Here is a 72,089-nt window from a genome sequence, read left to right on the forward strand (position 1 = left end):
ACATCTAGGGTGGGAGGAGCTGATGGTGCCTGAAGCATTGAGGAGTCAGTTACACAGGCCGCACCCCAGGTGGTGCAGAAAAGGGGAGGGGGGAAGGAAGGCGGAAGAGGAGAGGAGCCAGCAGAAGGCCTAGCTTTAAATCTTGTCAACTCAGAGGAGCAGACTCCAGGTTTCTTTTGTTTCGTCTTCCACAAGCGGAATCAGGCAGTCCGTGTGGGTCCAGAGAAGACAGGGAACCTTCCCCAAAACAAAGAGTTTCGGCAGCTGCTCGGGAATATTCCTTAAAGTCCCTGTTCTGAGGTAGCAGAACCAGAGACAGTCGGCTGTCATTATCATAGTCGTGGATCCAGGAGATGAACGAGGCACGAGTCCCCATACACAGTCACACGGCGACTCCAACCTGCCACCCAGTGCCCAGCGCCCGACGCCTTAGAGTTGCAGCTCTGATCCTCCTCCCTTGTGGAACTACTAGTGCACCTCCGGGAGGTGATCAGGCTCCCCTTTGGCCTCTTCCAAGCAGGTCTGTCAAAATGAACCCGGGTTCTTACCCATCTGACGGGCACTCCTTAAGCTGGTTCCCGGGCCTCCTGGGTTCCCGGGTTCCGCTGGAGCACACCGAGTCCTCGCTCTAGCATGCCGGGAGGGCTAGTCTCCTGGGGATCAAGCGGTCCTCTGGTGTCAGCCCAGACTGCCTCTCCGTGCGCCTCAAGGTTTGCATCCCTGGTGGCAAAGGAGGTGGAAACACACCGTCTCCGAATCCTGGGCAAGAGTCCCCAGGTAATGTAGCAGGATTCTTGCAGAAGAGTCTCGACACCCAGGCTGTTCTTTCCAGGAAGCAACTTTACGCTTGCTGGCACCCCTCAGTTAGGTTTGTACCCAAACAACTGAGCCCCGAACGCCACATGGATAGTTTTTTATATATTTTATACTCCTTTGTCTTCCATTTAAAAAATATTTTCCTGGGACACTTGGGTGGCTCAGTCGGTTAAGTGTCTGACACTTGATTTCTGCTTAGGCCATGGTCTCCTGGTTCATGAGATCAGGCCCTGGATTGGGCTCTGCACTGACAGCGTGGAGCCTTCTTGGGATTTTTCTGTCTCCCTCTCTCTCGGTCCCTTCTCCACTCTCTCTTTCAAAAATAAATAAATAAACATTAATTTTTTTTCCCCCCCAGACTGACTTATTTCAGCCAGAGAAAGACAGATATCATACGTTTTCACTCATCTGTGGGACTAGAGAAACTTAACAGGAGACCATGGGGGAGGGAAGGGGAAAAGCAATTTCGAACAGACGCGGAGGCAAACCCTAAGAGGCTCTCAAATACAGAGAACACACTGAGGGTTGATGGGGGGACAGCAGAGAAAATGGGTGATAGGCATTGAGGAGGGCACTTGCTGGGATGAGCACCGGGTGTTGTATGTAAGCGATGAATCACGGGAATCTACCCCCAAAAACCAAGACCATACTGTATACAATGTATGTTAGCTAACTTGACAGTGAATTATATTAAAAAAAATTTTCCCAGTCTAGCTCTTACATTTAGATGTTTGACCCATTTTGAGTTAATTTTGGATATAGTGTGATCTTTATTTATTTTTAACATCCTGATTTCTCATGAGGTGACAGTTACAATGTGCATTTTCCCATTATTTCTTTTCTGTCATATTCAGTTAATCTTGCATTTCTGTGATTTATGCTTTATGAATTTTATTGATTAAATATTATGTTTATGCATTTATGACAGGCACATTCTGAACTGAATCTTTCATTACTATAGAGTGAATCTTTTTGTGTCTTTTAACACTTTAAACAAATTAAAGTTTGACATTAATTTCATAACTCTGTCTGAAATCTGTTAGTATTTGCTTGGCAATTCTCTTTGCAGTATTTTCCTGTTTATTTTCTCTGCTTTATGCATATTTCTTATAGCAAAAAGATGCATTCTTGTCTTTTCTGGCTTCTTTTTGTGTGTGTGTGAATATCTGTGACTCTCTTTTAACCAGGTGAGAACAGTTAATAGTTATTTATTGTTGAAATAGTAAATCAGAATTCTCCAGAAAAATAGGACTGATATAGATATATAGGTAGATATATAGATATACTATATGGAGATTTGTTGTAGGAATTGACTTACATGATTATGAAGCCCGAGAAGTCCCACAAATTGCTTTCTGCAAGCTCAAAAGGTAAGAAAACTAGTGGTGTAATTCAGTCCAAGTCTGAAGGTTTGAGAACCAGGGAAACAGAGAGTGTGAGGCCCAGATCAAATTCAAAGGTCTGAGTATCAGGAGTTTGGTTGTCTGAGCATAGAAATGGATTATCTCAATTTGAGCATAGAGTAAATTTGCCCTTCCTCTGTCTCTTGCTCTATTCCGACCCTTAATGAATTGGATGTTACCCACCTGAATTAGTGAGGACCCTCTTTACTCAGTCTACCAATTCAAATGTTAATTTCTTCTGGAAACTCAGACATGTCTAGAAATAACATTTTACCACCTATCTGGTCATCCCTTAGCCCAGTCAAGTTGACACATAAAATTAACTCACATCAGGTATTCATTCTTTCACCATATATTATAGCCTTTAAAAATTTCCTCTTTGGGGGTACCTGGGTGGCTCAGTCAGTTAAACATCCAACTTTGGCTCAGGTCATGAGTTTGAGTCCCACATTGGGCTCTGTGCTGACAGCTCAGAGCCTGGAGCCTTTTCAGATTCTGTGTCTCCTTCTCTTTCTGCCCCTCCCCTGCTCACACTCTGTTTCTCTCTCTTTCAAAAATAAATAAACATTAAAAAAATCCTCTTTTTTTCAAGTTTTTTTTTTCATTTTGATTATACTTTGATTTCTCTATTCATGTATTTACCTTCTGATAGTATGGATTGGTCTACTTTCATTGTAATTTAATTCAATTGCTATCTTCTGAACTTTATCAAAATTAACATTATATTTTACTTAACACAGTTGATTGAACAGTTTTCACTGATATTAATTTAAAACTTTAAATGCTAAAATACTAATATTTCCTATTACTTTCATTCCTTCCTAAACTTTCCATTTTGTTAGCATTTTCTTTCTGATTAAAACTTATTTGGTTAGTGTACGTACGACTTTAAATCATATACTTAAATCTATTTGTCAGTTTATCCATCTTTTATCCTCTTCTCTTGAAAATGTTAGTTTCCTTCCCAGCATCAATCTGCCTTCTCCATTCCCTCATACCTTCTGCCTTCCCAACAGGCCTGTGTTTTGTACGAATATATACCCTTGTCCCACACAACAATATGCCACAGAGGTTGCTGTGTTTGGACTCAGGTATTGAATGTTCTTAGTCCACACATGTCAATTAACAATACCTTTTCTTCCAATGGTGTTAGCCTAATAGCAGGTAGGTGAGTTATGCCACCCCAATCTTATTGAAAGAAAGGATTTATATATTGTGCTTATGGGGGAGGTTTGCTCTGACTCTGCTGTCAAACGCGAGGGGTGGGAGGGAGGCATGTGACTTGGGTAACTCCTCACAGCTCACTTACAAGTATAAGCATGAGCAGACTTAGAAGGAAACCAATGCTAATGATTATAAAAGAGAGTGCCAAAAACTCCTAGGTCTTTAGTGATGTTTTTAAGGTGCTGATGTACCTGTTTGGGGGCTTCATGTAACTCTAGAATTCTGAACATGTGAAACAATTAATATCCTCATTTTAAAAGTCAGTTGAGGGGCCCCTGGGTGGCTCAGTCGGTTAAGCGGCAGACTTCGGCTCAGGTCATGATCTCGTGGGTCTGTGAGTTCGAGCCCCGCGTCGGGCTCTGTGCTGACAGCTCAGAGCCTGGAGCCTGTTTCAGATTCTGTGTCTCCCTCTCTCTGACCCTCCCCCATTCATGCTGTCTCTCCCTGTCTCAAAAATAAATAAACGTTAAAAAAAATTTAAAAAAAAAAGTCAGTTGAGGTGAGACTTAGGGAACATCATTACAGGCATATTAGAATACAACTACATTGATTCACATTCTTCTTCACCTTTACCTCTCATTTTCTCTTACATTTTAATTTTTACATTATCAAGATTTTAAACTGCAAATTGATCACTGCCTGTCTCCTTTGGTACTTGATTAGCCATAGACTGTCTGGAACATGGATTTGACGCTTCCTCCCTGACTTCCAACTGAGATAATCCTTTACATTTGGCTGACAGGATGCCTTCCTTGAGTAATGCTTTTTGTTTTGTTTTCTTTTCATTTGTTTGTTTGTTTTCTGAGTATGAAGAAATGCGCATAGATGCTATAATCCTAAGAATTCATGCCACTTTTATATTTGAATAACATATTTGTTGGAAAATTTGTCCTTTTTTTGGTATTATATTGTCCTTGCCTCGTGTTGTCTGGATACCCTTGGGCTTCAAGTGGTTCCTTCAACATGGTGATGCCTCTGCAAAGACTCCACTTAATTTGAATTCTCATTCTCTCTCCTCCGTCCCGGTGGAAACTTTCTAAAAGAAGGTCATTTTGCTGCCTTTGTTAAGAGCTGATGTAAAGAAGGGATGCTCATAAGGAACCCTCAGCACGCCTTTCTTTCTGCCTCCTGTTTGCCTCAGTTATTTGCTCATTTGTTTACTGTGTCCCTATATTTCTATTTCACGGTGGAGATAATGAGCTCTGGGTGTTAATGGTCCTTCTGTTTTTTATCTCTTGCTTTCCTCCAAGCAGGGAATTCCCAACATGTCTAAGACTAGCATTTTTTTTAATTTAGTTTAACTGTATTTTATTTTATTCTGTTTACAGTGAGGCTACTTTTTCCATTGAAATTTCATTGTGTTCTCCTGGGACTGCTACTTGTATGATTCTTCAATAAAGCAATTACTGGTCATTTTTTCAGAATCTAATTATAATTTTTAGTGTTCGTGTGAAGACAGATACAGTGTTGGCTGGAGCTGTATGAAGCTGAAGCTTGCCAAGCCACACAAAATTTCAGAAAACTATCTTATCCATTTACTTATTGATCAGTTACCTTTTATTCTTGATTTCTTTGTGTTCTTTGTGTTTCTTTCTTCATCATGTCAGTTGATAGGTGTAGGCAAAGAGTGTTATTGAGGCCTGGTTCTACTTTGCCATCTCAAATAACATCGAGATTCTTTAAAAAAGACCAAAATGCTTTGTTGAAATGACTATTTCTAATCATATTGTGCAGAAAGGTAAGCACAATGTATGCAAACGTGCTAAAGGGTGTGCAATGGATTCTAGTAGAAATGTTTTGCTCATTTTCTCTAAGAAATTTGTGAGAATACTTAGCTGAAATGCCTTAGGAAATAGTAATTCCTCTTAGCTTGTCTGTATTTTATTTCTTTTTATGTTGTTCTAGAGAGGAAAAATCTCAAACACATCATGTGTCTTTGTTTCCTCATGCTGGCTTTTTAAGATATCTACTACTTTTTTTTTTATTTTTTTTATTTTTCATCATTAATGTCACAGCAAGTCTGAAATAGAAACAAAATAGCCAAGCACCACATGTAAAGTATCTACACTGTTTAGATAATCACAGCCATAATAACTAAATTTTTAGCACTTAATATTTGTCAGGTACTGTGCTTGGTGATTTCCCAATAGTTAAGTGTTCTAATCTTCACAAAAACTATCATTCACCGATATTGATGTTTCTACCTACCACACAGACCGTGGATCAACAGTTCATGACCTTGTCTAAAGTAAACAAAGATAGCTGAATGGGAGAGTCATGATTTGACTTTGGGGCCATTATGATTTGACCACAAACAAAAGCCAAAAGACCTAAGGAGTACTACTGGAGACAGTATGAAAAAAAATAGCAATTGTCAAATAATTAAAATCCCTTTTCCCATTAGTGTTTCATAGGTCTGAATAATACGTTTGCCTCAGCTAGACAGCAGGTTATAAAATAAATAAAACCCTCTCTGAGAAACTTGGAGTTTCATGGGCCTTTAGGAAGATGGATGGCATATGGCTGAGTGAGGCTACCAGGACTTTTCTCCCTATCTTTAAGACCAAGTGCAAGTTTTTCTTGGGAGCAGTCTAGGGGAAGGAACAAGCTTCCCATTCCACTAACGGAATTTTGTGTGGGTATACGTGCAGAAAGAAACCAGATTGTGCAGTGGAGTTCTGCGAAACCGTGGAGATTGTATGAAAAAAAAAAAATGAATACATTCCAAAGGCTCATAAACATGCTACCGGAGGAATGAAGCATCTGTGCTTGGGTGACGCTAATGGGTTATACAGCTCAGCCTTCTCCTTCACGATGCCTTCTATCCCCACCACATTTAATATTTGCATTAATAATTCTTTTAGGTTCATTGAATTTCTAAATATATTATATACATATTTTTCTGTAAATCAGGCAAATAAAAGAATACTAATTTGTAAGTGATGTGATGGAAATAAACCTCACATTATTCATCCACAGACAAATTACCTGGACAAATTCACGTAAATGAATACATTCAGCCAAGTGTTCTGCAACTATTAGTAAAACTACCTAAATTTTGCCTCTGTGAATGCCTCACATTTCCACTCAAAATACAGAAATGATCAAATCATTCAAATCATTTTAAAGGAGTCTGCCTCCCTCTAATATGTTGGCGGGCACATGTTGGCTGCCCACATTATATGCTTCTGGGAAAACTTTTGTTTCTGTACTGAGACGTTACATTAACAGTGTTTCGAGCTTTTATAAATTTGATGTTTTAACATCTACCCTACGTGTATATGCTGGATATTTCTTGTTCCAGACACCTCAATAGTATGACTGAGCCGCTTTGCCTTGCCCTCTTGCCTCTCTCCTCACCCCCTGTTTCCTCAGAGGGAATCCTCCAAGAGGTGTGCTTTTCAGGTACAAACCAATCAGTCTGGAACCCATATAGCAACCACTTCCTTTACTGGGCTTTCCCTGGGCCACTATCCACCTCTCCTAGTTACCCCAGGGCCAGGTACCAGACAACTAGGGATAGCCACTATGTCCCAGAGCCTGCTGAAATTATTCAGGCTAGCCAATCCTAAATCTGTGTAACCTGCAGTGTCCATTCCTTCCAAGGAAATTACAGAAAAAAACTCTTGTCTAAGATCCATCCCACTCTCCCTCCCTCCTGATGGACCTCAGTGCTTCTTCATGTCTCCCCATCCCATCCAAACCATGGCATTGGGTGCTTCTTCTTCTTGGGAACCATGAATAACAAAATATCTTTTCAATGGGAATGTTTCTTGACCTGTTGTCCTTACCACACTGCAAATTTACTGTTAATACGCTATATATGTTTTTTATTGAACTGTACTTGGTACATAATGTTACATTCATTTCAGATGTGCAACATAATGATTCTATAAGTCTATACATTATGCTGTGCTCACCACATGTGTGGCCACCATCTGTCATCATACAATGCTATTACAGTGCCATTGACTGTATTCCCTATGCTAACATTTCTTCAACCCCGAGACTTATTCTATAACTGCGACCCTGTATCTCTCACTCCACTTCACCCATTTTGTCCATCACTCTACCCTCTCCTCCCTGGCAGCCAACAGTTTTTTCCTGGTATTTATGGGTCTGTTTCTGCTTTCTGTTTGTTTGGTTGGTTGGCTTATTCAATTGTTTGTTTTTTAGATTCGACATATAAGTGAAATCATATGGTATTTGTATTTTTTTGGTTTATTTCACTTAGCATAATACCTTCTAGGTCCATCCATGTTGTCATAAATGGCAAGTTTCCATCCTTTTTTATGGCTGAGTAATATTTCATTGTATACATATATTACCACTTCCTTATCCATTCTTCTATCAGTCGACACTAGGGCTGCTTCCATATCTTGGCTGTTGTTAAAATTGCTGCTGTGAACATAGCGGTGCATATATGTTTTCATATTCGTGTTTTTGTTTTCTTTGGGTAAATACACATTAGTGGAATTATTGGATCATGTGGTTTTCTATTTTTAATTTTTGAGGAACTTCTGTACTCTTTTCCAGTGGCTGCATCAATTTACATTTCCACCAATATTGCATGAGGTTTCCTTTTTCTCTAGATTCTCACCAACCCTTGTTAGTTGATTCTAGCCATTCTTAAAGGTGTAAGGTGATATCTCATTGCTGTTTTGATTTGTGTTTCCCTGATGATGAGTGATGTTGAGCATCTTTTCATGTGTCTGTTGGACACCTATGTCTTCTTTGCAAAAAGTGTCTATTTAGGTACTCTGCCCATTTTTTAATTAGATTATTTGTGGGTTTTTGGTGTGGAGTTGTGTAAGTTCTTTATATATTTTGGATACTATCCCTTATCATTTGCAAGTATCTTCTACCGTTCGATAGGTTGCCTTTTTGTTTTGTTGACAGTTTCTTTTGCTGTGGAGAGGATTTTTATCTCGATGAGGTCTTAATAGTTCATTTTAAAAATTTATTTATTTAAATTCAAGCTGGTTAGCATACAGTGAAGTGTTGGCTTCAGGAGTAGAACCCAGTGATTCATCACTTACATATTTGCTTTTGTTTCCCTTGCCTGAGGATAAGTAGGAAAATGTTTCTGTGGCTGATGTCAAAGAAATTATTGCCTATGTTTTCTTCTAGGAGTTTTATCATTCCATGCTTCACATTTAGGTTTTTATTCATTCTGAGTTTATTTTTGTATATGGAATATAAAAGTGATATGGATTCATTATTTTCCATCTAATAATACACTAGATTTCAAAGTAGCCATGTAGCAGATTTTTCCTCTAGATTTTCAGATATTTTTTTATTTATCTCTGCATTCTTTGCCCCTTCAGCATTTTCTTTGATGCACTGTGGTGAACTCCATTTTCAGGAAAACTTACATTTTTAATTAAATTTTCATTAGGGAATTCAAGATTAAAAAAAATAGTGTTTATTTTTGAGAGAGAGAGTGTTTATTTTTGAGAGAGAGAGAGAGAGAGAGAGAGAGAGAGAGAAAGAGAAGCACGAGTGGCGGAGGGGCAGAGAGAGAGAGGGAGACACAGAATCCAAAGCAGGCTCCAGACTCTGAACTGTCAGCACAGCGCCCATTGTGGGGCTCAAACTCATGAGCTGTGAGATCATGACCTGAGCTGAAGTCGAATGCTTAACCAACTGAGCCACCCAGGTGCCCCTGGAGAATTCAAGATTTAGATGAAGTTGTGAAGATAATACAGAGAGAGCTCTGTACCCATTGGCCAATTTTCTCCAGTGGTAACATTTTGCAAAACTATAGTACAACATCACAAACAGCATTAGACATTGATGCAAGCCTCTGCTCTTTTGTTCTTTTTGTAAAAATACCCTATTTGATCATTGTCCTGGATAAAAGTAGAAATCCCAACACCGGATGGCATAGCACTTCCTGTGAAAGCACTTCCTTTCTCATTTCCCCTCACCATCATTTTTGCAACAGATGAGAAATATTTTTGTTTAATATTTGTATGTTTTTTAAATGTTTGTTTATTTTTGACAGAGAGAGAGAGAGAGAGAGAGAGAGAGTGTGTGTGTGTGTGTGTGTGCATGTGCATGTAAACAAGTTGGGGCAGGGCAGAGAGAGAAGAGGAGAGAGAATACCAAGCAGGCTCCTTGCTGTCAGCGCAGAGCCTGATGTGGGGCTCAATGTCACAAACTGCAAAATCATGACCTGAGCTGAAATCAAGAGTTGGACGCTTAAATGACTATGACACCCGGACATTCCTTACGTTTGTATGTTTAATGTCTTGGCCAAAATGTATTTCTGTAATTATGGCTTACTCAACAGTTGTTACCATAACAGCATTGATTATCAGGATTAAATGGTCAATATGTACATTGGATTACCATGTGGAAAGACTACAATTTTCAAAACTGTATTTAAACATGATTTGAATTTATGAATTGACATTGAGTAGGGACCAATTCCAGCCTTTAGACACTTGTTCCCGCCATTTCAATTCTTGAATCTTCAGGGGTTTTCAGATCTTAATTGCATAACTCATTGAGTCTAGACTTGTTGCCATGAACACTTACTATTCCACGTTGCTTATAATTCCAAGAAAGGAAGAAGAAAACAGAATGGTTACTGAAAATAGAAGAAAACTTCATTTAGTGCTTTTATTCAACCTATATTGGGACTTCAATGCTAACAATAAATTTTCCTTTCTTGAGCACTTTGTTTTCAGTATTGTACCCTCATGCTTTGCTGCTTCTTTTTCTTTTGGGCTATTCACTCACACTATAGTTGATATATATGGTCTCACAGATTTATGATAATGGAAAGAATCTCTATTTTATTTTTTAAATTTTTATTTGAAAAGAATCTCCATTTTAAACTGTTCATTTGTCCTGATGTAAGATGTAGCAGCCTAAGTAAAAATGTCAATCTAAAAGCTGAAATTTCCAAATAAATCAGTTTTTGAATACTATTTATTGAAATGAGTTTTTCTTTGCTTTATATGAAACTAACACAGAACAATCAACACTAACAATACTTTACTTCCAAAAGCTGTGATTATTGCCTTTTTTCTGCACTGAAATGACAAACGGAAACTATGTAAATGTTCTGTTCTGTTTTGCTTTGTTTTCCCTTGTGGATTTCTCAGCATCTGCTTTCAAATGTATGAGCGTGTAAATTGAATATATATGATTTTGATGACCTTAAAATAAATGTATGCAATTTGGTAGTCTGATGTACTTATAATTCTACTCAAAAGCTAGATCAAAGCTTTCTTTTTTAAAATACTACCTTTGAATAGAATTTGGTATTAGCATTGTTTGATGTAAAGGCATCAGTATCTTTGGGAGAAACAAGTCAAGACAAGTAGCATACTTCGTTATTTATCTTTCAAAGTAAATAAGTATCTTAGAAAATATTCTCTTCTTAGAAAGCTTTACGATCAAAAAGAGCCAGATTTTAGGAAGTTACTTCCTCTGAGTCCAATCTATGCTCCCATTACAGATCCCTCGTGTTGTTATTTGTGCTTTAGCCTCTTTGGGGGATTGATAGAAACAACATCTATGGAACCTACACATTCAAAGCCACATCTACTTGTAACATCCCTTGTGGAAATTTCACCTTACCCAACAATATCCCCCTATAAACCTGACTAGTGTATGCTTAATTTAGCACCTCAAAGCAATTCAACTGAAATGTTTTCTTAGACATAGTAAGTTTGCACAAAGGTTTTATATTATATCTGTGCTGAAAATTTTAACAGTTCAGTTCTGTTTCATATACTCTCCTTATTCCAATAAAATTATCTTTCAATTAGGTGCTTAGAATATTGTGTTCTATTAAATTTACATTTAAATTAAAAATAAATAAATAAAGGAATATGTACTAACTACTCAGACATTTCCTAGCTGCTACACTAGATTCCTATATGCAGTTCATAGCTTTGAAAGTTAATGAGCTCCTATATATTGGTAGTTAGCTGAATTTTTTTCATGGTTAGAATATTTTGTGTAGCATTGAAAATACGATTAAGCCACTTAGTGTTTTAAATGGAGTCATCCTAATGGATGCCTTTCAAAATATTAAAACAATTTTCCTGCTTTTCTAAAAGCTTGGTGGGGGGAGCACAATTGAATGGAGATGTTCGAGTGGTTTTAAAAGTCATTGAACATGTATCATTTTGGCAGATAGGACAGCTTGAACTGATGCAAAATAAATCCCTGCTGCTTGTAGACAAGATGCTCCATAAGTAGGAGAGAATTCCTTTGTCCTAGATAAAAAGAAAGCTATATACACCATTGAAAGTATGTTTTCCCTTTAGTTCCTTTCAAAACAAGCTTAAATGGATTTAAATAGCCCAAAGTATTGAATACTTTTGGAGAAGACTGCAGAGATCATGCTGATCTAATTAGAAAAATTGCATGCTTTTTATATGCCATTTTCCTTTTTATTAGCCAATTGGAAATAATATATTATCAAAGGGAAACTCACTTTTCTTTTTTATGTAGTGCTCTTGCCCTGTGTTCACTAGTTCGGATGCTGCAGTTCTATATTAAGCTTTTTCAATATGGACGTGACCCTTAATTCTTTGCTCTAGTTCACTCCTTTGGATAAGGAAGAACGCATCCCACCCTACTATTTAGTAAATTACCACTCTGAGGAACTGAATGCCACCCTAGCGCATTAAACCTCAAAGACTTAATGCACTTTCATAGAACTAACTGAGAGTTATTTGCACACTGGAACCTGCAGGCCAGCTGGGAGAAAGAGAACTAATAAAAGTGTTCATAATGCACTTACACTGTAAAGTATCAGGATACTTTTATGCAACATTGAATGATAACACACTCAAAGTGTTTTCAGTGATTTTACCTGAAAAGAAAATTTCTACGCAGTTATCTAAACTGTTTTGACCCTTGTTTGGGGACACTGCTTAGCACTATTGATGAGCCAGCTGTGCCGAGAGCTCACTAGATCCAGAGGAGTCATGCCGACCAGACTCAACTGCTCCCCAGTGCCCACTGGCTTGGCTTTTTTCTGTCCCCAAACAAATCTGTTTTGAAATTTTCATATTGCCTGTACTCAAACCCCTCTTTGTTTCTTCCCAAATCGCACTTATCAGAAAATGAGCTCATTACCTGCACTACTGAGTTTATAGGCATCAGTGATAACCTATTTCAAGTAAACCCTCCTTTTTTTTTCTTTTACAAAACTTTCTGTAGATCCTGACACAAGTTTTGTTACTTTTTTTTTTTTTTATCTCTTCAAAAATGTGTTGTTTCTTCTTTTGAATACTAATGCTTCCTCCTCTTGGTGATGACTCTCTTGGTCTTCACTAGAACCACCAAATATGCACTTTATGCAGATTTTGACTTCTTTTACATTATGTCTCTTATGGGCTTTTTCTCTAGTGCGTATAATATTCTCACCGAACCATTCCTAAAAAATGCTTCTTTATTCTGACTGTTCTCTTTATTGCAGTGTCAGAGTTACTGCCTTCATGCTGTCGCCAGGAAACTGAAAAATAACTATAATCAATATAAAAGTTGAGTATCAGATTTTGGGCACATATCTGAACAGTGATCAGCCTGATTCATAAATGTCATTCTTCTCACTTAGATGGCATAAAGCTAAGGTAACTCCTCGTTGCTGAATTTTATTATCCAGACATTGTTGAACAGATAGATGAATGAGTAAATGAAAAATAAAGAAGACTTATTTTCATCAGATTTGGTCCTGTGTCATGGCTGTACCAAGGAGAAACTTGTAGCAAATGTTTGAAACCAGAGGAAGCTGTAGGGAGTTACTTTTGTTGGCCACATTTTGGTATGTAACTTAATCATAGTAATGTAGCAGAGAAATTGGGTGGATTTATTTCTCTATCATTGCAGAAATTTCTAGGTATCATTGTAGAGGTCCCCAACGGATCTTATCTTCGTATAAGCTGCCACCCACAGAAGTACTTGGGATCCTATAAGTAGGAGCCTAGATTTTGATCAACTTTGCCTCAAAAACTACTTTCAGACCAACTTTGCCTTAAATATAAAACCATACTCTGATACTCAGTCTTCTACTTCCGTTTATTTTAACCCTGTAGAGCTACAAGGGCCAAAAGAGGAACTTTAAGACTCACTCATTTTGGTCAATTGATTTCAAAAATGTCCCCAAATATTCACTTATTTCTCTATTTAGACCCTTTCAAATGAAACTGCAGATTCTCCTATCAAGAGATAGAACCTATTACCCCCTTCCTGTGAATTTGGCTGCTATGTTGACTTCTTTGCAACAAAATTTGGTAGAAATGACAATGCGCTGGCTCTGGAATAGTATCAAGAGTCCTTGCACTTTTTATGCTCTTTCTTTTAAAATGATGCCACTGTCCTGTGAACAATCCCAGCTGGCAGAGGCCATCCTCAACAAGCCTATAGACACTGTGGATTTGGTGGATGATTCTTTCCTTCAATGAATAATGAGGCTTAGTTTTATCATCTCCAAGATTACTTAATAATCTTAAAATATTTATCTGATGATTAAAAATTTTTTTTAATGTAAGCATGAGCCACCTAGTAGGCATTCAACAATAATTTATGTTGTGTTATACTATTTTCCCTTCTTCTCCAGATGTTTTATTGTTTTAGTCCATTTATTCATTTCTGTTAAACTCAGCAAAACATGTATCGAATGTCATTGCCTGGCTTTGGGCTGAGGTTCTGAGATTCCAAAGATAGATAATACTTGACACTCATCTTAAGAATCATATAAGCTTTCACGCAAACTATTAATTAGGTCACTGTACTGGCTACTTCACCAGGAGTCTCTCAGTTTCCTTTCATTGCCGACTCTCCAGTCTTAACCTTCTATATTGCCATGAAACTGTTTTATCAGAAGATAAAACTGACCCAATAACTCCTCTTTCTTATAAAAATAAAATAAACACGATGCTATTGATCTCTGATTTGTATCATGTTACTAAGGATTACTCTATACATTTCTTACAGCACACATGCTTTTTCAGTCTTTTAAACCATTCTCTATCTCCTCTAAACCTAGGGCTCCTCATCAGTAGAACAGACATAAAATCTTCTTCATATATCAAATGATTAAATATGATAAAGAGTTGAAAGCCCTTAGAACGTCATAGTAGCACTCAGGAAAAGGTAGCTATTTCTATTGTTTCTATTCTAATATATTCAATTTATATCCTTACTTCTCTCACCACCATTGCTTTTGCAACTACTTCCGCTGATTTTATCTCTATTATCTGCTAACAAAGCCTTCCTTTTGCAAAAGTGAACTCTCTATAATCTTGACAAATAAGGCTCTTTAATTCTATCTGAAGAATCATTACAAGCTAGTTTCCCTGAAAAGGCTTTCCCATCCTCTTTCCACCTTGTGTTTTCTATTCATCTTTAAGAATCAGTTCCAATATTACTTCCTTAGTGAAGTGTTACTTCATTCCTTGAGGCAGAACTAGATATTTTATTTTTTGTGACCCACAGTTGTCTCACTCTTATCTCTGAAATGTCACTTATCAGGCTATCTTGCAATTTGTTTATTTTCATATGTTGGTTTGTGTATATTTTAAGGACATGTACTTTTTATCTATAATTTTATTTCCTTAGGGCCTGAGTCACAATATTGGTTCAACAAATATTGGGATAATTAATATGCACACTTGAGGATTATTCTAAAAAGCATCGATATTCTTTGGCTAGTATTTTAATTTAAGCTTTTGTTTTCATTTCTTTCTAATTGTGGATAGCCTTTTTACATCTCTCTTACTCCTAGGTCTCTTCTGTTTTAAGAGGGAACATAGTCATAAAATAATTTCAGAACTGTAAAATAGTTCTGCTTCCTAATAGCTCAAACAACAAAAAGCACATCCCATCAGAAATGATTTCTATATATGTTTTAAGACTTTAAAGTGGCACATTCAATTTATTTCTTTAAAATGATTTTCTTTGTGGTTGTTAATGGGCAAGTATTCATGCATTACCCTAATTTTTAAAAGTTCCCGATTTTCAATATAAAGGATGAATAAATATGATTAGTATATGTGGTAAATTCTACTGAGATAAATATCTGGTTTGGCTTTGACTAAACATTTTTTCGTAGGAATTGACCAAGATGGCTCTCATGTTCTGCTCAATTTGACTAAGTTTTAGATAGGCTTTTCTCATGATTATAGGTCACTATCCTTTTTCTGAGAGCATGTACTTTAGAGAACTCACAATTATAAATTCTTTCTCTGGCACTTTGATATTTAAATCTTCCTCCAGCTTCTTGCCAAGATTACAACCCAGGAATGTCTTTCTCAAGATTCTGAAAGCCATCCTTTTGAGATACAACTAATCAAGAAAGATAGGGCTACTGTCTCCCAGCATCTTTGGGAGGGTAGAATATTAACTTCAGTATAAGCCAATTAGTAAACACACATAGTCTAAGCACATTGACCAACACGTTTTTACTAACTCACCCCATTGCTGAGAAACTCTCCTGAGTTTTGTTTTAGTGGAGTTGAGTTTTGCTTCTGTCCCCGATTAAAACAGTTTTGACCACTATTACAATAGTCTTTAATTAAGTTGTCCTCGCTTGTTTAATCTGGTGCAATTTTTCGTTGATAGCTGTTGATGTACACTATAAAAAAAAGTTGTAGATATCTATTTCACAGTGTGGATATATTAGTTTCCTTTTGTTGCTGTAACAAATTGCCATGAACTTACTGACTTAGAACAACACGAATTTATTCTCTTGCAGTTCTGAAGGTCAGGAATCTGCAATCAGTTTTATTGGACCAAAGTCAAGGAGTCAGCAGAGAGGGATCTTTCTGGAGGATATGTGAAGAGTGTATCCTTTCGAATTCTCTTTCCCAGATTCTTTGTTTACATTTTGTGGCATATGGCCCCTTCCTCCATCTTCAGAGCCAGTGGCATAGTACCTGCAAATCTCATTCTGCTTCCATCATTGCATTCTGTGCCTTCTCTGATCTCTTTCTTGGACCCCCCCCCCCCCCCCCGGAAAATCCAGCATAATATCTCCATCTCAAGATCATTAACTCAATCACACAAATTTTTGTAGTTTCCGATGCAGATTTGGATACAGATGTCTGGCAGGGGCCATTATTCAGCATAACACACACTGGGTTGAAAAGTCCCTAAGTCTGCAAATAAAGGCATATCTGGGAACTATTTCATTCCTAAGCTTACCAAAATAATCAAATTTTAGTTACATGCTGTTTGGAAAGACTGAAGACCAATGGGCAACGTTAAGAATTCAAACTTCCTTTGCTTATATTGGCCCAATACTTGCATCTGTACCTACAAGACAAATGCACAGATGCAAATCTCATTCATGTTACTGAGGATTTTGCAATTTACAAAATAAGCTTCTATGCTGCTTACCATCTGGGCTTGTGAGGGTTTTAGGATAACATTACTTTCTTTTTACGTGATATTGTTTAAAAATATTGATAAGAATGGTGACAGAATTGCAGAAACAGTAATATTTTTAATTGTTTCCACCTTAATGCTTGCCGAGTAGGTGCTATGATAAAGGAGGTTGGAGTCGACTAAAACTCATCATTTAGATCACCAAATGTATAAATTCTTGTTTAATTTTATGTATGCCAAAGTGAAAAGAATTTTTCGAAATGCAAAGGGTCTTTACAAAGCTATCTTTCATCATGTGAGTGCACTATGTGAGTCTTATCCTAAAACACCGCAGGGACTCCCCCATGAAACTCAAAATAAAAGGCAAAACCCGAAAAATAACTTACAAGGGCTTACAATGAACAGTGCACTCACTAGCTCTTCCAAGGCCACCCAGTCTCCTCGTTCTTCCTCCCACATGCCAGGCAAATTCCTGCCTTGAGATATTTGTACTTGTTCTCTCCACCAGAACACTTTTTTCCAGACAGCCTCATGGCTCACTGATTCTGCCCATTAAGTCTTTGTCAAAAGTCACTGTATGCTAAGTAATTTGGATGTAAATTAAAAAAAAAAAAAAAAAGTCACTTTCTTAGTGAGGTCTTTCCAGACCCGATCACGTAATTTAAAATTTCACCCTGCTCCCATATTACTTATTTGTTTGTTTGTTTATTGAGTTATTTACTTACATATGTATGTACTTTTTTATTTAAATGAAATGAAAGTTCATAATGTGAAATGCATAAACCTTAAATATTTCACGTAGAAATCTCGTTTCTCCTTCGCTTCCTGTGCACCTTCTCTCTGCTCCCGCAGACAACCAACTGTTCTCATTTCAATCACTGTAAATTGACATTTCCTGTGCTTGAAGTTCATTAAATGGGATCTACAGAATGTACTCTTTTGTGTATGGATTCTTTCATCCGATATTTTTGAAAGTAATCCGTGACATCTGATCTACTTTTCATTATCCATCCTCTTGTTGATGGAGTTATACGTTGTTTCCAGTTTAGTGGAGTTATGTATTGTTTCTAGTTTGGGGCTTTTCAAAATAAAGCTACTCAAAAAGGTTTCGTGTATTCTTTTTTAGACACAGAGTTTTATTTCTGTTGTATACACACCTGTATTAACCACAATTCTCCAGAGAAACAGAACCCACAAGATGTGTGTTTATACATTAAGAGAGATTCGTTTTAAAGGAATTTTTTCACATGGTAGCAGAGGCTTGGCAAGTACAAAATCTGATGAGGTAGATCAGCAGATGGAGATTCAGGGAAGAGCTGTAGTTCAAGGTATAAACTGGTCAGTTGGCAGAATTTCTTTTTGCTTAAGAGAGGCCAGTCTTTGTTTTATTAAGGCCTTCAACTGATTGGATGAGGCCCATCCACATTATGGAGGACAATTGGCTTTACTCAAAGTCCATTGATTTAAATGTTAATCTCATCTAAAACCACCTTCACAGAAATACCCAGAAAAACCTTTGACTAAATATCTGGGCCTCATGACCTAGCCAAAAGGACACATAAAATTATCCACTACTAGTAGTTTTTATTTTTTTCCTTCTAATATTTATAATTCCTATTTTAGTTTTTGTTACCTAATTGCATTTGGATCATTAGCTTAATATTGAATGAGAAGTGAGATTAAGCATCCACACTCCATTTTCTGTCTTAAAGAGAAAAGTCAATATCTTACCATTCATATTACATTGGCAGTATGTTTTTCTAAATATCCTTTATCATATTGCAGATAGAGTTTTAATTTTATTTTAAAAGAAATAATCAATGGGCACTAAATTTTGCCAAACCTTTTTTCCCTACCTATTGAGATGATTATATACTTTCGTTCTTTATTTTATTAATGTAATGAATTGCACTGATTGGTTCTAAATATTAAAACAACTCTCAACTCCTGAGATAAACCCCAGTTGGACATGATATGCTATCTTTTTATGTATATATATATATATTGCTGGACTTAATTTGTTGATGCTTTGGGCATTTAGGTTAATTAAAGACAATGCTTTACAATTTTTTTTAATTTAATGAATATGAGTTAGATAGTGTTTTCCCCTTCTTTATTTTTTGAGGCATGAAACTTTTGTGATTCTGTGTACCCTTCAGAATCTTCCACTTTTGGTTAAGGAATTGAGTCAACGTAGGAAAATTGGATTTTCTCCCTAGGAATATGAAATCAGGTGTCAGAGAATAAAGAATATTGTCAAGCTCCTCAGTAGGTGCTGTGAAGATGAAGAATCTGGGTTTGAACCATTGGGAAACCCACCAATCAGAAAGATAGAATTTCCTGGGTTCTGTGCTGACAGCTCAGAGCCTGGAGGCTGCTTCTGATTCTGTGTCTCCCTTTCTCTCTGCTCCTCTCCCACTCATGCTCTGTCTCTCTCTCTCTCTCTCTCAAAAAATAAATAAACATTTAAAAAAAATTAAAAAATGGGCCTCCTGGGTGGTTCAGTCGGTTAAGTGTCCAACTTTGGCTCAGGTCATGATCTCATCATTGTGGGTTCGGGTCCCACATCAGGTTCTTTGCGGACTGCTCAGAGCCTGGAGCCTGCTTTGGATTCTGTGTCTCCTTCTCTCTCTCTGTCCCTCCCCCGCTCATGCTCTGTCTCTCTCTCTGTCTCTCTCTTTCTCTCTCTCAAAAATAAATTAACATTAATTTTTTTTTTTAGAAAGGTAGCTAGAATTAGAGAAAATGACCTTGAAGTAGAGAGGAAGCATGAGACCATGAGCGAGAGAGATAGATACTTTCTACTTTCAAGGTACCGTTTCTCTTGAAGGAACTGCACTTTCTCTCCTCACATTTCATAAAATTCCCCTAAAGTTTAAAATAAATTCTCTTTTATGGGAGACTAAGGGTGGAAGAACATTACCAAAATGAGCTCTGGTTGCCATTTATATATTTCTTTGTTATGTGTTTTTAAAAATTGGGTGTGGGGCACCTGGGTGGCTCAGCTGGTTAAGCTTCCGACCTTTGGTTTCAGCTCAGGTCATGATCTCACAGTTAATGGGTTCGAGCGCTGTGTGTTCTGTGCTGACAGTGTGGAGCTTGCTTGGGATTCTCTCTCTCTCTCTCTCTCTCTCTCTCTCCCCCTTCCTTTCTGTCTCTCAAAATAAATAAATAAAAGCAAAAAATTTGGGTTTGATTTTGGAAAATACAATTTGAAAAGTGTGAACAATTCTCAGAGGACAGAAAGGAACTAGAGGTAGGGAGGTTGACAAGCATTCTGGCAGCTTGCAGTAATTTATTAATATTCCATTTCTTTAATCAAATAGCTGATATGACATTACCGGTGAAAGCCTGGTTAAATTTTACTCCCATCTCTACATTATGTGCAGAGTATGCTTTATTTATGACATATATAAATTCAATATGTAACCTTTGTGTTTCATAAGTATATTTTTGTCCCTAATGTAATCTTATAACGAAATGCTTTAAAAAGCTCTGAGACTTTTGGGTACTCAAACAACTTTAAGTTTAAATTAACTTAAGAATTGATTTCCACTTCAAGCAGTGTTTCACGAAATGCAAAGTATAGATTGGACTACGTCTTCAAGAAAGAATCTTCAAATTGATAAGTCTAAATTTTACCCTTGAACACTGTTTCAGCTTAACACTGTTTATACATGAAAAGCCCCACGACACCTAATTTAGTGGCAAATGCATACATATATCCCCAAGGAAATTTCTTCTCAGCTAATAGCCAAAGTGTGAAAACTGCCTTTTATTCAGGTGGCTGTTTTCCACCCTCATCCTCTGGAACGGGCAGGGTATATATACATATATATATGTATATGTGTATATATATATATATATATATATATACATACGTATATATATATTCATATATATATATATATATACATACGTATATATATATTCTCTTTTATATATACCCAGGAGAGAATCCTGAGAGAATAAGAAAGAAAGAAAGAAAGAAAGAAAGAAGAAAAAAAAAGAAAAGAAAAAAAAAGAAAAGAAAAGAAAGAAAAGAGAAAAGATACCTGAATTTAGAGCATTTTTATCTTCAAATCATGTTAGGTCTGCTCTTTGTTCACTTGTGATTTCATAAATAATGACATCTCTGGTTAGCATTGATTTAGTAGAAACCTTATTCTTTATAATTCTGTACACTTTTTCTAGATAATTTTGTATTCTCCCACAGCATGGATAGCGTTTGTCATCATAAGGACTATTGGACTGTTTATTTTTGGTTTAAAAATTATATACGTATTTATGTATACATATGTATATATATGTGCAAATGTATATGTGTATGTGTATATTCTTCTGAACTCTCTTTGGAAACTAGTATGTTTTATATTAATGTTTTAAAAAATCTACATGTTGGTGTAAAACTTTAGAAAATGATTGTCAACTTTATTTCTGGGATTTACTTATTTGAAAAAATGAATTGATAAAATGATTGCCAATGGCTGGTTCCTAAATGAATGATTTTTCAGTCCACTTTTGCTATTGAATTTATTTTATTTTTAAATGATTGTAAGTTAAACTTCAGTTAGCTAATATGCAGTGCAACATTAGTCTCAGAAGTAAAATTTAGTGGGGCCCCTGGGTGGCTCAGTCTGTTGAGCCTCTGACTTCGGCTCAGGTCATGATCCCGTGGTTCCTGAGTTGGAGCCCGGCGTTGGATTCTGTGCTGACAGCTCAGAGCCTGGAGCCTGCTTCAGATTCTATGTCTCCCTCTCTCTCTGCCCCTCCCTTGCTCATGCGCTGTCTCTGTCTCTCAATAATAAATAAACATCAAAAAAAATTAAAAAGAAGTAAACTTTAGTGATTTATCACTTACATACAACACCCAGGGCTCATCATAACAGGTGCCCTCTTTAATACCCATCACCCATCTATTGAATTCAGATGTACATTGGATATTATTTTTTAAAAGATCTTTTGCATTTTCTTTAAAATTCTTTCTGCTTCATATTTGAGCTTTGTCCATGAAAGAGGGGCTGGTTACTGAGAGCTTGGATGGGAGGGCAATGGGGTTTGGGGACTTCAATTCTTCTCATTTAGTCTGAAGCAAGAAGTCCACTCCCTTATTCGATTTTCAGAATAAGGATGGGAAATGGGGAGTTGCATGTACTTTATTTGAAGCTTCAGACACCAGAGTGTTTCACACCTATGAAAGGAAAAGTTTCCAGTCTTGCCAATTTATCAGAAGGCCAGTTACGCTGAAATTAGGGATGTTTCTGACTACCGGGTCTCTGGAAAGCCCAGACACAGATAAGATATAATTTGTACAGGGAACTTTGGTAATAGGGAAATGCAGTAGAACATTACCGTAGGGTTGGACCTGCGGAAAGCCCAGTCGCTGGCCCTTACTTGAACCTTGGTCAATTTCCTACCCAGAAGGCATGAACTCTCCACACGTTTCTACTTCCTTTCTACCATGAAATGAAAACTGTGCCCTCTCAGGAGTCAGTAAACAAGGATATCATATGCAGCAAGTTTTAATTCTTTCATCAGATAAGTTTATCCTTAAAACAAGTTCCAGAGAAATCTAACATTTAAAAAGTGTGGCGTTTAGTTCTTCACAGACCACACAAATCTTCCATACCAGTATGTCCATATTTTGGAAAGCTTTTAGTTTGAACTAATTTGAAACTTACAGAAATGTTGCAAATATTGTATAGAGAGTTTCTATTTACTGCTCACCCAGCATCCACTAATGTTAACACCTTACTAACAGGATATTGTCAAACCAGGAAATTACCGTTCTTTATTCAAATTTTACTGGTTTCTCTACTAATGTCCATTTTCTGTTCTAGAAGACTATCTAGGATACTGCGTTACATTTACTTACTTTTTAATTAAGAAACTTTATTTTTAAAATTTTTTTTTAAATTTACACCAAATTAGTTATCATATAGTGCAACAATGATTTCAGGAGTAGATTCCTTAGTGCCCCTTACCCATTTAGCCCATCCCCCCCTCCCACAACCCTCCAGTAACCCTCAGTTTGTTCTCCATATTTATGAGAAACTTTATTTTTAGAGCAATTTTAGGTCACAAAAAATTATGTGGCAAATACAGTGTTTTAATATGCCCCTGTCCCACACATGGATAACCTCCTCTATTATCAACATAGAGTAGTACATTTGTTATAGTCCATGAACCTACACTGACACATCATCATCACCCAAAGTCCATAGTTTACACTAAGGTTCACTCTTAGTGTTGTACATTCTATGGGTTTGACAAATGTAAGTGACATGTATTATCAAATAGTTTCACGGTCCTAAAAATTCTCTATGCTCTATTCATGCCTTCTTCCTCCTCAAGCCCTGAAAACCATTAATCTTTTTGCTATCTCCATAGTTTTGCCTTTTCCAAAGGCAAAGGACTGTTGGAATCCCACATTATGTCACCTTTCCAGATTGACCTTTCACACTTAATGAAATGCATTTAAGTTTCTTCTTTGTTTTTTGATAGTTTGATAGCTCATTTCTTTTTAGTGATAAATAACATGCCATTGTCTAGATACACTAGTTTATTAATCCATTCACTTACTGAAAGACATCTTGGTTACTTCCATGTTTGAGCAATTATGAATACAGCTACCATAAACATCTACAAACATGAAACATCTACTATAAACATAAAAGATACGTTTTATGTCCACACAAATTGAAAACATGTTTTCATGTTTGATACATAAGGTTTCATGACTTGAACACTTATCAAAATATAAGTGTTGGGTTATATATCTATCTATATCTATATCTATATCTATATCTGTATATCTATATATCTATATATCTATATATCTATATATCTGTATATCTATATCTATATATATCTATAGATATAGATATAGATATAGATACTGGGGTATATATATATATACACATATATATACCAATTCATGAGGGTGAATACCAAGAGGTGTGACATCTGGATCAAATGATAAGCATATGTTCAGTTTTGTAAGAAACTGCCAAATTGTCTTCCAAAGTGTCAGTACCATTTTGCCTTCCAACCAGCAATGGATGAGAGTTCCTGTTGCTCCGTGTTCTTTCCAGCATTTGGTGGTGTCAGTGTTCTGGATATTGGTCATTCTAATAGGTGTTAGGGTTGCATTTAGTTTTTATTTCTCTTCGTGTCCTCCAATTTTCAATAATTCCTCAAGCTTTTTTTTTTTCTTTCATGATCTTGAAACTTTTGGAGAATTATTGGTTATTTTCTACAATGTCCCTCCATTTGGGTTTGTCTGATATTTTCTCATGATCAAAATGAGATGAATTTATGCTGTTTTGACAATAGTACTTTTCTTTCTTTGTCCATGTGTCTTACCAAGGGGTTTATGAGACTAATATGATAATCTGATGAGTTGGGATATTAAACTTACCCAATTGGTTATGATGGTCTTTGCTGTTTCTGGAGTATACATTACTAATCTCTGTAGTAAAGAAGTATATCTTAGGGGAAATACTTTAAAGTCATCCAAACCATTTTTCTCTTCAAACTCCCACCAAATATTAGCATCCATAGTTGGGTCTAAGAGTTAAAAAAACAAAAAACAAAAAACAATATTATTAACACTTATCCTTCCTTATTGGAAAGGAGATGGAACATAGATTGGACTCAGGAATGACAGCTATATTTTCTCCTAAACAATTGTATGGATCAGCAGGAACTTTTATTTTTACCTTACTCTTTTCATTTTTTCCCCCTAGGGGACATGGGGGCATAGAAAGTATTGAGAATTGGGAATTCATTTTTGGACATTGGGCATCTTAATTTTAACTGACTATTGGGCAGTCTAGTAGAGTTATTAAGCATGGAATTCTTATTAATCAAATTCTTAGGGAAAAGTTAGGGCTGCAGATAAATCTTGGGGTTGTCAGAATGCAGATGGTACTAACCATAGGACCAGATGACATCACTTAAGGAGGGAGTATTGGTAGTGAAAGAAAGGAATTGTGAATTAAGCACATGACAACCCATTATTTAGGAAGTAGGGAAAAAAGGAGACTGAAAAGGATGCTGAGAAGGAATTACAAAAGGAGTGGGATTAAAATGAAGCGTGCTTGATATACCAGGGCTAAAGAAAGAAAGGATTTCAACAGGGAATGATTATCTATTTTGTCAAATGCAGTAGAAATGGCCACCAAAATGACGATCGAGAACAAACCACTGGATTTAGCAAGATGGTATTCATATACCTAAGGTAATATACTGCAGAGCCGATTCTAACTTACTTTTTCCTCTTTATGTTGTCATCCTGATGGCCTGTTCCTTGCAAAGACAGCATATCATTATATTTCCAATTTCAACCTATTTTTTTCTCCCATTCTAAGGTTTTAGGTAGGCTCAGGGACATGCTTGTAAGAAATCGACACCCATTCCTCCTTGGATGACAGCTATTCTTTGTGGAAAGTACCATCTACTTGTGACCAATGTGTGTTTCCTGACACCTTGCAAGGGATAAATGTTTTCTTGAACGTCTTCATGAACCAGGTTCAATTTTCCTGCATTGGACAGCCTTGTTTTCATAGATTTTATTTTGTGCTTGTTTTTATTTCCTAGTTTCACTGACGATTCAGTTTCCTTTTCTGTTTATTCTTTTCCTTCTTTTTCTTTTTAAAGTAGGTTTCAAAGAAAGGACAGTAGCAGTCCATTTTTTATTCACTGTGTCTCTACCTACATGCAATAAAGTTATATAAAACAAAGCTCCGTATTGTTTTGTTCCCAATTACAATACAATTCAACAGTTACCTGAAATGGAACCTGGAACTTAGAAGCAGACATTCAATAAATATTTATTAAATAAGTGAAAAAAATATTTTACTGGAAGTTAATTCAAAATCGCACTTCAAAACTCCATGATCTCTAGTTATTTTATTTTAATTTTTTTAAAGTTTATTTATTTTGAGAGAGAGTGTAAGTGGGGGAGGGGCAGAAACTGGGGGAGAGAATCCCAAGCAGGCTCCATGTTTTCATCACCCAGCCCGACACGGAGCCCAGTCCCACAAACTATGAGATCATGACCTGAGTAGCAATCAAGAGTCAGACGCTTAACCCACTGAGCCACGCAGGCACCCCTCTACTTACTTCTTCTTCTTCTTTTTTTTAATGTGATATTCTCTGAAATGTTTGGAGTTCATTATATTTTTTCTAATTTTTAAATTCTATTTGCTCTATAAAAGATTTTTGAGGGTGTTGTTGTTTCTGTTTTGATTTGTTACCATTCCTTCAAGTAGTTTTTTTTGTTTTTTTTTTTTTCAAATGTTTGGTCATTCAAAACTATCTGCTAATCTTTACATTTTAGTTGTTTTAATTACCTTTTTTTTTTTGGTATCCTATCTGGGGATTATGGGATACAGAAAGATATGCTATCTGGATGGATTTTCTGTTTGCTTTTCTCCTGGAATGTGCGTGGCCTATAATTCTTATCTCTTCAGTTATAGGGCTAACATTCAATTATTTAATCTAAGGCAAATAGTTCTGCTTCCAGTTACTTAGCCCAAATGAAGAATGTGTTAGTAGTCAACGCTCCTTACTTGTTGATTAATTAATCAGTTTGATGAATACCCTCAGGCTTCTTAATCTGGGCTTGGAGCTTCACTGAACTGTTCTTAATTTTCTGTTCTGTTCAAGTGGAATTTCTAGACTCATTTTATCTATCTTCCAGATTGTTAAAATGCATTTTCTTGTACATGTCAATATCAACTAGACATAATGTTTCACAGCTAGCACCAGAGGTTAGAAACAACGGAGGCTTACATAAGGAAGAAGTTGGAAACTTCTTACCAAATCCAGGCGCTAGGAGTCCAAAATACACCTGGGGGTCTCACAGTGTTTTCAGAGCCTCAGGTTCCTACCTTTGTGTCCACTATACTTAGCTTATCAAGGTACAGTGATATCGTGGAGCTCCAGCCACTAGGCCTACATTGCAGATAAGAAGTGGGAACAGCGAAGGCAAGAAGAACACATGCAAGCTGTTTGTACCCCTCCCAAGGAACTTTCTCTGAGGTCTCACCTTATAAATCCCTTATGCTTCACTGACTACAGTTGGCTGTAAGAAGCTAGGGCATGGAATCATATAGTACAGTGCTACTTAAAGTGTGATCCTTGGATGATGCTGGCCTACAAAATGTTGGCTTCTCTTCTACGAAGAGATTAATAGAGAAAGTGAGAGCGAGTAATGAGAAACTCGATAGAATTTGACAGTTGGACAACATATGAATTGTATTTTACAAAATAAATGAACCACATCATATTAGGAAGAATAAGTAAAATGAACTAAAAATAAAATCCTGGTCCTTCACCTGGAATAAAAGTGGATTCTTTGATCACTGAAGAAACAGAGAATGGAGATTGAGAAGTCAACTAGACACCTCTACCACAGCGATAATCTCGATAAGGCTGCTGACAGAGAGTGGAGGCTCCAGAATTTCCCCATGGTAGTTACCCTGGGACTTGACAACTTCTTTCCAACTTTTCCCAAGAAAGTATTTCCTGGGGAATATCTAGATTTCTGGCTTGGTAAGAGAGGTAAAGGAGAAAATATTAACTGATTATTCAGAATTGGATTAAATGATAGATCTTATAGCATGAAAGGGTAAGGGATGGGATGAAGGTATGTTTAAAAATACATTAAAAAATTAATGGAGAGCGGTTGTGTAGAGTAGAAATGCAAGATCTGTTCTGACTCTGAATAAATGACATAAAAGCAATTTGTAATAGACACCCCTTTTTTTCAAATTTGAGAATGCATTTTGAGATCTTTAGTTAGGAAAAAATCCCTTATTAATTTGCTGAATATGGGCAGATATATTTTTGAGTTAAAGAAAACAGATTTATAATAAATCAAAATAATAACATTATTTAATTTTAACTAGTTAGTATTTATTCCAACATACAATATGAACATTTAGTTTACATTTTTAAAAAAAAATTAATGTTTATTTATTTTTGAAGGAGAGAGAGACAAAGTATGAGTGAGGGAGGGGCAGAGAGAGGGGGAGACACAGAATCCGAAGCAGGCTTCAGGCTCCGAGCTGTCAGCACAGAGCCCGATGTGGAGCTTGAACTCACAAACCGCGAGATCATGACCTGAGCCAAAGTTGGACGCTCAACCAACTGAATCACCCAGGCACCCCCACATTTTTTTTTTTTTACTTGCACATGATTTAAAATAAATTATAATGTAATGTCTTATCACTAAATCAAGTTGAGAGTGCTATGGACTGAATTGTGTTCCCTCAAAATTTATATGTTGAAACCCCAACCCCTAACGTGATGATATTTGGAAGTGGAGTCTTTGGGAGCTAATTAGTTATGAGGATGGAGCTCCCATCCTGTTGTTATGAAAAACAAAAACAAAAACAAAAACAAAAACAAAAACAAAAACAAAAACACAACAAACATGTGAGGACACAGCAAGAAGACAGCCATCTGTAAGCCAGGAACCTTGATTTTGGACTTCTTGATCTCAGTCTTCCCAACTATGAGAAATAAATTTCTGTTTTTTAAGCCACCTTCTCTGGTATTTTGTGATAGAAGCCTGAGTAGACTAATGCATAAGGTTAATAGAGAAGTAACATTGCTTCATGAAGTCAAGATACTTAGGGAATTGACATTATATTCAAATGTATTTTGCTTAATATTTTAATTTTCTTCATGCCATTAATACATGTGCTTGGAGGAATAAACACTCCCAACTAAAACGGCATTTATTTCAACAGATCAGATCTATGAAACAATATTTTATAATCACCTGCCCTAGGTACTCATAACACTATAGTGAATTTAGTCATGTCTTTCACTTGGTTATTGTCTTTTGGTTAATTTGTTAAGACAAGTCCATTGAATTATACATATTTTATTCTTTTATTCTTTGGCTAATTTTCATGCACCATAAATATATAAATATTTTATTAAATATATAACTCCAATATTGCAACATTTTAGAATATATGTTAAAAACCTTCAGGATTTATTTATTTTTCCAAACGGCACATAGGATTTTAGGATCGAGAGACAGAATTTAATCAAATTATAGGATTTCAACATCTAGTCACATTTTAATCATATTCTCATCAATCTTAATTCTAAATAAGAGGTGGAGAAAACACAATACTATAACCTATTCTTAAAAATTGAATGATCTTGGGGCGCCTGGGTGGCTCAGTCGGTTAAGCATCCGACTTCAGCTCAGGTCATGATCTCGCGGTCCATGAGTTCGAGCCCCGCATGGGGCTCTGTGCTCACAGCTCAGAGCCTGGAGCCTGTTTCCGATTCTGTCTCCTTCTCTCTCTCTGACCCTCCCCTGTTCATGCTCTGTCTCTCTCTGTCTCAAAAATAAATAAATGTTGAATTGAATAATCTAGGAGTATGTTTTCTATTTTATTGTGATATCTCAATTGGGTATTCCAATTTAGTCATACACGTGATTCATTAAAAAGCAGTTTCTCTTCTGAAACATACTCCCCTATCCTGAGTAAATTTGCTTGAATGATGTCATTTACATAGGTTTGGGCTTATATCCCATTTCTTGAAGTGGATTTCAGGATTCAAAAAGAAATTATGCTTATAAATTTTGAAGGTAAGGACCCTCTAGGAACAGTGTGCCCCATTCAATGTGACAAACAATTAGTCCCTAATGTACTGGGACCTAAGTAAATGATATGTGCATGTATAAACAGCATTAAAGGAAAGTGAAATTCAAACAGTCAGGTCCTAGTAAAGTGGACCTGCTATTACAGCAGATAACATGAAATTTGTATGGAACCAGAGAAGACCCTGAATAGCTAAAGTAGCATTGAAAATGAAAGGCAAAGCTGGAGGCCTCACAATTGTGGGATTCAAGATATATTATAAGACTGTAATCATCAAAACAGTATGATACTGTTACAAAAACTGACACATAGACCAGTGGAACAGAATAGAGAACCCAAAAATGGACCGACAAATATATGGCCAACTAATCTTTGACCAGGCAGGAAAGAGTATCCAATGGAAGAAAGACAGTCCCTTCAACAAATGGTGTTGGGAAAACTGACAGCGACATGCAGAAGAATGAATGAATATGGACCACTTTCTTACACCACACACAAAAATAAATTCAAAATGGATGAAAGACCTAAATGTGAGACAGGAAATCAACAAAATCCCACAGGAGAAAACAGGCAGCAACCTCTTTGACCTTGGCTGTAGCAACTTCTTACTAGACATGTCTACAGAGGCAGGGGGAATAAGAACAAAAATGAACTTTTGGGACATCATCAAGATAAAAAGCTTCTTCACAACAAAAGAAACAATTAACAAAACTAAAAGGCAACTGATGGAATGGGAGAAGATATTTGCTAATGATATATCAAATAAAGAGTTAGTACCCAAAATCTATAAGTAACTTATCAAATTTTACAGCCAAAAAACAAATAATCCAGTGAAGAAATGGGCAGAAGACATGAATAGACACTTTTCCAAAGAAGATATACAGATAACTAACAGACACATGAAAAGATGTCCAACATCAGTCATCATCAGGGACATATGAATCAAAGCCACAATGAGATGTCACCTCACACCTGTTAAAATGGCTGCAATGAAAAACTCAGGAAACAACAGATGTTGGCAAGGATGTGGAGAAAGGAGAACCCTTTTGCACTGCTGGTGGGAATGCAAACTGGTGCAGCCACTCTAGAAAATAGTATGGAGGTTCCTCAAAACAATGAAAAAGAGAACTACACTATGACTCAGCAATTGCACTACTAGGTATTTATCCAAAGGATACAAAAATGCTGATTTAAAAGGGTACATGCACCCCAATGTTTATAGCAGTGCTATTGACAATGACCAAAGTATGGAGAGAGCCCAAATGTCCATTGACTGATGAATGGATAAAGAAGGTGTCATATATATCTACAATGGAATATTACTCAGCCATTAAAAAAGAATGAAATCTTGCATTTGCAACAACATGGGTGGAACTGGAGGGTATTAAGCTAAGTGAATAAGTCAGTCAGAGAAAGGCAAATATCATATGATTTCACTCATATGTGGAATTTAAGAAACACAACAGATGAGCATAAGAATGGAAGGAAAAATAAGATAAAAACAGAGAGGGAAGCAAACCAGAAGAGCCTCTTAAATACAGAGAACAAACTGAGGGTTGCTGCGGGGGAGGAAGGTGGGGGGATGGGTTTAATGTGTGATGGGCATTAAGGAGGACACTTATTGGGATGAGCACTGGGTTTTATATGTAAGTGATGAATCCCTGGGTTCTACTTTTGAAACCAATACTACACTGTATGTTGACTAACTTGAATTTAAATACATAAATTTTAAATAACAATAAATATATATAAATATTATTGCAATTATCTGCTCTCAATTATACTGAGGGATAGTAGTGGGCAACAAAGAGGGTGACTTCTGACAATATAAAGCACAGTATTTTGATATCTTGAATTCATTTTGTGATATTTAAAAGTGGACTTCAGAATAGATATTTTTATAATGAAGCATAAGAAAGATCTTAAAAAAAGCAAAAGAAAATTGCACATAGAAACTTTCCGTGTTCATCCTCCACCTGATGCTTTTCAAGGGTTCTGAACTATCCATAGCCACCTGATATGCCACCTAATGTGAAAGGTCTGATCATTTGGTAGCAACACATTTTATTTATAAGAGCTTTATAATATATTTTAATATCTGATAAAGAAAAGCAGCCATATTCTCCTTTCTGTTTTCCTCAAATTTAGTTGATATTTAGTTGGCATATTTATTCTTCCAGAAAAATGTGAAAATAAACTTTTCAGCTTCAACTAAAAGGTATTAGGAAGTGTTGGGTTTTTATGAAGCTCCATAAATATCAGCACTAATAATGAAAACACATTAAGCTGATAAAGTGCCACCTTCGTTATCAATAAAGGTTAGTTGGAAAGACATGTCTTAGATGTTATAAAATGTTTAGAGTTTCCTAAACCTGTGTCCCCAAATGAGACTTCGCCAGGTAGTCATTGACAGTGCCGGAAACTACAGGTGCTGTAAGGCACAGAAAATATTTTAGTTAGCTAGTTGCAGACAACACATCAGATAGTTTACTCTCTAGGGGCAAACCAATTTCAAAGAAAGAGAAGGGGTATATGTGGGGTCAATTCATGTCTATTTCTTTAGTCTAAACTTGGTCAACAGAAAATATACTCCTTTCATGGTTAAGGTAGGTGGTGCATTGATTTAGCAGACATATTAAACTAATGTTAAGCTTCTATACCGAAGGGCAAAGGAACAGGAACTGTGGCTTCCCTTCCAATAAGTAGAATAAAAAATAAATGTACGCAGTATTTATGCGTTAATTTGAGATTGCTTTAAACATTTCTGTACTATTTTCTTGCCAAATAAAATTATCTCTCTTTATTTAAAGTTTATTTCTTTATTTTGAGAGAGAGAGAGAGAAAGTGCACAGCAGGGGAGGGTCAGAGAGAGAGAGAGAGAAGAGAGAGAATCCCAAGCAGGCCCCACCCTATCAGCACAGACCCCAACACGGGGTTCGATCTCAGGAACCATGAGATCATGACCTGACCAAAATCAAGAGTCAGAGCTTAACCAACTGAGCCACCCAGGAGCCTGGAAATTATATCTTTTAATTTAATAAAGTTCTACAACATTAAAAGTAAGCTAGAATATGTTTGTTAAAAGATGTGGGCCTGCAACCTATTTTGAAAATCACTTTTTGACAAATATTGGTTATTTTATGATTAACAATTTTATGATTAACAATTTATGATTAACAATTGGTTATTTTATGATAAACAATCGTTTAGCTTTTTAAAATTCCTCTTGAATCATTTATAATTTATACTTTGCAAAATATTTCCATTCTCATTTTATCTTGGTGCTAACCTCTATTGGCATAGAGTTGTACATAATATTTTCCATAATGTCTTTAATCTCTTCCATATCTAGATGCTATTTAGTTTATTCTCATTTTAATTCTCAGTGCTTAAACTTTGACACACGGTAGGAATATAATAACTAGGCATCGATTACATTTGTTTTCAGAACTATATTCCAGAATCAGTTTAAGAGAATGACACGAATTTGATCTATATGCCTTGGCGTTGGCTGAGTTCTCATAAAGGAAACATAAGATTTCACACTGATTATTTATCCTACATTGTATACCTGTCAAGTACTATTGTTAAAGGCAAAAATAATTTTAGCAACAAGGATATTATATGAGAAAACCGAGTTTAATAATAAAATATTTATGACACCAATACAATTGTGGCAATACAAATAATTTATTTTGCTGTCTGCTTAGTGTATTGGGGAGAAGTATTGAAGATAGACCCTGGATACATGTGACACATTTTTCTCTCTATCTTCCATTAAGAATGTTAAAACAAAAGTTACCTTATATTTTATCCCAAATACACAAGTTGTTTTGTGGAATCATAAAGTCTGAACTTACTAGATAAGGGAATGTTTTTTCACCTTTCCCCTCCTACATTTTTTTTGTTTGTTTTGAATTTTTGTTTTACTTTGTTTTCCATTCCTTCTTATGAATCATAATTTGATATTTCATGGAGGTAGAAGATTGGGATGGAAAGGGATGCAGTTAAAGTCTCAGAGGGATAAAAAGTAGAAAGGAAGGAAAGAAGAAAGGCTTAGCTTTAAAAAAAATCTCAGATCACTCAAATTTAAGCACAGATTTTTCTCCCACAGAGACGTGGATGTATGAAGGGCGGATCCCAAAGTACTATAGACTTGGGAGTGCGGATGACATCCATAATTAATTTTAACACAGTGCTAGTTATTAAACTACTGTATTTCAGCTCGAAATTCACTTCTATTCTCTGCCTTCTGAGGTTGGAGTTGAGCTCTCCATCACCATTTCTGCTTTACTTTCTCACTCTAGGTAAGGTTCTACTAATCAGGACAGTTGGGCTACAGGAGGGACATGGGATTTGCTTCTTCTGTCTGTTTCCTGTGTTTTGTGTCATCCTAGTAGACGTCACACATGAGGAGCGCTTCTTTATTCAGGGAAGCAAGAATGGGTCCTTCTTCCAGCCAGATCCAGTCTACTGCTTTTGCAACATTCTCAGACCATCCTCATTGTTCCCCACTCCATGAAAGCCTGCACCAGCCAAGAAACACCTTCTCTCGGGACTTCCTAGTTTTAGCGCTATGGGTGTCCCCTTCCTACATTTTAATAATTCCAATATCTTCTCTTTGTTCCCTCCTTTTGTTCCCCTGACCATAGTAGTGGCGTTGCCTCCTGCAGTTCCTACCTCCGTGATCTCTTACATTTCTCTTTTTTAACTTTTAGTTACACAAGTAACAGCTTTATATGCAGTTAATAATTCTTTCCCTTAGATTCTTTCCGTGTCTCTGACAAGTGATTTTTATTTTCTTACTGGACCCTGACTGATAGAAACACTGGTCCAGTGGTCAAGAGAATTTGGTTATCATTTTATTTGCCTTAATTATTTATGAGCTATCCTTTTGTGGGGAGTATGTGAATTTCAGTATTGAATAGACTAGGGTTCCAACAATGCTCCACGACCACCTTACCCCTGATTGGGGATTGGGGATTTGTGGGATTTGGGATCCTTTTCCCTTTCTAAGCTTCAGTCTTAACTGAAAGGAGCACCTACTCCCAGGATTGTGGGAATTAAATGTAATAATGTTTTCAAATCATGTAGGACGTGCTCATTAAGTGATACGGATGGTAATTATGCTGAAGATTATGATCCAAGCACAGGGATAAGTTTCAATGATTCAGAAGCAAAAGTTTTATACTTAATTGACCTGTCTTATTTTAAGGCCTGAAATTCTAAACTCTGAATTCTAAAATCAAGTGATATGCCAAAGTTACAAAATTAGTGACAAATATTAGACTCCTGGTTCTACCTAGAGACTTTCAACATGCTCATCCACCAGAACCTTCAAAGTAACACACCATTTCACTTAAGTTTATCATTCTGTAGTGGAATCCTGAAAGATAACACTGTTAAGTTAAACACTGACTGACAATATCAGAGATTGTGATACTATATAGGAAAGTAAAGGTTGATAATGAAACTTATTTAAAAAAATAAAATCATGTCATTTTAATAATAAGAAAAAAGAGCCAAGGGGAAATTAAATTTTTGTTTAGTAATAGAAACAGTAGGATATGTTGTTTTGATCGTGGACTTGGCTGGCATCAGACTGCCTGAGCTCAAATCTAGATAATACTTTTGCTAGCTTTGTGAACTTGGACAATTTTTTTGACTTCACTGTGCCTCCGTTTCTTCCTTTATCAAACAAAGATAATAATTCCTAACACATAAGTGTAAATAAACTGTTACAAATAAAGCACTTAGAACATTGCTTTTCGTGTGGAAAAAAACTTTGCATTTTATCAAATTTTACGTTCACATAACAATAGGTTACTAGAAAAATGTCAACTTCCTTAAGAGACTCTTAAAAACCGAGAACAAACTGAGGGTTGATGGGGGGTGGGAGGGAGGGGAGGGTAGGTGATGGGCATTGAAGAGGACATCTTTTGGGATGAGCACTGGGTGTTGTATGGAAACCAATTTGACAATAAGTTTCATATATTAAAAAAATTTTTAAAAAGTCAACTTCTTGCCCCTTTTTAATGTTATAGAAAATGTGGCTTTAATTTACAAGGAACTTCAAGGAATTACTTGGACTATATGTAATTTTTAAAACAGAAGACTGCTACCTGAAAGGCAATTGCCATTTTCCTACCATCTCCTGGAATTGCACTAGAATAATTTTGAATTATATAGGATTGCAGTTATATGTGAAGTTTTCATCAGTAACTAAATATTGTGTTGTAATTAAAACAGATATTCAGGCTGTAGTAGAGGATGAAGAATTGGCTGTTCCAATAACTTGGCCAGGTGCAAACTATTTTCTCTCTCTCTCTCTTTCTTTTCTTTTTTTTTTTTTTTTTTGAAATTTCTTATGTGATACCCCTTGGCTAAGAAGTAATCATTCCTCATAAACAAGATATTGATCATAAATATGTTCCAATTGTGAGGAAACAATACAGATGAAAACTTAGTGAATGGTGAGCTACATCATACAGAAAGTGCATCAATTTGCTTTGGCCACCAAAAATGAATTTGAACTGAATACTGACTTCTCTTTGGAAAGATGGTTTATCTTAGCTTAATCACAAAAAGGAAGACAGTGATAAAAGAGGGGGGGGAAAAGAGCTGAGATGAGTTTTTCCAGAACACAGAAGTAGGTAAAGTTGATTGATAGCTAGTGTTATTCTCAGTGTAAGGCTCCATCAATATAATTAAATTAAAAGTGAAGAGTTGGTTTGGAATTTTCTCATCACTCTTCAAAATCGCAAGGGAATCTGTTAACAAAGCTGTTTCCTTACACACAAGAAAGTTCAAGGGAATTGAAACAAATAAGGCCAGAATCATGAGACTATCTGGCTCTTTTGTCTTCATTATATTTCATCAACTCTTTCATATAGAGCTTGTGAGTAACAATAGAAAGGCCACATTTCATATGAATAAGAACTCTCAGTATCTTTGTCTGAGTTTGGATTTAACTAAATAAATTTGCATATCAGTTAGGAATTAAACTTCCTGTATGCATGCAAATAACATTGATTGAACACCTACTATGTTCTAAGCTAGGGTTATGGGTGGAGAATCAGGCAGGATCTTTAGGAAATTTATGTATTTTAAAATTAGGTCAGTTGGAATATCCTAGAAATACTGTGTTTCTGCCTTTGGGCACAATAAAACGATCTTTAGAAGGAAAGGGAAGAAAGCGAAATAGAAATAATAGGACAAACATGAATTTTCACTATCACTAATTGGTCAATCATGAGGTGGAAGTTTCAAAAAAGTAATGTCTTTTTAGGATAAGTTAAAATATCATATCTCTGTATGGTAGGCAGTGAGGACACATCCACATTATCCATTCAATTCGAGGAACAAATATGTAATGTATATGATTGCGACTGTCATAAAGAAAACATTAGGAGACTTATGAGTAGTAAAAATGTGTACTCTAATATTCTTGGCCTGTGTGGAAGAGGTATTGAACTTCATTGGCTCTGGAAGGCAGATAAGAAAGAATGGAGAAAAGTCATAGGTAGTAATCTATGTTAAGCTTAGATACCCTGTTCAGAATTGAGATCACATTTCAGCTTTTGAAAGTGATGGTAGCTCTCTGACAACTGTCCTCACCTAAAGAGAGTCTACTCATTCAAAGTTATGTCCCCTCCCCATGGATGGCCTAAATCCAATGGCTGGTACAGGATGGGGAGTTGAACTCCCCTATATTCCTTTACTCAAGGCAAGGTAACTTAAAAGGGCCAACTCCAGATCCCCACAAAGGATCAACTGAGTCCTCTTCTGACCAAAGTTAAACTCCCCCCTCCACCAATCCTACTTCTTTTCCTTTCCTAGAGGTGTTGATTTAGGGGGCATTTTGCCATGAATGTGCTCACAAATCTCCATCTCAAAGTCTATTTCTGAACCCATCTTAACACTTAGAGCGATCTGGGATAGACGTTAGGGAGAGACTTCTCAGAAGTTGAATTGCCTTATAATATTCTGGACTACTTCTGCGGGTTGTGTGTTTTTCATATTTAGAGATAGTCAAGCAGAGACAAGGTGACCATGAGCTAGAATTGGTGAAAAGGGAATACTTGTTTCATGAGGAGTTGCAGTAAATCATTTAAAAAAGTGTCTTGAGGGGCACCTGGGTGGCTCAGTCGGTTGAGCTTCCGACTTTGGCTCAGGTCATGATCTCGCGGTCCATGAGTTCGAGCCCTGCATGAGGCTCTGTGCTCACAGCTCAGAGCCTGGAGCCTGTTTCGGATTCTGTGTCTCCCTCTCTCTCTGACCCTCCCCCATTCATGCTCTGTCTCTCTCTGTCTCAAAAATAAATAAATGTTAAAAAAATAAAATAAAATAAAATAAAATAAAATAAATAAAAAAGTGTCTTGAACCCTGATTGCATATATGATTCTAAAATAACAGAGCCACCCTCTATGAAAATCGGTGTCCATGGTGTTTCTTATACTTAAGCCCAGGTTACATAATAGGGAAGATAATCTATCTTGGGTTCCCACTTGACTCCTGAAATAATGTGTAATTTAAAGCCTGGCCCAAGTTTCTCTAAACTCATAGCACAATGCAACGCAAAGAAGATTATTTGAAAATGTAAGGAAAAAAAAAAACACTAAACAATAAGGAAACAAACTGATAAATAAATGGGCCAAAGATCTTAACTGACACGTCACCAAAGAAGACATACAGGTAGAAATTAAGCATAAGAAAAGATGTTCCACAGTCAATCTCATCAGAGAATCTCAAATGAAAACAGCGATGAGATACCATTACACACCTATCTGAATGGTCAAAATTCAAAACACTGACAACACCAAGTGATCACAGGGATATGGAGCAGCAGGAACTCCCATATCACTGGTGGGAATGCAAAATGTTACAAACCCAATGGAAGACAGTTTGGCAGTTTCTTTAAAAACTGAACAAACCCTTATCATACAATCCAGCGATTGTGATATTTACCCAAAGAAGTTGAAAACATGCCTACACAAAAACATGCAGTTTTATTTATAACTACCCAAACTTGGAAAAAAACAAGATGTCCTTCAGTAGGCGAATTAATAAGAAAACTGTGATACATCAAGACAATGGGCTATTAGTGCTAAAAGGAAATGAGCTATTGAACTATCAAAAAACATGGAGAAATCTTAAATGCATATTGCTAACTGAAAGAAGCCAATTAAAAAAGGCCAAATACCGTATGATTCCAACTATATGACATTCTGAAAAGGCAAAAGTGTGGAGACAGTAAAAAGATCAGTGATTGCCAGCAATTGGGGGAGGGATGGATAGGCTAAACACAGGGAATTTTAAGGGCAAGAAAATACTCTGATACAACTATAATGGTGGATACATGTCATTATACATTTGTTCAAATGTGTAGAAGTACAACACCAATGTAAATGTAAATTTGTGTAATGTATTTACATTACATAATGTAAATTATGGACTTTGGATGATAACGATATGTCAATATAGATTCATCAATTGTAACAAATCTACCAATATGGCTGGTTATATTGATAATGGGAGAGGCTATTTATGTGTGTGAACACAGGGTATATGGGAAATCTCTGTATCTTCTGCTCAATATTGTTGTGAATTTAAAAACAGAACTACCCTATGACCCAGCAATTACACTACTAGGTATTTACCAAAAGGACACAAAAATACATATTTGAAGGGGCACATCCCCCCCCCCCACAATGTTTATAGCAGCATTATCAACAATATCTAAACTATGGAAAGAGCCCAAATGTCTATCACCTGATGAATGGATAAAGAAGATGTGGTGTATATACATATACATATATATACACAATGGGGTATTACTCAGCCATCAAAAAGAATGAAATCTTGCCATTTCCAATGACATGGATGAAGCTAGAGTGTATTATGCTAAGTGAAATAAGTCAGTCAGAGAAAGACAAATACTATATGATTTCACTCATATGTGGAATTTAAGAAACAAAACAAATGAGCAAAGGAAAAAAGAGAGAGAAGAAGTAAGCCATGTGAGGCTCTTAATTATAGAGAACAAACTGAGGGTTGGTGGAGGAAGGTGGGTGGGGAATGGGCTAGATGGGTGATAGGTATTAAGGAGGGCGCTTGTGATGAGCACTGGGTGTTCTATGTAAGTGATGAATCACTAAATTCTACACCTGAAATCAATTTTACTGTATATGCTAACTAGAATTTAGATAAAAACTTGAAAAAAACTGCTCTAAAAATAAAGTTTATTAAAAATATAAAAGGGACAAATATTTGGTTATCTTAATCTTTTGAATTATATCCCAGGTTGCAAATAATCAAAAACCTTAGGGGATCCATAAGACCTCTTGTGTTGACTCTAAACCAGATTTACTGCTTCAAACTCACCTCTAGTGAGGAATTCCCTAGAGGACATTTTACTTTCTTTTGCTGCCCAGTATCTCACCCCCTTTTCGGGTATAGCAATCCTCAACTTATGAAGCGGAGACTGATTTCCATTTTTGAAGATAAAAATGCCAGATATTTGCTTTCTCAGCTTTTCTTGTAGTGAGAGTATGATCATTTGGCACAGGCACTGCCAGTCAGATTCATCAACCCCAAACTTTGATCCGGACTTTAATCCAAAACCAAAATGCTTATGGAAAATAGCCCCATGAAAAAAACCAATGTCCCTAGCTCTACCCAAACCCCTTTTGCTGTCTCCTAACCTATAAGTAGAAACCGATCCAATGTCCAAGTATACCTCAGGAAGCCACTTACAAGCAAATCTAGATAGAATAAATCTTTCTTACTCTCAATTATGAGATTTTGGTAATTTAAAATGTAGGGAAAAAAAGAAGTAAAGTTAAAAAATTGCATTTATCAGATATTTTGGATTTAATGTGTTAGCTCAGATATCGACAAGTGTTTTTTTTTCTCCGTTGGTTTTTCTAAAATATGAACAAAATGATACCCATGAAAAATAAATTTGAAATTTAAAAATCATAATATGGTATCAAAGGCCAATCCTTTATTGATCATATTAATTAGCTAGAAGTTCAATTGAAACTTCTTATCAAGGTAGGAATTTAGGTACCAGATGCATACCATAAAATCAGAAGTAAATTTTCAGAGATTCTGAAGACTATTGTCTTAGAATTCTAAAGTTTATCTGAGTGCTAAATATTTCTCACCCAAAGCAAAACGGAGGTTGTAATATGTTGTATCTGCTAATGATGTGGAGACATCATCTTTAGAGGCCTCTTTGGATTTCAACATATCGCTTTAGTGGCTATTACTTATTATCAGTAACCTGAGTGCCTGAGTGGAGCCTAACAAAAGAAGGCTCTACACGTGGTCTCATCTGTAATACAAGTTTCTCTGCTGCTTATCTTTCAGGATACAACTGATTCAATGGGAGTCACAATATTTGTGGCAGATCTGGGAGCTGTATGGAGTCTGGTTGCAAAATCACAGCAGTGGCCTCTAAGAAAGTGGAATTATGTCGTAGTCATATTCTTTGCTCAACTGTTTTTGTTTTTGTTGTTGTTGTTGCTATTGTCTGTATTAGAGACTGAAGGCTCGATAATGGGACACATTCAATAGACAACATGGACATTTTCTATTTGCCCACATATCTCTAAAGTTGAGCATTACCAAACACCTCCATCAAGTACCAAGGATCCTTGGGAGATGAAGCCCCCATACATCCTGAAGTCACAGGTGAGGCTTAAGAACAGGTGGGTTACCCTTCTAATGTAGTTCCTTTTGACCCCCATTGGAAGCCCCAAGAGTTCCCTCTAACTAGCTGTCAGCGGAGGAAAATGTTGAAATCTCATTTACATACAGCTCTACACAACATTTTGGCACCAGCCCAGGGAGAGAGGAGGGTAACATTCAAGCCCCACATCTTTCTCCTTCCTTAATTGTAATCATGCTTGTAACTTCTTTTTAAAAGTTGTCTTTGTCCACCCACCAGAATGCACAGTAAGTATATGAGGGCAGGGATTTTATCTGTGGTATCGACAGTCTAAAGCAAAGCCTTGTACAGAATAGGTAGGAAATAAATAGCCGGCGAGTGAATGAACAAATGATGCATACTTGAATTAAAGGAAAATATATCAAAAAGGATGAGAGGGAGATGAATGATGGGGTGAGTTCGAAAATAAATGATGAGAAAAAATATAGTAGGAAAAAAATAGTAATGTATAAAAAACACTCTTGAAAGTACCAGATGTTATGGGGGCTGATGCTATGAACTCTATATTCTCTATTCCAGCATCTGTCTGCTCTTGAAATAGCTTCTAGTCTAGCACTGAGTGGATAGGAAAAGCAGTTGCACTGGTTTCTGCAAGAAATGAATTGTTTGCATATCTAATTCTTATAATAAAAAAGATATAATGGATTTATGCAAAAATAGATATAGTTGGCTATGAAATGACATGTTATCTAGTAATTACTCCATCCTGTGGACGGGCTGCATATAAGAAATGTAATTGCAATGAGATACAGAGAGCGATATTACTTCTTTCTTGTTCTGCATTGCCTTTGAAGATATGTATGAATTGCTAACAACTGACTGACTCCGGGCTTGAACAATGAAAACCAGGGAATGAACAACACACCCAAGCAAGTCATGTTGATCAGGTACAGCTATTCCATTTTCTCTTGATTACTCTACTGTGTAATTAATGGATAGGGTTCCTAAAGCATGGAGTCTAAAAACGGAAAATATGTTACATGCCTCCTAGGTTTACACGTTCTCTCTCTTTTCAGAAAAATCAAGATAAAACCAAATAAAATGCCCCATGTAAATTTCTTAATTAAAGCAACAGAACTGACTTTTTCAAAAAAAAATCTAATTTTCTTCCATAATAGACTAAGGTTTGGCATATGGCTAAAGCTTTCATATTTCTAAAATAGTCATTAAAAATGGGGCTATGGCTGCCATATTAATTACTGTATAATAGAAAAGACAAAACCAAGAATAGTGATGAAAACAATAATATCCAGAAATTTCCTCCCCCCCCCCCATTCCAGAGTGCTTCCTGTGACAGATACTCAAATCCAAGGCAGGTATTTCTTTCCAGCTACATGTACGTATCCACCTATATGTGATGTTTCAAAGCTGTGAAAAATTTTATCTGTCCCCCTACCCACTTCATGACCCTGATCTTGTTGATTAGTGCACAAGGCTGACCTTGCATTAGACTCTACCAGCTGGCACAAGTCTTTGTCGAGTTCCTGCACTCAGTGCCATATTTGAAACATCAAACTTCCAAGTAATTATAGAGATAACTGGAGAAAAATTCACTGATATTTAAGACGACCACTAGACAAACATATTTATATATTCTCCAATTTCGAGAAAATAAAATAACATTTGTATTTCTCAGAAAAAAAAAAGTCTTTAAATTACCTCACTAGTTTATTTTTAGTTCTTAGACAAGCAAAAGACCCTGCACTTTTTACTCAAACAGGCCAACTGTATGAGAAGGACTTGACAGTGTCCTTTCTTTTCTTGGAGGCAATGTTTACAGTGCTATTTATGGAGATGAAATCATATACGCTATTTCTATTTGAAGATACGCTTGAATTGCAAGTACAGAGAAATGGAAGCTTTGTTCTGTGTTTCTCAAGGATAACGTATCTATGTTTTCTTATTTTAGTTTCTGAAATCGAACTAGGTCTTTCAATCAGCATGCACATTTAAGGTGGTAGAAGTTGTTTTTAGGTAAACACTGTTATTAAATCGATAGTGTCCTTTCAAATTAAGTGTGTTTTAGAATCAAGAAAACATGGTGTATAGATAGAGGCCAAAAATGCACTTCATATAATTGGATGATTAACCTGAAATGTCCTTTCATCCATACAAGTACTTTTAATTCTGCTTTGAAGATAAATTACTTATATAAAAGGCAAATAGGGGAGTCAGAAAATCTCTGGGAATGTTACTCTCTGTCTTACCAGTGGTTGAACCTGGTGGAAGAAAGGCTAGCACTTTATTTATTTATATTTTTTTTAAATTTTTTTAATGTTTATTTATTTTTGAGACAGAGAGAGAGCATGAATGGGGGAGGGTCAGAGAGAGAGGGAGACACAGAATCTGAAGCAGGCTCCAGGCTCTGAGCTGTCAGCACAGAGCCCGTCGCGGGGCTCGAACTCACGGACCTTGAGATCATGACCTGAGACGAAGTCGGACGCTTAACTGACTGAGCCACCCAGGCGCCCCGAAAGACTAGCACTTAAATGTTTGCACCACTTGCCCCAAATCAGACCTCATGTTCCCATTTCATCTGTATTAAATCCTGAATTTATTCTTGATCTTTTTATGAATTGGTATTTTCTCATGTTGTCTAAACTAATGACTTTGTAATATTAATCTTAAATATCTGTGATTTCAGAATCACCAATATATGTGATATCTCTCGTATCTGGACATAAGATTCTCTGAAGAAATATCCTTGGCATATCTGTAAAATTTTAAAATCTGTAGTTGAGCTGAGTAGGAATGGTTCCTTCCAAGCTTAAGTATCTCACAATGCAATCTTTACCGGGCTCTCTAAGGCAAATCCTAGTCCTTCTTGACCTTAGAGTGATGTAAGAATATGTTTAACTAAGATGTTAATAATAATTGTCAAAAGTAGATAAGTTTATTCCCTTACTAGGATCCCAAATGCATACCTTTTTTCCACCTTCTCCCCAAGCAAAAGATTAGAGAAATCTCTTTTTGGAACCTGAGCAATCCTTTAAAAAAAATAGTGATATTGAGGGTTTCTTAATGAAATCAACCAATCAGATCCTGTTAGAATGTTAATTTGTAAGTGTAAAAGGACCCTATTCAAACTGAAATGTGAATGAATAGCCAATGGTTACTGAGTTGTGAGAAGTGTCCAAAAATAAGTCAGAGACCAAAATGAAGAGAAAAAACATCAGTGAAAGAAAAAGACTTTAGAGGAAGAAAAGAAAATTTAAATACATCATCACTACTATCACCAGAAAGATAAAGACGGTGTTGAATCCAAGAAATTATAACACGAGCTTAGTAAAAATAAGGACCCTTCTGGTAACAATAAAGAAGCTCTTGAAAATTAAATACATGAGGGCAGAAAGTAAAACTGAATATTAAAGAGAAAGGTGAAGGTACATTCTTGAGATCAAAATATGATTAGGGACAGGAAACAGAAGAGAAAGATAATTTAAAAAATGAAAGACCTGTAGGGGAGACTCAGCTTCTAAATAATCTGCTAGAAAGAGTAATGAGATATAGATAGTATCCAACCATGAACTGAAGGAAATTACCCACAAAAGAACAATTTCCAAGTTGATAGGCTCCATTTCAATGTCCTGCAAAATGGATTAATATAGACTTACAACAAGGCATTGATTTATAAAATTTCAAAACCCTGGAGAAAGAACTACCTAAAAGTTCTGAAAAAGGAAAGCGAAATGTTCATTAAAAAGAAAAGCATAGCGTTCTCAACAGCAAGGGGTGTCGGGATGGCTCAGTGGGTTAAGACACTGGATCTTGATTTTGGTTCAGGTTATGATCTCATGGTTTGTGAGATTGAGCCCTACATCAGACTCTGAGCTGACAGCACAGAGCCTGCTTGGGATTCTCTTTCTCCCTCTCTCTTTGTCCCTCCTCTGCTCTCTCTTTTTTCTCTCTCTCTCAAAATAAATAAACGTTAAAAAAAATTCTTAACATCAAAAGTAGAAACCAGAAGTCAATTAAAATGCTTTCAAAATTTTAAGAGAGATTCATTTCTAATTAAAATGTTTTACCCAATTTTACAAAGTCAATTAAACAAGAGATACAAGACAGATAATTTGTAGACATGTAAGATCTCAACAATTTCACCTCATATGCACCTTTCTCAGGAAGAAAATGAATATTCCTTATAAAAAGTTGCAATAACCCAGACACGGAGACTCAAACATTTCGGGAACTAGACTCCAACACTACAAAGGGGTGAGTTCATGCACACACACACACACACACACACACACATATATAATGGCGCCCAGGGTATAATTGATCAGCCTGCCTCCAGAGAAGCCTCGCCAGATTGAAGCAAGTCAGGAAACTCCACTGGAGATTTCGTCAGAAAACATGGAATTGATTGAAGAGGAAGACCTTGACAATTTTAAAAGAAGTTTTATAACACTGAGAAGACGTTAGTGGAGAATTGATGCTAGTACATGGAAAATAAAGTATATGTATAAAAGAAGAAAATTACTATATCTAGGTAAAACAAAATGTAGATAAAAGGAAAAGTAATTACAGCGTAATGCCTTACTACATGTTTTGGATGTGACTAGTGTTGACATAGCTATATTAATACGCACATTGAATATTGATCTACTGAATTTAATATACAAGTATATTAGGTGGATGAAATGTGTTTGTGTAGTTTTTGGAACAGGACAGCGAAGGAGAGCTAGATTCTCTTCTTCTAAAATAGAAGGTCAAAAGATCAGACCTAACCAAAGAAGAGAGATATAGAAGAGACAAAGAAAGAAAGAACAAAAGAACGGAAGGAAGGAAGGAAGGAAGGAAAGAGAGAGTATATATGCATATAATTTAGGTAAATTTCAATAAAAAATAAAAGATTTTGCTTGAAAAAACTTAAAAATTGTTGCCTCTACGGAGCAGGAAATGGAGAAGGATTGCAAAATCCCTTTCCTTTTCTTCTTTTCTTTCCCTATTGCCAGCAAACTTTGTAAAACAATTAGATTCTATAAATATATGACAAGAAATATAAAACTAAATTAAATAGTAGTTAAATCTATAATAAAACTTTTACTAACATAATTTACTCTGTTGTTGCTGTTAAGATTCCTTTCCACTCGTCCTATTTCCATTTAGTGATCATGGTCTTATACCCTGCAATGAATTTGTACAGTTAGGATTAGTTTCACCTACATATGACAGATCAACCCCAAATAATCACAACTTAAGCAAAGTATGGGCTTTTGTTTAAACTGAATTCAGCATTAAATACTATCCAATCAATATGATAGTGTGTAGCAGCTATCAGACAGGAGGAAAAGAGAACAAAGTGGTAAAGGATTGGTGCCGGCTTACTCTTATGGGTGTTTCCTTGAAGTAACACATTAGCCTAAGCTGCATTGCTCCAAACCTATTTACATGGTCTCACCTGGTTGCTAGGAAACCCAGAAATAGATTCCTTTTGCTTATTACCTACGATGTCGAATAAAACTGTGGTTCTTTTACTAAAGAAAGAGAATAGATCATGGGTTAGTGACAAGTAGTCTCTGTCACATATGATGTTTCTCTTTTGAGTTATTGGACTCCTTTCTTCTACAAATTCGATACTTTATAAATCTTTTTTTTTTTGCATAAAAATGATAAGCCATAACTTTAAAATACTAGGTAGTGGCACTGATAATTTGCTCTTTGGAATCCTGGAGTTATACAATTAATCATCGGGAGTTTTATACATCACATTTTTTCTTGGCTCCCTAAAAAATGAGAGCAAAATGGCATTTACTTTTTATTGTTACGGTGCCTCCCAAACAGTTTGCAAATATGTAATTCTCACAAAATAACCCAGTAAAAGTTGCTCACAATGTTCCTCCGTCTTGCTTACCACGTTGCTGATTAAATGAAATAATACTACAACAAATGACCATAGTAATATTATTTTATATGATAATATATGTACTCTATTTTCACCCTGAACAAATCCCATCTTTTGATAAAGGGATTATTAGTCAAAATATCCTTCACAGGGGCGACTGGGTGGCTCAATCGGTTAAGCGGCCAACTTCGGCTCAGGTTATGATCTCACGGTCTGTGAGTTCGAGCCCCACCTCAGGCTCTGTGCTGACAGCTCAGAGCCTGGAGGCTGTTTCAGATTCTGTGTCTCCCTCTCTCTCTGACCCTCCCCCGTTCATGCTCTGTCTCTCTCTGTCTCAAAAATAAATAAACGTTAAAAAAAATATCCTTCACAAACAGTACTTAGAGATATATTATACTAATCCCTGATTTATTTTAATTTGTTTCTGCTACACATAACTTAATACAGGTCCTCACAATTGCTTTTCATCTTTTTAAGATAGCTGAATAAAGATTCGTTTCTGGGAGCTATGTTACATGGTCTGGTAACAACATTGATCGTTGTGACTGAAGAGATCGAAATTATCGAAAATTCATATGAAATGAAGTATGAGAGAAAATAACTACAATAATTTTTGTTTAAATTCTAGTAAAATATGTATAACATGTGCCTTTTAGCCATTTCTAAGGGCATAGTTTAGTCATGTCACGTGTATTCACTTTGTTATACAACCAGTCTCCAGAATTTTTTTATCTCACAAAACTGAAAATCTATGCCCATTAAACAATAACTCCTCATTTCCCCTTCCATTCAAACCTTGGCAGCCACCATTCCATTTTCTGTTTTTATTAACTACTCTAACTCTAGATATATTAGTGAAACCATATAGCATTTATGGTTTGTGATAGGCTTATTTCACTTAGCATAATGTCCTCAAAGTTAATCCACTGCTTTAAGTATTAGAATCAGGGCTGTTTTATTACACCTTTTTTTTTTTTTTTTTTCGTTTTTTCTTTTTGGCAGCATGCTTTATATGAGAAAATAATTCTATGTTTAAATTTTGCTCCTAATAGTAAATATTCTCAGAGATTAACTAGTTAAAATTATGAGATAGCTAAAATACAGTGAAGTCTTCCCATTTCTGCCTTCCCCCCTATATTACAGCATTTATTTTGTTTTCCTTTATTAAAAAACAGTTTTATTGAGACATGATTGATATATAAAGAATTACACATATTTAACATATACAATTTGATGAGTTTGCATGTTAGCAAATAACCGTGATACCTTCAGGGCAGTGAAGGTAATAGACATAGCAAATACCTCCCAAAGTTTCTTTGTGTCCCTTTGCTTTTGTGGTGTGTGTGTGTGTGTGTGCGCGCGCACCCGTGTGTGCGTGTTAAAACAATGTTAAATGTATCCTCTTAACAAATTCTGAATGCACAATACTGTATTGTTAGCTATAGAGATTATGTTGTAAAACAGATCACTTGAAGTTATTAATCTAGCATAATCTTAGATTGTGTCCATATCTTAGCAGTTGTGACAGATGTTGCAATGAATATGGGAGCACAGATATGTCTTCAAGATTTTGATTTGAACTTTTCTGAATATATACTCAGAAGTTGGATTACTGGATCATATGGTAGTTTGATTTTTAATTCACGTTCAATCATGTTATTTATTTATTTTTTATATTGAGTTGTAAGAGTTCTTCACATATTTTGGAAACTAACTTCTTGTCAGATACATAGTTTGCAAATATTTTTTTCCACTCCATATGTTGCCTTTTGGTTTTTTTATTGCTTCTTTTGCCATGCAAAAATCACTTTAATTTGATGTAGTCCCTCTTGTATACTTTTGCTTCTATTTATTATGCTTGGGTGTAATATCCAAGAAATCATTTTCAAGACTAAGTCAAGAAGCTATTTCCATATATTCACATGCAGAAAAAAAGACCTTCTAGGACTAATAAACAAATTAATAACATTTTGGATAGAAAATTAACAAAGATCAGTTGTATTTCTATATACTAACAATGGGCCATATGTAAAGGAAATTTAGAAAACAATCCCAATTACAATAGCATCACAAAGAAAAAAATACTTATTAAAAAATCTGACCAGGGAAGTTAAAGATTTAAACACTGAAAGCTGTAAAACATTGATGAACAAAATTGAAAAAGATCAAAATAAATGGAAATATATTTCATGTTCATGGATTGAAAGACATATTGATAAGATATCAATATCACTCAATGTAATCTACAGATTCAGTGCTGTTTCCATGAAAAAAAATCTTAATGGCATTTTTTATAGAAATTGTGAAAACAATCCTACAGCTCATATAGAACTAAAAAAGACCCAGAATAGCCAAAGTAATCTTGAGAAAGAACAAAGTTGGAAGCATCACACTCCCTGATTTCAATCTATAATACAAAGTGATAGCAATTGAAATAGCATCATATTAACATCAAGATATAGACCAATGAAAGTGAATAAAGAGCCTAGAAATAAACCCACACATGTACAGTCAACTAAAGCTTGATAAAAACCAAGAATACACAATGGTAAATGATAGTTTCTTCAACAAACGTTGCTAATAAATGGACATACATATGCAAAAAAAAATGAATTTGAACACTTACCATACACAATGCACAACAATCAACTAAAAATTGATTTGTTTTGTTCAGTGATAGGAAGGCTTTTCTAAGAAGCTAATATCTAATGTAAGGCACTATCATTTCACTCATTGTCTGGTGGTTAGACAATGAAAGAAACTAGGATGAAAGCAATTCAAAACTCAAATATTAAAATAGTCCCTCTGGAACACTTTGAACCTCATCCTATGGCACCAGTATTTCCCTGATACCAAAACCAGATAAGGATACCACACACACACACACACACACACATACACACAACAAATATCCCTGATGAATATAGATGCAAAAATTCTCAAGAATATATTATCAAACTAAATTCATTAAAAGGACAATACACCATGACCAAATGGGATTTATTCCTGGAATGCAAGGATGGTTCAACATATGCAAATTAATATATGTAATCATCATATGAATAAAATGAAAGATAAGAAATCATAAAAAAACTATAAAAAGGTAATTTCAATAGACAAAGAAAAAGCATTTGAGAAAATATAACATCATTTTGTCATAAAAACCCTTAACAGATCTGGTATACAAAGAATATACTTCAACGTAATAAACGTCATGTATGACAGACACACATCTAATATTATAGTTAATGGAAGAAAGTTGAAACAGTTTACTCTGAGATCTAGCATAAGAGAAAGTTGCCCAACCTCACCACTTCTACCCAACATAGTACTGGGAGTGCTAGCTAGAGCAATTAGGAAGAAAAAGAAATAAAAGGCATTTAAACTGGGAAGGAAGAGTTAAAATTATCACTATTTTCTGAATAATTGTATAAATAGAAAATCCCAGAATCAGTAAAAATCTGTTGGAATTAATCAATGATTTTAGTAAAGTGGCAGGTTAGAAAACCAACCTAGAGAAATCTGTGGCATTTCTTTAGACTAAGGATGAAGAATCAGTAAAAGAAATAAAGCTATCCCAATCACAGTAGCATGAAAAAACAATAAAATACTTATGAGTAAATTTAGCAAGGGAGTGAAAGATCCGTACAATGAAATCTCTAAGACTTTACTGAAGGAAATTGAAGAAGACACAAACAAATGAAAAGACATCCTGTGATCATAGATCAGAAGAACAGATGTTAAAATGACTACACTACCCCAAACCATCTGCAGATTCAATGCAACCTCCATCAAATACCAAAGACATTCTTCACAGAAACAGAAGAAATAATCCTAAAATTTGTATGCAACCATAAAAGACCTCAAATAGCCAAAGAGATTTTGAAGGGGTTGGGGGAAATCTGCAGCTCTATTTCCTGATTTCAAACTATACTAAAATCCATACTAATGAAAATAGTATGGTACTGGCTCAAAAATAGACATATAGACTAAATATACAGAATATAGGGCCAGAATTAAATCCCAGGATACGTGGTCTACTTATATTCTAAAAAGGAGTCAAGAACACACATTTGGGGAAACATAGTCTCTTCAACAAGTGGTAGAGAGACATATGAAAAACAATGAAATTGAACCACTATCTCATACTACTCACAAAAATTAACTCAAAACAAATCAAGAACTTAAATGTAAGACTGTAAATCTCACAGAAGAAAACACAGGAAAGAAATTCTTTGATCATTGGTTTTGGCAATGATAATTTGGACATTATGCCAAAAGCAAACACAACAAAAGCAAATATTAACAATCGGGGCTACACCAAACTAAAAAACTTCTTCACAGCAAAAGAAACAATTAGAAAAATGAAATGACAGCCTACAGAGTGGGAGACAATTTTTTCAAACCATATATCCAATAAAAGGTTAATATCCAAAATACATTTAAAAATCACACAATTTAACAACAAAACAAAACAAAAATCTGATTAAAAATGGGGCAGAACTAAATAGACATTTTTCCAAGATGGACATCAAAATGGCCAACAGGCACATAAAAAGATGTTCAGTATCACTAATCATCAAGAAGATACAAATAAAAACTATAAAAAATATCATCTCACTCCTGTTAGAATGGCTATCCTCAAGAAGACAAGAGACAAGAAGTGCTGGTGAGGATGAGGTGAAAATATTCAGTTGGTAGGAATGTAAAATAGCCCAGCTACTATGGAAAACAATAAGTCCCACCCCCAAATTGAAAATAGATCTTTCCTCTGATTCAGCAATTCTACTTCTGGGCATAACACCCAAAGGAAATGACAACAGGATTTTGATGAGATATATGAACACCCTTGTTTATTGCAGCATGATTTACAAATTCGAGATATGGAAACAACCCAAATGCCTATCAACAGATGCATGGATAAAAAAAAAAAAAAAGATGTGGTATATGTACACAACGCAATATTGTTTAGCCATGAGAAAGAAGGATATCCTGCCATTTGTGACGACATGGATGGATCTTGAGCACGTTATGCTAAGTGAGATAAGTCAGACAGAGAAAGTCAAGTACCAAGAACCATATGATATAGCTATTATGTGGAATCTAAAAAAGTCAACCCTGCACACACACATCCACATGCACACACACACACACACACACACACACACACACAAAACCAGAGAGTAAAACAGTAGTTACCAGGGCATGGAGGATGGGGGGGGGGGATAAGATTGGTGGTGTTTAAGATACAAACTTGCAACAAATAGTAAATAAGCCATAGAGATGTAGTGCATGGTATAAAGAATAAAGACCATAATGCTGTACTATAAAGTTGTAATGTGATAAGTCTTGCTTCAATGTCAATTATATTATGGCATATAAATGTATCAAAGTAGCACATTGTACACTTTAAATCTACAAAATGTGGCATGCCAACTTTATCAAATAAACTTTTTAAAAAATAAAATAAAATAGTCTCTCTCAAGCTTTGAAATAATTTTCACAATTTAATGTAAGGGAAAGAAGGGTGCCTGGGTGGCTCGGTTGATTGCACCTCCTACTCTTAATTTCTGTTCCGGTCATGATCCCAGGGTCATGGGATTGAGTCCTGAATTGGGCTCCGTGCTGAGCGTGGAGTCTGCTTAAGATTCTCTCTCTCTCTCTCTCTCTCTCTCTCTCTCTCTCTCTCTCTCTCCCTCTGTCCCCACCCCTACTTGTGCATGTTCTCTCTCTCTCTCTTTAAAATAGTAAATAAACAAATCTATAAAAATGTAAGGGGAAGATAATCTAGAGACTGTCTCTTTCCATTAACTCTCTCCCTGAACCATACATTCCGTAATTTGAGAATCTTTTTAGGAACAGCTAATTGCTCTCCAATAATTTGTGGGAATTCCAAGAAGGGGAGTTACTAATAGGGGAGCAGCTTAACTGTGGTATCACTTGGAGGCCCTATTTTCTGGGAAGGGAAGGGAATGAAAAGATTGAGTACAGAGTTGACCTGGCATGTAGTGAAGGATGTCGGCAGCTTAGAGGGGTATTATGGTGGAGAAGCAAGCTCATGGGCTTTGAATTACAACATATTTGGGTGTGAAGCCCAATTCTGGAAATTTCTGGCTGAGTGCTTGGTGCTCTACCAATGCTACTTGAATGTGACAGGTGGACTTATGCTTACCTGTGTGTTGGCTGTCTTAGGTCTGTAATAAGAAAAGAAAGCGAGGAGTAGCCATTTAAAACTATTTATCAAGTTGCTACTTCTGTGAGATAATACTTGCAGTCAGTGGATTTGCCTCACTGAATGGGGCAAGTGTTCTTCAACTCGTCTGGGAAATCACATAAGATTGCAAGCTCCATTTTACTTGTGCAGAGTAGGACCAGGAGACAACGTGTGATATTTGAAAGTTAGTTCATCAAGAATAATTCAATAAAAATAAAAGGAAAATGTGTGGCTATTTATTTTAAAGATCCCTTAAATTTTCATCAGACATATTTTATAGTTTCCCATTTTGGGCAAATTAAGGAATTAAATTTTAATCCTGATTTGCAGACAGTAAAGGCTCACAAGAATATTTTTGCCAAGAAATGACACATCTTTTCCTTAAGGAGTGGTATTGCTACATGGTAATAATGGAAGCTACATCAAGAATTGAAGACGTTTTGGGGCGCCTGGGTGGCTCAGTCGGTTGGGCGTCCGACTTCGGCTCAGGTCATGATCTCGCGGTCCGTGAGTTCGAGCCCCGCGTCGGGCTCTGTGCTGACAGCTCAGAGCCTGGAGCCTGTTTCAGATTCTGTGTTTCCCTCTCTCTGACCCTCCCCCGTTCATGCTCTGTCTCTCTCTGTCTCAAAAATAAATAAACGTTTAAAAAAAATAAAATAAAAATAAAAAGAAATGAAGAAGTTTTAAGCCTAATTTACACACTCAGAAAACTCACTGGGCTTTTTTTGTCAAGAAATGGCACACCGTTTCTTTCAGTGGTATATTAAATAGCGATAATGGAAGTTGCTTCACGGAAATGAAGACCGAGAAAAGGTCAAACAAGTTTCAGTCAGAACTATTATCTCTTATATATTAAATTTATTTTATAGCTATAATTTGTGATGAAGTGATAAAAAAAAGTGTGCTATTTGTTGAGATGAATTAGCTTCTGAAGCAATTAAACCATCAAAATTTAAATGGCATTTACATATACAACATAAAGAAATACATCCAAAACCATAAGAACACTTTGAAATAAATAGTATTGCAATAAAAAAGCTGACAGTAGCAGATATTCAATATTTTACATATAAACATTACTGCTTTGCAGGCTTTAATGTCGTACTTTAGTTTCCTAAGAAGGAAAACACCATCTACAATTACTAAGAAACTTGTGAATGACTGTATCAGAGAGCTTATCCCGATATGTTGCTATGGCAGACCAGGTGACTCAAGTCCCACTTTCCAATGAAACTAACTTGACATATTCAAGAATTGCCTAATGATATAAAAGATCAAGGTATACAGAAAATATAGGTGGCAGAATATTTTTCAGATTAATTGCTGACCAACACAACTAACCCTGAGTTGTGTAAAACTGTGAAAGATAACATTGTTGACAAGGGTAGTTTGGAATTTCAATTTTACGTAGGAGTATGTTCTGCGGGATAGTCACCCAGAATAAGAAGCTTGTGCCAGAATGTAAATTAACTGCTTTCTTCACAGAGAAAATGTTGCCAAAAAAAAAAAAAAGTCATCTGTCAACTATACAGTTGGCTTATGTGTGAATTATGTAAAGGCCATGCGTTATATTTTTAAATATCTTTAAATTATATGATAATATGGATAATGATAAAAATAATTGGTATTGCATGTAGAAATATAATGGTTAATTGAAAAAAATATTGAGAATGCTTGACATATGAAACAAACTTTAAATGCCTCTTCAAGAGACTTTTGTCACAACTGTTTTCTTTCTCTTCAGGGGAGTTTTGTTTGTGACAACTGTTTTCTTTCTCTTCAAGAGAGTTTTCTTCAACTGTTTTGTCACAGTTTTTTAAGGAAATGAATTGGATGGCGACGTTTGCTTATAAATCTAGTATAATTGGTATGTTTAATTATTTATTACTTCCATACAATAAAGAAACTTAACATATTTTCCATGACAGGTAAAGTCAAGAACACAACCCAAAGTTAACAGTTGAGAACGGTGTTTATAAATTGATGTAACAGACTGTTATGCTAAGTGAAATAAGTCACTTAGACAGATACCATATGTTTTCACTCTTATGTGGATCCTGAGAAACTTAACAAAAGACCATGGGGGAGGGGAAGAAAAAAAAAAAGGTTAGAGGGGGAGGGAGCCAAAACATAGGAGACTCTTGATGACTGAGAACAAACTGAGGGTTAATGGGGTGTGGGAGGGAGGGGAGGGTGGGTGAGGGGTATTGAGGAGGGCACCTGTTGGGATGAGCACTGGGTGTTGTATGGAAACCAATTTGACAATAAATTTCATATTAAAAAAATAAATTGTTGTAACATATTCCATAATTTAATAATAATTATAAATGAAGTGGATGATGATCTTGATGTTAGATATTTGCGAAAAGGTTGTTGACAAACACCTTAACCATTTGATATATCATTTTTATTTTCCACCAGGATGAAATCCATGCATAGGAAAATCATGGATCCAGATTTCATTTCTTTCATTGGGAGATAATTGAAAATTAACTATGAAATCAATTTTATAAGATAAATTAGTGAAACTGCATCATTTTGGTTGAAAATTAAAGATGAATATATTGAGTTTGCTGAAAGCTTTTTTTAATTTCTCCTATTTTTATTAATGTACTTCTGTGAGACAGGTTATTTATGGGCATTTTTCAAGTAAAACAGATATATTTAACTATATATTAACCTATGCAAATAATGCTGTCATCAATTTCACTTAAATAACTCAACATGCAGAAATTCAGATCCTTTATCAAATTAAAAACTTTACATATTAGTATACACGTTCTTACAAAATCTACATAGCCATTGAATATGAAGACTTGCCCTTTTCTTTTAAGTTTGTTTATTTATTTTGAGAGAGAAAGCACAAGCACAAAGAGAGGAAGACAGAGAAATCCAAGCTGGCTCCACGCTGTCAGCGCAGAGCCAAACACGGGGTTGGCAGGAGATCATGACCTGAGTCAAGAGTCCGACACTTAACTGACTGAGCCACCCAGGCTCCCCACAAGGACTTGCCTTCAAGTTAAAACTTTTTGCTTACTTACTGTAGAGGAATAACAAAAATTAAGCATACTAGTAAATATATTAATCACTTTCAATAAACAATATATGTAGTGTCTACAGCTAGTTTTCTTTTTCCCTATGTTTTACCTATGCTGGTTACATTTATTAAACAACGACGACTGAATCTAGGAAGACGGTTAGATTTTATATTATGCAAGTTTTTATTTTTCATTCCAGGTTTATGGTGATTTTTATTACAGTTTATGAAAGTATTGGTATCTGATGGATTGAAAGTAAAAACAGCTGGCCTGTCACTGCCAGTAGTTTGAGAAAAAACTGGGCTTGATTTATAAACCTTTCTGAGTTCTCATTTTCTCATTTACATAGGGAATATAACAGTGCCTGTCTTTCAAGATGATAATTATGACTAACAGTAAGAGACAAAGAATAAGCTAAAATCTTCAGGCAGCTTTTTTTTTTCCTTGCACAGTCCAGTCTCCTCTGATGCAATCACCCATTTTCGTAACAAATCTTCATAGCCGGGTCAGATAGACTCTGTCCCCAGTGGCTTCCCCTTGATGGTTGTTCCATATGCCACAAACGCCAGGGAATTTCTTTTTCATCATTATTCTACACATAAATTTTTCATATTAAGTGATAGTAATAGTTACCATTTGGAACATTTTCTAGATGGTAAACACTGTGTGAAGGTTTGTACGTATAAGCATTTAATTCTTACATTACTGCAATGAAACATACGTGTATTTTGTAGACAAAACCTGAGAGTCAGAGAAGTTAAGCAACTTGCCCCAAGTTGTACAACTAGAGGGAAAATAAGACAGAATTTGAATCTGCTTTGGTCTGAATCTAAGATTTTAATATTATTCCAATACATTCAATTTACTATATTTAACAATTGGGTTAGTGACCAGTATGCACTATTGTTAAAGAAATACCTATTAAATAAATGAATCACTCGATTAATATAGAAAGGAATATGTATGATTTGAAGTACTGGGAATTTTGGCTTTGTTTAAGCATAAACATTTAAATCAAAAGTGACATTTTCCACATTACTTCCCCCAAATTAGTTTTGTTTTCATTAGCAGTATGAACACAGAAAGTTATTTTTATCAACTTGAAATTAATACATAAAAAGACAGTTAATTGAGTAATTGTATTGTTTACGTTCATTACAACATGCCAAAATACATGTAGTCTAAAAAATGAGATTTGTAATTTGTTCTGGGTGAAAATAAAAGTTATTGCAATTATCACTTAGGATGCTTTTATCTTATAAATCGGAGATAGTGAACATGGTAATTCTGGTCTCAATTCAGATGGCTTTTCTATGAATGTCTCAAGGGCATACACTTTATCTTTTTCATTGCTGTATCCTGTCTAGTGTCTAGTGTAAGGACAAATACAAATTACAAGTAAGAGATTTAATTTTCCTTATGGAAAATAATGGAAGCGATGATTCGTCTTTCCCTTTTCTTAGAGCATTAACTCTAGAAAACTTTAGGAACCTTCTCTTCTGTTCAAAATGTACATATTATAATCCCTTTGAAAGGTGGACAGGCCTTTTGTAAATTTTCTGACCATAAATATCTTTTTCAAGGGCTAGGAATCACCTCTTTGAAATGCAATCATCACAGAGGCGCCTGGGTGGCTCAGTCAGTTAAGTGTCCAACTCTTGATTTCAGCTCAGGTCATGATCCCCCAGTTTGTGGGATCAAGCCCTGCGTCAGGCTCTGTGCGTAACCCGCTTGGAATTCTCTCTCTCTTCCCCTCCCCCGCTCTCAAAATGAATAAATAAACACTAAAAAAATGAGAAACACAGCCACTACAGAAGATATTGCCCCTACCTCCCTGTCTCCGTGGTTGGATAGAAGGTTCACTTTAGTACATACTTTCCTCCAAATTATAAAACTACCTCCTGTAATAAATACATGATAAATTTATTTTCCTCTGCACAAAACCAATGAGCTAACACAGATGGTCACCTAATTACCAGGTAAAGTTAGAATGACCTATGGGTGGCAAATTGTGCTGTAAAGTCTTCTCACCTAAAACTTTTATCTTTTGTTCATTTATCTTGAGTATATGTTTATAATGGGTCGTATTTGCCAGACTGTACGAAAAGGTGATATCTCTTCCTGTCTTTGCAGTTTCTTAGTGGATTGTCTTTGATGAGCATGGCATTTAGGTTTAATGCTTATTCCATAATAAAAGTGTTCTTTCTCTACGAATTCTGTGGAGAGAATTTCTGGGTTGGGAGATTTTATTTTTAATTATATTTCCAAAACACTTGCCATACTCTTTGCAGAGAGAACACTGAATAATTATTTGTGAGTCAGAGAAAGAAACCCTAATGTGCATTCAGTTAATTTTGCTTTAATTGCTCATTTGGCACATGGGAAAAATAATAATTGCTTAATTGCAATTGTTTTTGCATTGACATTTTATTTGTTATTCAAGGCTAGACTGCTTATGGCTCCACTAACTCTGTGCTCCTAAGTCACAAGAACTGTCTTAGAACCTCACAATCAAAACAAATTCAAATATAAATACAGACAAAATACTTGTTTTTCTTCTCACAACCTATCTCTGAAAATATCTGTTCTAGGGCCATTTTGTAATCTGACTTTTGAAACCACTTCTGTTTTCCTCAACTTCCAAGGCTTCACCTTCTTTTCTTTTTTTTTTCTTAATTTTTAAAAATGTTTTTATTTATTTTTGAGAGATACAGAGACAGAATGCAAGTGGGTTAGGAGCAGAGAGAGAGGGAGACACAGAATCTGAAACAGGCTCCAGGCTCTGAGCTGTCAGCACAGAGCCGGACGCGGGGCTTGAACTCACAAACCATGAGATCATGACCCGAGCCGAAGTTGGACACTCAACCTACTGAGCCACCCAGGCGCCCCACCTTATTTTCTAATATATAGCCTCAGACCTGGCACCTGATTCGGCTCCTATAATGTTGGCCTTTCTTTCCTTGACTAACAATCAGACTGGCTCTTTGGATTATGTCTGTTTTCTAATATGCTTACCCACCCACTGCAGTAAAGATCTACTTCGATCCTTAGATGTCAGTATTCTTGCGAAACTTCCCAACAAGAATCAGAAGAGCATTTTCAATAATAATTAGGATATATATTTAAAAATAAGGAAACGGAGACTTAAAATCTAGTTTTTCAGTTCTGGAGCAGAAAACCATAGCTAGAGAGCAAGATTTTCACAAGCCCATTCATTTTTTTATTTGCTTTTCAGTGTTTAACTAAAAGGCATAATATGGTTTGCAAAGCAGACAAATATTTAGATCAAATATACACACCCTTATAAATGAACATGGGCCAACTATCCCCTAAATATGTAGGCTTGCTCATTTTCATTACAAAAGTCTGTCAAGTCCTTAATAACAAAACTGAACAAATAAAGTCACCCCTAGGCAAAACTAGAAAATCAAAACATTAAAGAGAAAACACAATGTAAGCGTTAATTGAAAATACCTTTTTGTGGCATTTTTCCCTTTTGCAAAGGATTTATTGTTAGCTTTGGAATATTTTGTTCCTTCTAATTGTAAAGAGAGGCAGCTCTCAGCTTATGAAATAGACAGGGACTACTATCAACACAGAATTTAGACTTCCTGGAGAGGGAGTTTTCTGAAAGATATAATTGTCCTAAAGACCTCCTAAGGGATTTTTTCTCAGTGAAGGTGTTTCACACATATACATATATATACAAATATATATGTACATATATGATGTGTATATAGTCATCTACATATATATATATATTTATATAGTCTTCTATCATCATAGTTTTGTAAAGAAATGACACCTACATGAAACAAAAACATAGTCTCAGAATGTAGCAGATACAACTGATTTAATTAAATATAAAATTTAATTGATTTTCAGATTTTTTATCTTTTTATTATTTTTTAGATTAATGAGAACTTCATTAGGGTCTGTATAGCCACAGTATGTAACTATCACTTCTTTCCTAGACTATTCCAGTTCTTTTTCAGTGATTTTTCTTGCCTATTACTTTTTTTTTAAGTTTATTTATTTATTTTGAGAGAGAGCATGAGCAGGGGATAAGCAGAGAGAGACAGAGAGAGAGAGAGAGAGAGGGAGAGAGAGAGAATCCCAAGCAGGCTCTGCCTGTGTCAGTGCAGAGTCCAACCCAGGGATCGATCTCACAAGCCATGAGATCGTGACCTGAGCTGAAGTCAAGAGTTGTACACTGAACCGACTGAGCCACCCAGGTGCCCCAATCACTCTCTCTCTTTTTTTTTTTTTATGTTTATTTATTTTTGATAGAGAGAGAGAGAGACAGAGCATGAGCAGGGGAGGGGCAGAGAAAGTGGGAGACACAGAATCCGAAGCAGGCTTCTGGCTCTGAGACGCGGGGCTCGAACTCACAGACCATGAGATCATTACCTGAGCCAAAGTCGGATGCTCAACCGACTGAGCCACCCAGGCGCCCTGCCCCAATCACTCTTAATCACTATATCGTTAACCACTAAGACAAAGCCTTAAAAAATGAACAATAAACTGGATTATCTATTCCAAATCCAATTCAGCGAACTTTATGGACTAAAAGGGGTAGTGAGAAATGTAGCTAACAGATAAGATCCATGACTGGAATTTGTCCAGAGTCAATAGAAAATCTCACAAGTTTGGGGATGTAACACACAGAAGGAGCTGGAACAACAACCAAGAAACACAAGAGAATATAGGAAGTAGGAAGACTATGATAACCTGTGTTATTTCTGACTTTCCAAAATCTAAACCCCTTCTGCTCCTTTTTGGGGATCCGGATTTTCTTTGGTCTCACGGCTCTCACAGCTATTTCTTGGGCACATGACATAACTTGGGCATATTCCAACAAGAACTTCTGCTCCTGGAAAATTTACTGAGAGACAAAGAGACTATTATTATTCCTTCTTCAGTAGAATAATTTTACAAGCTGTAACCACAGAATTAGTTATGAAAAATATGTCTATACAAGTTCCTGAGAGCTAGGAAGGGAAACAAATACATACAAACACAACTGGAGTAGTCAATGATGTTAGGGATAATTTTACTACAGTTTAAAGATTTATGTGACTTGAGCCCAAGGATGTGGATTCAATACTTACCTTCTTGAAAGAAATGGGATTTCTTTCTTTTTTCTTCTTTCTCTTTCTTTCTTTCTTTCTTTCTTTCTTTCTTTCTTTCTTTCTTTCTTAATGATGCTTAGGATAGGATTTAGTGGTGCTCCTCCTTGTTTAAGGCAACTTCTAGACCAGTGCCCTAGCTGAAGGGCTTTCTAATTATTAGGCAACCAGTGAAATAGATGGAAACATCAACTTGCTTAACATGAGAAGACAAGATTCTATTTTTTCCTTATTTTGTAAATGTATTTTAACCCCAAGGAATATAAAGTCATTGTTGGGCTGATCATATAAACCCAAATTATAGCATTCTTTATTGTTTTAAGGAATAATCTGTGTGTATTTGGTATTTTAAATACTTTTCATGATTAAGAAAATTTATTATACCAAAGTCTCCAGGAAAACACATCTCTGATTTTAGCTGAAAATCAGTAACTGAGTGATTTAGAATTGTAGTTTTATAACTTAAATTGTTCTAAATTTATAAACAAACAAAATCCTAAAGGAGAACACAGGCAGCAACCTCTTTGACCTCAGCTGCAGCAACTTCTTTCTAGATACATCTGGAGGCAAAGGAAACAAAAGGAAAAATAAACTATTGGGACTTCATCAAAATAAAAATCTTCTGCACAGTAAAAGAAACAATCAACAAAACTAAAAGGCAACTTATGAAATGGGAGACAATATTTGCAAAGGGCATATCTGATAAAAGGTTAGTATTCAAAATGTATAAAGAACTTCTAAAATTCAACATCCCAAAAGCAAGTAATCCAATTAAAAATGGGCAGAAGATATGAATAGACATTTTTCCAAAGAAGACATACAGATGGCCAACAAACACATGAAAAGATGCTCAGCATCACTCATCATCAGGAAAATACAAATCAAAACTACAATGAGATATAACCTAACACCTGTCAAATGGTTAAAATCAACAACACAAGAATTGGCATGCGATGACAAGGATGGAGAACCTTTGTTGGTGGCAATGCAAATTGGTGCAGCCACTCTGGAAAACAGTATGGCATTTCCTCAGAAAATTAAAAATAGAACTACCCTACAATCTAGCAATTGCACTAAACATTTATCCAAAGAATACAAAAATACTAATTCAAAGGGATACATGCACCCCCATATTTACAGCAACATTATGTATTAATAGCCAATTTATCCAAAGAGCCCAAATGTCCATCCAAATGAATAGATAAAGAAGAGGTATATATATTATAATATATATATTTAATATATATTATAATATATATAACAGGATATTATTTAGCTCTTTAAGGAATATACAATATATATTGTAATATATTTAAAGAATATATAATGGAATATTAGTTGGCTATAAAAAATGAAATCTTGCCATTTACAATGACGTGGATGGAGCTAAAGGGTATTATGCTAAGGGAAATAAGCCAATCAGAGAAAGACAAATACCATATGGTTTCACTCACGTGTGGAATTTAAGAAACAAAACGAAGAAGCAAAAGGACAAATAAGAGGGAGAGAGAGAGAGAGAGAGAGAAACCAAGAAACAGGCTGTTAACTATAAAGAACAAACTGATGGTTACCAGAGGGGAAGTGAGTGGAGGGATGGGCTAGCTGGGTGATGGGCATTAAGGAGTGCACTTGCTGGGATGAGCACTGATCACTCTATGGTACATCGGAAGCTAATACCACACTGTATGTTAACTAAGTGGAATAAGTTTTGCAATGGGACCAAACATTAATCGAAGTCTCCTTACGATCAGATATTAAAATTTCCTTGGTTTACAAATACAGTAATTCAGTTTTTAAGTTAAGGTTTAAAGTTTTACAAAGAAAAAAGCTACACTAAAATTTTAACTTAAAAATTGACTGGTTTTTTAAAATACGTGCCTGACTACTTTTTTTCAGCGCACAACAACTTCGAGTACATTAGACAGCACACATTGACCTCATTCATAGCAGCTGTGTCCTTGTCCCACCTTGTCTCAAACCAACATGCATCATTTTGCCTATTCAATATTTTCCATAAGAAATTGTCAAATTCAGCAACAGTGATTTTTTTAAAAATAGAAATGCAGGGTCATATTGTCCACTGTGCCATCGCCTACCTTTCTGACTCTCCTCACTTTGGTTTTATGGTCTTTATTTTATACTCTGGCCTTTTCCTTATCTCATAACTTGATATATCACCATCTTTCCATCTACATGGATGCTAGAACTAGGTCTGTGGTGTTAAAATGATTGTTTGCTATTTCACAGTGAACAGTTTTGCACTGGTATCTCTTGTTTTGGCTCACTACATGAATCGCCAAGATGCTAGTAATTTGATGACTGAAAATATTTCCTTTTATTTTAAGAGCACAGAGGCAGACATTTGCGTTAATTGCACTTTTTGCTTCAAGGCAAATTATCATCATTGGCCCATGCATGATATTTTCTCCATTTGGTTTATTAGTTTTCTTTTATTCATTCATTCCATCTTATTTTTATATCCTACTCTTTTTTTTCCATCTTAGCTATAAACAACTATTATATACTCTAAGGTGTTTTATATTGCTTGCATATGCTATTGCAAAATTCATATTGTTAATATGAGTACATATGATTTATTTATGCATACACACATATATATCACAATTTCTTACTATTATATCTCACTATACATGGTGCTATAAATGGGCATGTGTATATATATATATATATGTATATACATATATACATATGTGAGGAGATAATGGTGAGGTGAGGAGATAATGTAAGTTGGATTAACATAAACAGGAGAACATGTGTGTCCTATGTTTCTTTCCCATTTGGTCTTCTTTTATTGGGAAGAGAATTCTGAAACCTCACTCTATATCACTGTACTAAAAAGATAACATTTAAAAAAATTAAGAAATCATCTTTAGGTTAAAGCTTTACAAAAATGGGATACCAGTTTAGAGAGGGGTTATATATAGTGTGGTGGTGACCATTGAAATCAATGTAAGAAATCCAAGGAGAAGGGAGAAATTTCAAGGATTTGAAACCATTTGTAAAGCTGTTTTTCTCTCATCAGTGTTTCTGATAAAAGCTCTTGTCTGGTCTAGAATCTTTTCCTATCATTATTATTTTTTCTAATTGATTAGTGCTCCTACATAAGTAGGTATTAGCAACTCTTAAATATTCCATAATATTGATTATTCTATTGGTTTATGATTATTTGCTATATTTCTCTATCATATTCAGCACTGGTTAGCCATGGGTTCTTCAGGTGATCCTTTGATTTTGAGGGCTTTATTCATCCATTCAATTATCTGTGGGTTATTATGTTGTTTATCTGGTTGCAAGTGGGGATTCTGTGAATATATAGGAGATGGCTCACTATTACAAACACATTACAGTGATTCAGTCTACTTAACATTTATTACTAAATCTTCTTTGATTTATTATAAAGGAGACATCACACTTTTGATTAAAAATACACATACATAATATTTGAGAGAAAGTTTAGAAATTAGCTAACATCCATCCATCCACCAGATAATAAGTTTGAGGTTCAGAGAGGCTCGCTGTCTTGCCAAAGTTCATACAGTGAAGTAGAAAGACAGCTAGGATTGCAAAAGATTAACTTCCAGATCTAATTTCTCATCCAAACCTCTTCTCATCACTATCCTTCTGTCTCATTGTTAGTATTATAAGTAAGATCAGACTTGGGGATGGGAGCTTGGTTTCTAGAGGAAGCAAGAAATTTGAGCAGAAGTATATCAGAGAAGAAAAAAATTCTCAAATTTTCTTTTTTGAAAAAACAAAAATACCCATAACTTTTATTGAGTAGATTCTCAGTAGGATTCTTTCCAAAGACACATTACTTAAAGAAAGAAGAGTGCTGTTCAAATAACCTTTCTGTATTGCATGGTGAAGCAGTGACCTACCCCCAAATTTGATTTTTATACCCTTGTCAGATATTTAGGAATGAGAAGAGGCATTTAAAGATTATTGGAATGATTGGGTTCATTATATTGTTGTTATTTTTCCTGATAATTATCAAACACAATCTACCCTTGTCTACACTAGAAGCCTTATTTTGAGAATAAGCTATATAATTTTGAATGTACTGGGAGAAAAAGGCAAGCAAAATCATGCAAAAATCAATAGTTCTTTCTCTGTGTCATCTTATTTATGAGAGGGATGCACAAGAGAGGTCACCCAAAGCAGAAGTAGGATCAATAGGTTTGCAAATTTTGATTGGGTCTTCTTTGGTTACTGCAAAAGAATCCTGTGTGTTTAGCTCTTTTGAAGGTAAATGAATAAACTGCACACTTTTAAGAGGGTTGTAACTTGTCTTTACTTAGAATTGCTCTCCCCAAGACTTTTTTCCTACCTATTGAATTTAATAGTGTGATAATATAGAATTATGTCTAACTGGAGTAACTTTCTTTATATCTGGTTAGTCCTCATTTCTCTTTAGAAAGAAAGGAAATGAGCAGATTCCTTTATTAAGAACAGCTAATACAGTCTCATCAATATTTTCTTTATTTTTCCTATATTTAGTGCTATTTCATATAAGTACTATTCTGTGCCTTTAAATACATTTGTTTACTGAGATACTGCCCCTATGATCGTTAACCAAACCCAAAATATTTTTTTTAATTTTTTTAATGTTTATTTATTTTTGAGAGAGAGACAGAGTGTGAGTGGGGGAGGGGCAGAGAGAGAGAGGGAGACACAGAATCTGAAGCAGGCTCCAGGCTCTCAGCTGTTACCACAGAGCCTGATGCGAGGCTCGAACTCACAAACCATGAGATCGTGACCTGAGCTGAAGTCGGATGCTTACTGACTGAGCCACCAAGGCACCCCCCAAATCAAAAATATTGATTTAGGGAGAGTTTAGGAGGTTTTGGTTAGGAAATTCTGAAGATGACTCAGGAACTATCATTTTTTCAAACGACTATATTGACCAGAATTATCCTAGATTTTTTATATACATTATTTCAACTGATTAAAAAAAACAACACATCCCTGGGAGGGGTTTATCTTTATTTGTGGGTGTTTTTAAAAGGACAGGTCACAGGCAAGAGGCTGTGTTGGTATTTGATTACATGTGTGTGATAACAAGGCCTGTACTCTTTCTATTTTAGTACCATTATCTAAAATGCGTTACTTAGGGGTGCCTGGGTGCCTCAGTTAGTTGAGCGTCCGACTCTTGATTTCAGCTCAGGTCATGATCTTACCATCATGAGATCGAGCCCCAAGTCAGGCTCATTAGGCCCTGTACTGAGCATGGAGCCTGTTTAAGATTCTCTCTTCCTCTGTGCCTCTCCCCTCTTCAAGTACACTCTCTCCCTCTAAAATAAAAAGTAAAATAATATAAATTAAAAAAATAAAATATGTTACTTTATGTGTTAATAAGTTTAACATGCAATTGGGTTTCCATGTTCCAATAAGATTATGTTGGAATAATCAGTCACAGCAGACTCTTTACTGCTGACCTTCTCAGGGCATTTACTGTACTTAACATCAAAGCAAGTGCATTGCCAGGGTTCAGTTGTGCACAGTTTTCAAATTTACTTGACCCCCACATCTCTAACAGGGAATCTTTTAGAAGTTGTCCTTTCTGGGGCGCCTGGGTGGCTCAGTTGGTTGAGGGTCTGACTCTTGATTTTGGTTGAGGTCATCATCTCACGGTTTGTGGATTCAAGCCCCGTGTCAGGCTCTGTGCTCGTGGTGCAGAGTCTCTCTCTCTTTCTCCTTCTCTCTCTGCCCCTCCCCTGCTCATGCTCTCTCTTAAAATAAATAGATAAATAGATCATCTTTTTTTTTTTTTAAGTTGTCCTTCCTACTATACTTGGGAAAATACACAGGGGAAATTAAACAAGGGACCATGTTGTTGCCATGATTCTCCAGTCATGATAAATGCCCTCAATAGACACTGAAGCAATGAAAGGATTTCTGAAAGATTGTTTAGTATCTACCTGCACATCTTGTGTACTGTGCATTATGTGAATATAATCTTGTATCATGGGACAATCCTCCTAAAAAACCTTGTTCACATGTTGGGAGGAAAAGTAAAAACCTACTCATGTGCTTCTTGGATATTATGAGCTGTATTTGACACAGTTGACCAAAGAAGAAAGTTGTAATTCTGAAAATTATTGAACAGGGTCATGATATTATGTTTTAATTTAAACTAGGAAAAGAAAGTCTAGCTAAATGTCATAGATCTTACTAACATGTTGTTACAAAATACATCCATAATTTAAAAATTCAAACTATGAAAGTCCAAATGCAAACAAGAAATAATCATTAAAAATTTTCGCCACTCAACGTGATCCATGGTATTGTCCCATGTGTGCTCAGAAATGTATCTTTAATGTTTTCCCACAAACATTGGGTGATTCTGCAACCACACTACTGGCCCTGGTAGTGATTTCCCCTGACGCTGCTTCTCTGCTGGGTACCGATGTCCTTCTCTAGAAATCAGTGATGCTTCACACTTTCTTAGATTCCCTTACAGGTGTCCTTTCCAGATGACTCTCAGAATAGCTCTATGGTTAAAAGACACCTAAATTCTAACCAACAATTGCTTTAACATTTCCACATTTACAAATCAGAACAAATCAAGCCCCAGAGAAGAGAATGGAGGGAATAGATCTCCTCTTTGCTAGATTAATGTGTCTCCAGTCTTTATTTTCTACATTCATTGTCCTTTTTCCAGGATGATTGACAATGAAAACAGCTCTTCATTTAAGGTTTGGGATATGGTCTGACTCCATGAACCTGCCAAGGCAGTTGAAGAAGACTAATTTCTAGACTTCTCCAACATTGAGATTATTTTCTTATCATCATGTGCGGAGTATTAACAGTGTGATTCAGATAAACGCTAAGACCACTACAAAGGCAGGTTTTTTAAATGATTTCTCAGTTTTAGTGATTTAAATTTAATTTAATGATTTAGTGATTTATCAGTTTTATATTATTTTCCTGCAGTTTTAAGGGTGTTCTTTCTTCCTTCCTTCCTTCCTTCCTTCCTTCCTTCCTTCCTTCTTTCTTCCTTCTTTTTCCTTTCTTTCTTTCTTTCTTTCTTTCTTTCTTTCTTTCTCTCTCTCTTTCTTTCTTTCTTTCTTTCTTTCTTTCTTTCTTTCTTTCTTTCTTTTTTATTTCCAGACAAAATGCACATGAGTAGGAAGGGGCAGAGAGAGAGGCAGACAGAGGATCTGAAGCAGGTTCTGCGCTGACAGCAGAGAGTCTAACGTGGGGCCTGAACTCATAAACCATGAAATCATGACCTGAGCCTGACACTTAACCAATTGAGCCACCTAGGTGCCCCAAGGGTGTCTGTCCTTAAACTCCTTTGTTTTAAAGCTTAAAAAAAAACTGGCTAAGTATTAGCACATACACATGGAGACAAGTTTCCTTCAACTCCTCAAAACGTAGCAATATCACAGCAAAGAGTTGTCTTAAACTCCACACAGAGAAAAAAAAATGTAAAGAAAAAAAAAAAACAACTTACCCAAGGCTTAGTTGAATATGTGCTTATATCCCTAAGGATCACCTATTATTTAAAAGAAAAAAAAAAAAAAAAGAAAGTAAATACTTGGGCTCCATTTAGAGGGATTCTGATTTAGTAGGCATGAAATGGGCTTTAAGTATTTGCATTTTCAAGTATCACCAGTTGATTTAATTTTTTTAATTTAAAAACTGTTTAATGTTTATTTATTTTTGAGAGAGAGGGAGAAACAGAGCACGAGCAGGGGAGGGACAGAGTGAGAGGGAGACAGAGAATTGTAAGCAGGCTCCAGGCTCTGAGCTCTCAGCACAGAGCCCCATGCGGGGCTCCAACCCATGAACCGTGAGATCATGACCTGAGCCGAAGTCGGGCTCTCAACTGACTGAGTCACCCAGGTGCCCCATCAAGCATCACCAGTTGATCTTAAAACTGGAGACCTAGAAATTAGGTTTTAGAATATGCCTTAAAAATAGTCAATTTATGGAGTGCTGAAATACATACTCAAGTAAAAGTAATATTATTCAGAAGACGAGGTAGCTTTTAAATCTGACATCTCTTCTCATATGACTTCACTGCATTGAGACATTTGTACAAACAATGGATTGGTAGTTGTTTTATACTGGCCTAACCTATTCTGCTGCTTCTAGTTTTTCCTTTTTCAAAGTTAATTAATGAAAACAATAACTCTCCTCTCAAACAAACAAAAAGAGACTTTTCTTGGAAAATCTAACGCAATGTTAAAATTAGATCACTGCTATGGCAACCTGACTTCTCTTCCTCATCCAGTCCCTACTAAACACACTGCTGTCGGTTACTCACTTTCAGTCTGTTAGCTGGCATCTTGCATCTCGAAGATTCTTAGTGTAGCAGTATCGTGACTTTAAAATACTCTTTTAATTTTTTTTAATGTTTGTTTGTTTATTTATTTATTTTTGAGAGAGAGAGAAAGACATAGCACGAGCAGGGGAGGAGCAGAGAGAGAGGGAGACACAGAATCCGCAACAGGCTCCAGGCTCCGAGCTGTCAGCACAGAGCCCAACGCGGGGCTCCAACTCACCAACCGTGAGATCATGACCAGAGCCGAAGCTGGACCCTCAACCGACTGAGCCACCAGGTGCCCCCAAAACACTCTTCAGTGTAGCTTCTCCCAATACAACTAACAAGACCTCTCAGTCTCATATGAACAATTCACATTAGCCAAACTTTTCTACTAAATTTCCCTTTCAGATTTCAGCTGCAATTCTACCTATATGTCTTTTTTCTTGCAATTTTCTGCCGAAAACACTCTCCTTTTATCTAAGCCCAGATCTTCACTAGAAAGCTATTACCAGTTTCAATATTTCCGTCTAAATTCTCCCTTCTTTCACTGTTGATTCTCTCATGAATTCCTAGTAGAATTGCTTATGTGAACCAAATTTAGGATGCAGGTGATGTCGTTTTACTCTGACATTTATCAGATGTAAGTATAAGAATATATTATGCATTCTAATATTTATATTCTCTCCTTATGCACTTCCAGTCTGTTTGCCTAAAGGTAAAGTCATGCACGCTCTTTACCTCTTTTTCTCACTCGTCTTTGTATCGCAAGTAACTTACACAGAGTAGACACACTGTATTAAAAACTAAATGAGTATGTGGTATAGGATTATGATGTTTATATAAAAGGGTGTGTGTTCCCTTTAATTTAATACTTAGATGATACAGCTTTTTCTATGGAAAAATAACATATTCTTACTTGGATGGGACACAAATGATGATCATTACTAAAATCAACAGAATTGCCAGTGTCTTCACAGCCCAGTTGGAGACTCACAGAGGAACTATTTGTTTCAACAGCAACTGTTTTCCACTTGAGAAGTGTTAGCAGATCCTAAGGCATAAACATACACATTGGAGCATGAAAGAAGTTTGCGGTTTGTGTGTTATGATTGTGGGAGTTGTTATGGCAGATGACACTTTTGCTTAACAAAAGCTGTTAAATTTGCTTGGATTCACTGCAAAATTTGGATGTGTGTGCCATTCATTTTTATTCATATGGGGTTATTTGGTATATTTTGGGATAGACCTTGTCTATGTGAAGCACTATAACCCACATTAAGCCAGATGCGTGAACTTTTAAAATTCCTCGGAATTACTGAAGTCGTTCCAAAATAGATCTTATTGGCAATTATTGAACTATAGCCGTCTTAGAGTTCTACAGACTGGAGTTGTATGAGGAAGGCTAGCAATAAAGCTATTCAGAGAGTAGTTACAGTGTTAGTGAGATATGTAAAAACAAGAGAAAGTTTGCTGTCAGTGGAACAAAGTAGCCTGGAGATAGATCTACCCTATGCAAGAATTTGTGAGACGCTATAGAAGGCAACAGGGAAAGGAAGAATTATTGTTTAAATGGCCTTGGGACAGTTTATTGGCAATATCGTGGAAAAATATAGATTTTGTAATAAAATGTGCTTTTTAAATGGTTAGTGTGCGTGACAATTTTGAAAAATTATGATATGGAAGTAACTTCTCATGAAAATTTGAAAAGAAACATCTTTCTGCCTCTGAAGAGGTAAGAGGCCAAAAGGTAAGTAAGAAATTTGACTAAGTTAGAATAATTTTGAAGGTCAAGAAATAATCAATTCAAGAATAAATATGTGCAGTATATACTTATACTTACTGTATAAGAGTTTTATTCAAGTCCTTAAGACTTGGATATTTAAATGACTGTAAAAGTATAATTTGGCTTTTCTTTAAGAAAAAATTAGAAAATCACATTTGATTTTGTCCTTAGAAAAAGGAATTATATTAAATTAGGGGAAGAGTGTGGTGCAAATCTCTTGGACCTAAAATACATCAAGGTTTGTTTTTAGACTATGTACTTATTTTTGTTACTAACAAATTTTAGGAGATACATAGAATCCAGGAATTTAAACAAAGAACCAATTAAAAAAAATGGTCAAACTGGTCCTTAAATAAAACTGGCATATATATTTTAATACTGTATTTTTGTAACTAAGGAATTTCAGGGGATATATAGAGTCCAGGATGTTAAACAAAGAACCATTAAAAAAACAAAAACAAAAACAAACAAACAAAACAACTAATCAGGTTAAAAAGGTCCTTAAATAAAACTGTGCATACGTATTTTAATATGGTGTATAGCTTTTTAATTATTTGAATACATAAATATATATATACATAAATAATGTGTGTTTGCATTAAAGAGCAAACATAATTTT

General features: G+C 35.7%; 1 long non-coding RNA gene across 1 annotated transcript; it reads right to left on the reverse strand.

The window, feature by feature from the left end:
* Nucleotides 1-9,768: 9,768 nt before the first annotated feature.
* LOC107180921 lies at nt 9,769-46,559 on the reverse strand. Its single transcript, XR_006209457.1, has 4 exons — nt 46,497-46,559; nt 46,220-46,295; nt 24,220-24,368; nt 9,769-10,038 (listed from the first exon to the last, which is right to left on the reverse strand). It is a non-coding gene; the product is annotated as an uncharacterized LOC107180921 (long non-coding RNA).
* Nucleotides 46,560-72,089: the final 25,530 nt, after the last annotated feature.

The sequence above is a fragment of the Panthera tigris genome, chromosome D2 (genome assembly GCF_018350195.1).
Source record: "Panthera tigris isolate Pti1 chromosome D2, P.tigris_Pti1_mat1.1, whole genome shotgun sequence".
NCBI lineage: Eukaryota > Metazoa > Chordata > Mammalia > Carnivora > Felidae > Panthera > Panthera tigris.